The sequence below is a fragment of the Acinonyx jubatus genome, chromosome B4, assembly GCF_027475565.1.
Source record: "Acinonyx jubatus isolate Ajub_Pintada_27869175 chromosome B4, VMU_Ajub_asm_v1.0, whole genome shotgun sequence".
Lineage (NCBI taxonomy): Eukaryota > Metazoa > Chordata > Mammalia > Carnivora > Felidae > Acinonyx > Acinonyx jubatus.
In genome coordinates, this window is record NC_069387.1 from 97,778,172 (window position 1) to 97,834,077 (window position 55,906).

The following is a 55,906-nucleotide window of genomic DNA, read 5'->3' on the forward strand; positions in this document are numbered from 1 at the left end:
AGGGGAAACTATAAACTGAAACTGTAAGGACAAAATTCAAAGTGTCTCAAAAATCTCTGTAGTTAACAAAGGGTAAAAATCTTTCTAGTCGTCCAATAACAAACTCCATTTAGCAAGGCTTGGGAGGTTGCTCTTGAAATAAACAAATTCACAGGTCATCCTGGCCTAAGCACAGAATAGCATACTCTAAACATCTCTACTCTCTGCTCTTCCAAAAAAAGTATATATAAATATATTCATATTTTTAAAAACCACCCAAAATATCACCAGTACATTTTATAAAATTAAATGCAAATTTTATTAAGGATTTCAAATTACATATTTCAAATTTCTAGAATGGAATAGAACCATTTTGGAACTGGAGAGATGGCGTAGATGAACACTGATACCCCTTGCAATGCCAACTTTAATGAGAAAACAATTCCTCTGCAAACCACATCCCCTTTATATAACAAGATGAAATCATATCTGCCCCTTCACTTTGGCAATAGCTATTACCTAAAGGAGTGAAAGAAAAAAAAATAGTGGTTTTGCTACTTAAGTTCATTAAAAATGGGATTCTATCTTTAGATTAAAATTGGCTGAGTTCAGAAAAGGCTGTGATCAGATGAGCTATGGGTACAAAAAAAAATTCAGCAAGGAATGTCTAATTAAAGCAACCAAAAGCATTTTGAAAATAAAGAGGAAAAACACAGGATGTTTTCATGGCATTTTTTTCTCCTACAAACTATTGCAACTGGTTAAGGATTTCCAGTAGTTAATTAAATTCTCAGGAGAGGAATGAATAGTATTATACAAATAACAAAATGTATTCACATTCCAAGATCTTAATACTAGATTTTCAAAAAGGAAGCTCTGTCACCTCTAAAAACAAACTCAATATAGTTTTATTAAGAGCAGGAACTCTAGGCCATCCTCTAGTCATAATCCATTTAATCCACCCTCACTGTCAAAGCTTTTAGGCTTGTCACAAAAAGTTAACAGTAATTAGCCTGAGGTATTTTAAATGTGGCTCTGTAAGTCTCAAATTTAATGGCATTTTCCTCCCTAAAAATGGTCTTCTTTCTACTTCAGTCCCATGATCTCTGTAGTGTTTCACTACAATATGGTCATAAACTAAAATACCTAAAAGCAATCGTTGGACCTTTTGAAAGAGTTGTTCATCCATCCACTTATATTAAGACAGGAGCCACACAAAGATCTGTAAGAGTGTTTGTTGCCTGACCAGATCCAGAATAGAGGTACTTAAACCTTTGTTTTCCAGTTGAATTATCAAACCCTGGTATGAATAAAACGTGAATATTATACTTGTGGTACAAACAGGTTCATATTTTTGAGCTTTTAATGAGATTGAGAAACATTTCATAAAACTTAACTTAATATGCCTTAACATATCTGTGAGGTAGTTAGGTAAACAGTACTACCCATTTTAATACACAGTAAACAGAAGCATGGGTAAATGACATACTCATACTTTAAGCAGTAAGAATTGGAATTAACTATAGAGGCGTGGGGCCTTCTCTCTAGTTCTAACCAAATGAAATAAAATTTTAATCTTTTAATCTTTTTTTTTAAAAAAACATTACATCATTTAAGATTTTCTCTTTCTTTTCTATCCTCTCATATTAGTAGATGTAGTACCTCTCCCAAAGTTGACACTCTCTTCTTCCATAATATGGTAAGCTGGGTACAATGCTTATTAATTCAAGCTAGGCCTCTGTTTCTACCTGAATTAGTACAAAATTAAGACATTATCTTGTGAGAACTAAAATTATATGACATTTTTATTTTAGGCTGCAAAAACAAAAACAAGCAAACAAACAAATAACAACAAAAAAACTTGAAATAGGCTTGTCAAATGATGTAAATTCATCCTTTCCAGGGAAGCGGAAGGTAGACCCTACCATAAAGAAAAGATGCTGAGTTAATGGAGGTTAAATTTAAAAGTACAGTTAAAATAATGAGGCTTAACTTTTGAAAATAGGTTTTATTCACCTCCCTATAGTAACCAATAACCACACTATGAGTTAGGTTTCTTTACTGTGGTTTCCTTACTAGGTATCTCTAGCTATGTCACCTAGAATACAAAATCCATTAATAATCTAAGTTATCAGTTGTGGTCTTACTGGAAATTCTTAACCATATTTGTCTTGACAAGTTCTGTTTTTTGTTTTTTAAATGATGAATTGTCTTAGTCTAAGTCACTGCATTTCTGCAACAAAGTAATGAAAGGCACAGCTAGTGCAAGCAAACTTAAACCCAATTCAATTACCAGCTGAAAAAATATTTTGGTTCTTCAGGGAAAAAAAATAAGCGAATCAAAAAAACTGTTCTTTTAACAGGGCTGTTCACTTTCATAGCTATAAATTCTTTGTTACATGATAAAAATTACTCCAGAAGAACCAAACCATGTAGTGATGAATGAACATGCATGAAAGAATTTATGCAATCAATAGAGCTGGCAGAAAAACTACAGTTAAAATGCTAAGTAGAACAAATTGGTCTTTAAAATTATCAGTTCCTTTCCTTTAAAAAAAAGTACTGAGTCTACCAAGAAAATACAAAAACATAAGGCTGTAAGAAAATAATAGTTGTGTTTAGGCTATTACAGTGCAGGTTATCCTCAAGGCCACATACATCCTGCTTCACTGCTGCTTGCACTCTGCTGGGTTTTGATCCTTCTGTTAAAGGAAAACAACAAGTCAATCTATCTTTTTCTACCTGCTTCAGTTAATTTTCAACAGTAATTAAACTATCTTAATTATATTATCTCACTGTTCTACCAAAATTTGTGCCAAATTAAAGAAATAGTATATAGCAATGATGGAAAGTTATTTATTCAAATATCAGCAAGTCACAAAAATGCTAAAATAAAGCCCAAATTTTACATTGTAGAATGAATTCCATAAAATAAAACACACTAAGCCATAATCTTAAAAAATAAAATAACCAAGCAATTTATGTTAGTCATATTATCAGTATTTTCCTTCTTATAGATCAATTATTGTTAAATCCTAATTCCATTAATATTAACTTTCAAGAGTAATTCATACCTATTAGAATATTTAAGATTATTTTTAACTACCCCCTCTCTTACCTGCTCACTAAAATAACTTCTGGATATTTTACAGAATTTAGCAAATGAATGAATACATTTAACAGAAACCTTAAGTTTCAAATGAATCCTGATAAGGTACTTTGTATTTTGGGGGAGACAATGGGCTTTACTAGCCCTGATATGACAAATTCTCAATAACAGACTGGGACTCTCAGAAAAAAGGTGGTTGGGAGAATCTAACACAGTATTGCTTCCCTATTCCCAAGCACTTTTGCATTCAGGTTACTTAAAAACTGACCTTTGTTTATAACCTATCCTTTGGAGGAAAAACAACCTAAGAACACTAATAAGTAATTTTAAATGCTTTAAAATTATGAAGAAGAAGAAAAAAAAAAAGCCCAACATAAAGTGCATTAGAAGTAGAATCTTAGGGTTTATTTAGCCTGAAACTATGAAAAATACAAAGTCAGAACCAAAAATAAAAGTTTCTTAGGAAAGGTACACTGGCATATCATGTACTATTGAAATACCAGTGAAGATTAAAAAAAAAATGTATGTATGTATATATATATATCTCCAGTCAATAAGACTTACAAAATAAACTTTATATTAAGAAACATCAACTCTTATGTAACTTGCCTTAAATTTAATAGAAAGCAGCACTAATTTTGCTCACCTTTGAGTCATAGTCTGGATCATTTTCCTCATCTCCTTCTTCTTCCCCTTCCTATATTAAAGTTCAAAATGCATCCATGAAGTAGGTACACAGTAGGAAGAAATGGCTCATAATGTATGGAGAAATTTTAATACAAGTTACTCTATAGGTCAAAAGATTTTCATGATTACAGAGTTTGGTGACAATGCAATTTAATTTGAAAGCTTCTAATATGAAAAATTTCCCAACACAACTTGAGACATCCAGAGAGCTTTTATTGAAAAGATTTACTGCAGCCAACGTTGAAAAAGTTTACTGCAGCTTTTGACTTCTTCAAAGAGCTGATAACCCTGCAGCAGAACAGAATTATTTGAAATAAAAAAAATGTTCTGAGTTTTGCAATTTATTTATTGAAACCTTATACATACATTGTTTGGCTGTAGAATTCTAAAACCGTATTTTTTTCCAAAAAGTTTTTATCCCGTATCACAGAGTAATGATTATAGCAAAGGAATACATAAGTCACTCAATTCGCTTCTCAATGTGTTAAACAGAATTATTTGCTCATTTGGTAAACATTACCTCATCCGCTTCTTCACCTTCTTCATCATACTAAAAAGGGAAAAAAGGATGAAGTGTGAATGTAGCTAACAAACATTTGAGAGTAGCATTACTTACAGCCATCACTGTCTCCACTAAGATCTAAAAAGAGGAAAATACTTTCCCTAAGGTGACTAATTACAAATTACATAGCTGTAGGAATCAGTTCAGTGCCATTATCTAAATCTGACGATCTAAAAAATTAAAGAACACAGTACAGTCGTGGGTGTGGTCAGACAACTATTACTATAAATATTACCTGCCTGTACTTATGTGAACACATTGCACAAAAAGGACCTAAAGCCTACTGGAATGATTGTCATTTAGCAATAAAGATATCCAAAATATTTGAGGGGAGCCTAATTTTACCTTAATTGTTGTTTAATACTCCTTTGGATAAAAATTCTATGTTTCCTAATATTTTTATGTTAAGTAATAAAAAACATCTTAGGCATGTTTTTTGTTTGGTCAAAGACAAGGGCATTATAGACCTCCAACAATGACCAAACACAATAAAGTTTTACTAATTCGGAGAAGTCTAAGATCCTAGGAGGACATATTTAAAGCAATTCAGGAAAGTTATCTAGAGGACATCAGTAATTAGCCTTTGAATTATTCTGTCTTTTAAAAAATCACAACTATTCATTAAACCTCTCATCAATTGTGACAATCATACCCTCACCAAATTATTTCACTGCAGGATTCAGATTCACTCACATCATCATCATCGTCTTCAATAGCTTCTCCAGTAAAGTATAACACTGATCTTGGGATTATACGCTCACGTAAAAAGTGACCAATTTCAAAGTCTGCAGCAAGGATAGCTTCAGCATCATCATCCTTTAAAAACAAAACAAAAACAAGCACAAAATTTAATAACTGCTATTTAATTAGGCACATGCAAGACTCTTGAGTTTAAATCCTACGAAGCAACACTCAACTTCACTTTTCGTCATTTTAAAATTAGCTTCTGTGTGTGATTCAGTAGTCATCTACATATACCTTAGGTCTACAGTTTTTAATAAAAAGAAAGGTAAGCAATGCAGTGTACATACTCAGAGAAATTTGGGAAATAAAAATTAGAATTGGTTATTGTTTAGTTTTTTTCTGGCTTAAAATTAAAATATAAAAGCAACTTTGTTATGGGACTGTAATTTTCCTTTTAAAATATTAATTACTGAAAACACCCAACAGAATAATACTAAGATACTAAGAATCTAAGGATTTATAACATTAGGTGTATCACACATAATGAAACATGGAGAATCACTACACACTTCCTAAAAGTAGTACCCTAGCAGGTATATAATGCCAAATGAGAAAGAATCCTACTTAATAAATACAAAGTCAATCCAGGATTTCTATTTAATGACAAAGCACAACACAAAATTGGTGCTGACATTCTTCAACATTAAAATAATTCCATTAAAGTTCTACGATACCAAACAATGAGTAAACATTCCATGAATGTTCATTTTGATTCATCAACATAATCCACTATAATGAACATCCAAAAACACACAAAAGGGCCAGTGGACTTTGAAGTAAAGACTTCTAATCACAGGTGGTAGTCTATCTGTAATTACTCAAGATTGTTTTGTTACCCTCAATATTTGGAAATAGAAATTAAAAAAAAAAATCACTTGAACACAAACTCCAACCCATTTGCTGACATGAAAATAGCATGAAACTATCTCAATGCTCACAGGTAGGTCTTTCAACCTAAAATTCGGGTGCTGCTTTACAGCCCCCTTTTTTGTCCTATAAAAGGTATTTTGAGCCAAGCCACTTACTACTCTTTTCAGGCAGAAATACTTGCCTTTTACACATCTGGTCCAAACCTTGGCTAAAACCATTCTAATTCGAAAGTATTCAAAATAAAACATACTTTCTAATTCCATATGTATAAAACTATTTAAACTGAGTTAATTTAAGTTCAAAGATCTGGCCAACAGAAGAGCAAATTCACAACATACTTAGCCTACCCTGCCTGTATAGACCTCTCAGAGGTTGTTCCTCTTTCTAGGCCATACACAGGCACAATCACAGCTCTTGGCATATGGTCACATAATACATGGCCACAGTAAGAAACCATATTTCCACTGGAATAACACAGAAAGAGTTCTGACCAGAATGGTTAGGAGTTTAGTAAACAGTACAAATGGTTTAATACCTTCTAGTTTCAATAAGAAAACTACAATCTTAACAACTTGAATCCCCTACACAATATTTGCAAGTCTCAAAAGAAAAGAAAGCCTTTAGCCTTTCCATTTTTCAGTGGAAGCACTATAAGCATTTTGAATGAAATAATTTCAGATGCATAATGGTCTTTTCCATGCACTGCAAGCCTCAGAACAAAATTCAAGTAGCAACTATCCAACTCCCCACGTTTGAGAACCAATTCTCTAATTTCATATGTAATTAACAATTCAATAAATAAATAACAATTTAACTTACCAGGTCTCCACTCTCGGGAACTGCAAAATTGAGAAAAGAAATTCAAGTGAGTAAGAAATTAAAGAAAGCTTGTAATAAAACAACCATCAATACCCAAACTAAAACACTGTTTACCTTCAGGAGGGGCAAAAAAATTAAAGAAAGAGTCGTTGGAAACTGTTTTGGTCACAGTACGAACTGTCCCACGTCCCTTGTGTTTCTGCTTCTTCTTAATGGTTTTCAAAGTGACATTCTTTCCTTTTTTCCAATCTATTTGGCACCTTGCAAAACAAAGGAGGAAAAAAAAATCTATCACAATTAACATATTACATTTAATTGATAGAAGAACTATGATTTATCTAATTAAATATATTTAATTACAAATTTTAGAGGGGAAAAATTGGCTCAAATGTTTTTAGTAGCATATAAAGAGAAAATTTTATTTCAACAAATTTTTTCAATAAGATATTGACAATTAGCACAAATTCACAGTACAATAAATTTAAACATGCACTCCTTTGGACAACTATCTGCAATACCGAAAGCCAAGGAGAATTCTAGGAAAATAGGTAAGCTCTTCCCAGAAAACATTTTACTGAAATGTTTAGTGATAAACTATGTATGTCTCTATGTATCACACACACACTAGGAAATACCAAGCATCACAAATTCTAAGTATAATAAAGAGATAAATTCTGTGAAAGTAGTAAAATTAAACTCACCCTGTACAACCCATAATTTCTGGTCCATCAAAAGAAAAGGGATCAGAGTCATCTGGTTCTGACCTCATCCTGTATGTCTTTGTCAACACTTCATTTGTGAAATATTCATTGGGTTCAAAGTGAAATTCTAAGACAAAACTCTTAAAAAAAAATAAAAAAATAAAAACTAATGAAATTCCTACATCATAAGTATCAGTGCTTTAGTAAATAAAACTTAATCTGTTGATTTGTATAAACATATAAACTTCTAGGTGATAATACTTTTCCCACTCTGGGAAAGGGTCAGATAAACCCCAAATTCTGTTTAAAAAGCAAAACAAGGTACAAAATAAAACTGGATAAAACCTAGTTCAGCTTATAACTTCTATTTAGTAACATGTTTACAAAACAGGTTAAAACAGCTGAATAAACTGACCAAATACTCCGTTTTCCATCCCCACGAAGAGGACTTTAAATCTTACTCTAACCTGAATTTGACAGATGAAAAAGCCCAACTGGGCCACACACAATAAAAGAATCTATAGCCTGTAGTAGCTCTGCCCATACTTCACATAATCCTGTTGGTTTTGGGGGAAGTGAGGGCCCTTTAACATCTTCTGTTTTATGTAATTCTCAGACACATGCCATTTATCTTCATTCATTTATTATTTGAGACAGAGAGAGAGAGAGAGAAACCGTGCACATGAGACCAAGTGGAAAAGAGAAGCGGGGGGGGGGGGGGGGGGGGGGAGGGGGGAGGGAGAGAGAGAAAGAGAGAAAGAGAGACAGAAGAGAAGGAGAATGGGGTAGAGGGGGAGATAGAAATAATCCCAAACAGGATCCATGCTCAGCTCAGAGCCGAACGTGGCACTCAATCCTACAACCCTGGGATCATGACCTGAGCCAAAATCAAGAGTCAGATGCTCAACTAACTGAACCACCCAGATGTCCCCCAGACACATGCCTTTTAAGGTGAAGTATTTTTTTAAATTCTGTTACCTTGCTATTACTTTTTACCTACTTTTAATCTAGTATCAAAGATTTACGAGATTTCAACAATAGTTTTGTGATCAGAGGGAGGAAAAGAAATAAACACTGCATTTCAATTATCAACATCCAAACATTTATTTCCTACCAACAATTAAGAGTACCAAGTATAAGTTTTAACTTCTTTCTCACCCCCATCTCTAAGCTTTGAGTACCACCTCTTTTCAGAAACTTCCGTATATCTACCTATAAACATCTAATGTTACAAGACTGAAACTATTTCAAAGTTCTTTTACCATGGGCTGGCCAGCATCTGAGAACTTCACTTTAATATCTTTTAAGTGCTTCAGAATAGGTTCATCATGTTCCTGCAAATTAGGAAAATATTAAAATGAATATCTAACATGGCATTTTAGGATTAGTGTTGTTACTGGACAAAAACACTTAGCTAACTAAGACATTTATAGGGAAGTTTTACATAACAATTGTGAACCATAAGACCTACTCTCCAGATTATGGCTTATACTAAAGCTAGTTTACTTACAAGCTCTACTTATTTCTACTGCCATTGGTAGAAAAAAAGTGACTCGACAGAAAACTATATCATCATCATCATCATCATCATCATCATCATCATCATCAGACTGAATAGGCTAAAGAATACAAAACCAAGTCTTAGGCATGTTTGCTTTAAAAACGCTTCCTTTTCCAGAAGCTTCTTTTTCCTTTCATTCTGCTGGGTCCTTTTCTACTTCGCCAAAGTAGAAATGAAGTAGTCATTGTTCCAAGATTTCTTTTTCTTGACATTAACTTCCAACAATCACACTACATGGCAACAAATACTACCACACAGGTGGTAGTGGCTCAAGAAATGCTTCTGATTAAGACAGGAAAAGTTTCCCAGAGAAGGAGACATTTAGGTTGGTTTCCCAGAAAAAGTGACAACTGTAAGAGTTAAAGATCTGTATGTTATTCTTTTAAAATGCAAGTGTTCCTTGGAATATTTGTTTCAGACTGAGAAAGTCATTTTGGGTAAGACAAATGGAATTTTAAGTCTCCTCCTTCCTATCTCCAATACCAAGCACCTAAACACAGAAGGCACAAGACTGTAACAAAACATTGCTCAATGATAAACAATTGTCAAAGGGACCATTTCATTATCTAATTTTTGAAAATGAATTAAAATTTATTTGATTACATTCATCAAAGACACATTTCCCTTCTACAGATAACACAGGTTTCAGAAGACCACAACCATTCCATAAAGGTCAATAACGGAGAGACTAGTGTCATCACAGCCATTTACACTTCAAAAGTAAACTGGTATTATCATAAATAAAATTACCTGAACCATATCACTGAGCAAGTCAACATTCTTAAAAACGGTCAACCAGAATTCAGGAATTCCCTTGGGGTCTTCTTTTTCTTCATCTTTTTTCTCATCTTCAACCTTGGCTTTTTCTTTCAGCTCCTCCTTGATAAATGACAGCATACATTACTGAATACCTAGATCAGACCTCTGATAAAATATTACCCATCCCCTTAACTTACATCCAGTGGTGAAGTACAGAAACCAAAATATCTTCAATCACCAATTGTAACTTTCAATCAAATTATAAGTTCTGGTCCAATTGTATAAACACTGCTGTTTACCATACCAAACCTTACTTCTATAAATATTGCTAATTACCATACTCCTCCAAAAAAGAGAACCACTAGGAGAGAACCTTATTATAAACCATAGGGAAATAGTTTTAGAGAAAAAAATTTTACAGCTTCAGGGGATAAGTAAATAAATAAATACCTTACCCAATGCCTCACCCCTTGGTGTTCTTGACCAAAACACTATATTTGCTTTATCAACCAACATTAAAACAGCAATGTTGGAGAAACAGGGTCATGTAACAGAACACTGCATTTGTGTCACAACCCTGCCATTTATTAGCTGTAGGCAGGTCACTTAGAAGCTTCCATTTCAGGGGTGCCTGGGAGGTTCCTCTTGATTTCAGCTCAGGTCATGATCTCGCGGTCATGGGATAAGCCCTGTGTGGAGCCTGCTTGGGAATTCTCTCTCTCCGCCCCCCCCGCCCGCACATGCGTGCACACGCTCTCTCTCAAAATAAACATATAAACTTAAAAAAAAAAAAAATAGCCTCCATTTCATCACTTGAAAAGAACAATCCTTTGCATGTCATCATGAAGTTCAAAGGAAAATTTTACATGAATCTATAAAACTTAAATATTATAAAAATGTAAGGGAAAATGAATTTTGTATCCAGATGAATTTGGGTACAGATGGTGCCAGGTCTAACAGTGGCTCATCTGCACTCACTATCCATCTTACAATAAAATATTTTCAAGGGATAAAAACACAAAGTTGGTACCAACCGAAATTTCATCCTCCTCATCTGGTTTCCATTCACATTCCTCTTCTGTAGGTTCATAAATTGCATTAATGATCTCAAATCGCTAAAATGATTTAAAAAGAAAAGCTTACATAAAAACACTGATATCCAAGGCAGAAACTAGCTGTTTCTTGTTAAAGACGCTTACAGTTTTAATGAATGCATACCACAACTTGAATTGCTATAATTGATTTCCCAAATACCTCTTAATAACCATCTGGCTGAGAGGCCTAAAGACTTAACCACCTGCAAGTTTGTTTATATTTCCAGAGCTTTATTATAATGTCATATTTCAGATAAATAATAGAAAGCATTACCTTATCAAATAGAGGCTGATAGAGAACAGCATACTTTCTTTCAAGATCATGAACTTCCTCATAGAATTTGGCTTCTATCTGTGCACATTTAACTTGAAGGTTTTTGAGAGCATTCACTCGTCTCTTAACTACCCTAGGCAAGCTGAAAGGTTGGAATGCACCAGTTACACAGCATCATAGTAAAATACAAGTCATACTTCTATCATATCGAAAATAAAGCATAAAAGTCAGTGAATGATAGTTTCCTAGTTGAAGCAAAACGTATACTCAAAGTAACTAAAATAAATACATGGACTTCTTGACTGAAATATTTCAAAAATGAACATTTAAATAGATACAGTAAGTTGATAAGAGAATGTAAATCGTATCAACCCTAAATCTTTCATTATAATCAAGTTCAACAGTAGACTTGTCAATGCTGGCATCTACGCTGTAAAACAGACTATTTTTTAAGTTCAAAAGTCATGGGCTGATCATCTTAACTCTGAGAATAATGACAGTAACCTTGATTTTAAAAAGAAAAAAAAAAAGTATGTGTATCTCACCCATACCAGCTATTTTTAGGGAAAAGGAGAACATATGTATATTAGAAAAAAGGATGGTATCCTACACTATTATTTCTTATTTTAGTCTCTGTATTTAATTTGGAATTTGAAATTTTATTAAAAATATGACTGTTATGTTCCATGAAGGGACTTTTAGTAAGATATAATTCATATATCATACAATTTACTAGGGGGTGGGTATAAGCCTCCGGAAGTATGATTAAACTTAGGAATCCCCTACCACCCAAAACATTTCACTCAAAATTTATCTAACTTCAGGGAATCTGTACAAAAGATCCAGAATCCAGATTAGAATTTCCTGCCATAGGCAGATTGTTGTAACTCAAACAATTCTCTTACTTAACCACTATTTTAGTTATGATAATCAGAAGTAGAAAACAAATTATCTACAGATACCATTTTTTTATTTCTTACAATTAAAAGTAAAAAGCTTAATGTTTAGTCAAGGCAGTGAAATAGCATGGTGTGCTGCCCACCCCCACAGCCTATCTTAAAAGAAATAAAAAATTAAAAAAAAAATTCAACCCTAGAAACTTTAGAACTAAGAAGGAAACAACTATTTCAGGCACTTGCACGCATGGGCAACTTCTGAGACTAACAACTGCACAGGGTGAACTGCAACCTAGAAAAAGGAGGAAATGGCCAGAATGGGTAGCAGTGAGGACAGGCTAGAAGAAAGCTTTTTAAATTCTGCACTTTCCTTAGAACAGTCAGTGCCTGTCCCCTTCACCCTTCACAGAGCCCAGTGCCAACATTTTTAGCAGCTGATAAAAGCTGGACTGGCTGAAAGCTTACAAGCACTCATTCCTCCACCCCTCCACTCCAGGTACTCTTTCCAAAGCAGCCAAAAACAATTGCCTAGAATTGACAGCCAACTTTTGAGTCTAAGTTAACTGGAGCTCTCCTTAGGTTCATCCCATCCCCTCACCTCAAACTCCATGGGACTATCACAAACCAAAGCTTGATCTTTAATAATGATTACCGAGGAGTAACTGTTACCAGCCAACGAGCCTAAGCTCTCAGTCCAAATAACTAAACACTTGAGGAGTACAATCTCTAATGAAAGAATGAAATATTTATCATCTGAAGCCGTATTATTAGACAGAACAATGTAAATGTATTTAAGGAAATGAGGGAAGAAACAAGACCAAGAAATCTAAAAGTGGAAATATTAAGTATGAAAAGTATAGTAGCTAAATTATATAACCAACAAATAGGATAAACTGGATAGGTTCAAGTGAAAGAAGTCCAGTAAAGTTGAAAAGGTCTCCAGAAGGCAGCAGGAAAGACATACAGTTATGATTTGGACGACAAAAGTAACAACAGCTAAAAGACAGAAGGGAGATGGATAGCTCAAGAAATGAATAATAAATTTCTCAGAGTCAAAGTAATATGGAACTCCTCACTCTCACCCCTAAACAGGTTAATGAAATTTATGAATATCAAAGACCAAAGAAAATTCTAAATGTATTCAATGAAAAACCAAATAACATATGAAAAAAAAGGAATCAGACCGATATCAGGCTTCAAAAGAAAACACCATATACAAGAAATGCATTTTTAAGATATTTAAGAATTCTGAACTTACAATTTTATAAACCAAACTATTATTCAGATATAAAACAAAATAAAAACTTTTTATGAGGCTTATCAGGCTTCAGGAAATATGCCACAGATACTCGTTACATTCATTAAAAGTAATTTTTGAAAAAGTTAAAAAAAAACAACTCGGAAACACTATATAAGATATGGGCAGCCAAATATCTTGGTAAATTTTACTGATGTTTTGATGAACAAAAAGAGGACTAGAAGATGTATATTTATAAACAATACAGACATTGGTAAATTTAAGAAATCAATAGGGGTATTCGGTTTTGAGCCTCTTTACCATAATAACAAAAAGTAGAATGCAGTAACTTTGAAGCCAGCAGAACACAACCAGAATTATTTAATGGAAAGCAGAAAAGGAGGAAAAAAGAAAGTACGATAAATTATAAAATAATAGCAATTAAGTCCAAAAACAATACCACCTTCAAGAAATGCAAAGAGTTTGAAACCACTAATAACGAAGCGAGCAAACTTTCTTACTAGAGATAAGATACAAGGATGGAAAAAGACATGCCAGGCAAAGGAAGGAAGGAAGAAAGAGAAAGAAAGCAAGCTGGAATAGCTATCTTAATATCAGACAAAACTGAATTCATAACAACAACAACAACAAAAATAACACAAAATACAAAAGAGGACATTTTAGTCTTGTAAACTAGAACAGAAGGACAAGATGTATACATCACAAACATATAGCTAATAATACAGCTTCAAAATATACTAATCCACAACCAATAGAGATTAAATAGAAAATTTTAACACATCCTTCTCAGAAACTGTTAGTTCAGGCAGATAATCAATAAGCAGAAATAAAGAGAACTTGAACAACACAATTAATAAATTTGCACTACTAATTCCAGCATATAGATCTTCACTCTACATTCATAGAACATTTATTAAAGTATTAAGACCATAAAAGATAGATTAAAAAAAAAAAAATCAATTCAAGCATTCAATTCAAGAAACTGGAAAGAGGAAAAGAGCAAATTCAAATAAGAAGGGTTCTCAAACCCCTAAGGCCAAAGTCCATTTTTAGAAGAGTTCTACCAACTGTTCAACGAACAGTTAATTCCTATCTTATTCAAATTGCTTTGAAAACAGGGAAAAAAGTAAAAGCAGCTGTGTCTATTTCATTAAGCAATCGAAATCTTCACTCTAAAACCAGGGCTTGGAATTACCATCCCATTGAAAGTTCTGTATTGTACATACATACATATGTACATACACACACAAGTTCAATTCACTAATGAGTAACGACCTTACATAAAATTATTAAACTAAACTCAACAGTGTAGGTTTATTCCAAGAAAGTAAGGTGAGTTCAGTATCTGAAATATATTTCCAAACTGTATTTAATATGACTTAATAGATTCAAAGAAAAAGTCAAAAGACCATCTGAATACAGAAAAAAAGGTCACAAAAAATCCTACGTAGACACCAAATGTAATGGAGAGATTTTATATCCATTCCAGACTGGAAATAAGACAAAGATGCTCATGTTTAATGCTAACATTTAACACAGTACAGCCAAGTCCTGGCCAATACTGTAATGAAAGAAAAATAAACGTGGTGTGACATAACACAAAAGATTAGAGCTAAAACTGCCATTACTTGCAGACAGGATCTTTTGCCTATGGGAGGAGAACGAAGAACAAAGAACAAATTACTACCAAAGTGTAGCAAGATTTCTGGATACAAGATCAACAGCAAATAAATAAATAAAAATAAATCAATAGCACTCTTCTTGACATCAACAGCTAACATGGAGATACAATAAAAGATACTACATTCACAAAAGCAACACAACTAAAGTACACAGGAATTAACCAAGAATAGACTTTGAAAAAAAAATTTAGAGTAAGAGAATATGATCTCAATAAATACAAAGATGTGGATGAGACAACGTAACATTAAAAGGATAATTCCCTACCATGTTAATATGTACACTCAATGTAACTCTTATCAAAAATTTTAGTGTGTTGAGAGGGGCTGTTTTCTGTTGTTTTATGAAAATCCCTAGAAACTTACTAGCAACCATATGTGGGATGAAGGTCTACATACTGTTAAGCCAATCTTAAGAGTGTGTTCCATAGGGAATGAGGGGGAGGGGAAAGGGTGGAAGAAGATACTACAGGGAGAAAGATTAAATCATCACCCTGCTAGATATTAAAACATACTAAAAAGCCATATTAATTAAAACCGGTATTAATTAAAACAGAAGAGTGCTGTTCAAAGACAAACACAGATGTTTATAAGAAACTGGTATGTAATAAAGGTGGTATCACAAATAAATGGGCGAAAAATCAACTGTTCATGGTGAAGTGTGATAAAAACAAGCTCATCAAAACAAAACAAAAAAACAAAAAAACCTGAATGCCTAGCTAAATACAAAGGTGAACTCTAGAGGGATTATTAAAGACCTAAAGATGAAAGGCAAAACTAGTCAATAGGAACTACAGAAGGAACTAGGAAGGACTTGTTAAAACTTGAAAAGAATGAGCCACAGGTCAAAACCTTAAAATATAAAAATTAAGGATTTCTGTTTAATGGAGAATGCTAAGGATAAAGTTAATAGAAATGACACGAAAGATTTACAAGTCTAAAATTGATGACAGATTAACACCTAGAATACACAGAAACTCCTGGAAAGGACAGTAAACCCCAATAGGAAAATGGACAGAGGGAACAACAAATGAGCAACCTAAAAAGCTCACAATCATGAAAAAAAGCTCAAAACTCAGTAGACAACAGAAAATACAAACAAAACAAAATATGCCCGTACCTCTTCGATTGGTAAAAAACAAAACACCCATAAAGGCGAATGATACCAACTGCTGGCAGGGACACAAGGATAGAGCAACCTTCAATGCACTGGCTCTAGAAAGCAAGCTAGAAGTATTTAAAGTTTGCATACCTCATATAACAATCCCTATGAGGTAAGTACATAACCCAAAATAATTCTTACACAGTTCTTTAGGAGGGCATGCACAAAGATGACCATTACAATGGAATTTGTGTTGATGGAGCTTGGAGGCAATCTAGATATCCATCAAAGAATAAGCGTATAATAGAACATGGTGGACACAAATCACTGCAAGTGACAACATTTAGAAGCTAGAAACTACTGACTAGAGATTACATACAGAAAGCAATGTGGATGGATCCTAAAACCATAAAGCCAAGTATAAAAGAACAATTATAAGCAAAATAAGATACATGTGCTATTGTTAATGATTTATAGGACCAGTGAAATAAATAAGAAATCATTATTTCTTGTAATCCTGTGCACTTCTAGCAAACCTCCAAACAAATCTCAGAAATGGTTAAGATCAGTGTATTTCCTGTGGAGAAGAGTCAAACTTTGAAAAGACCAACTCTAAATTGGTGGTACTCGGCAAAATTTTAAACTCCCAATAATCCTATAATAGATACTAACAGACATTAGCTTTCCACTATTACTAATGTAAGTCCTAGATGGTCTTAAAAATAGGTACACTTGCAATGTTGATTATAGAAGGATAAATAAGGACTATGGAAAAGAAGAACTTGTACCTTTCAATGTATCCTGTTGGTGTTTCTACCAGACCATCAAGTCTTTCTTGAAGGGCTGCAAGAATCTGAGGATTTTGCATCATCTGAACAGTCAGCTGACGCGCTTTAAAAAAAAAAAAAAAAAAAAAAAAAAAGGGCATCGAAAGAAGGATTTTATGAAAATGTATTATGCTATTTTAATAGGACAATCCAATCATGAAGTTTTCCTGACTAGCCCATAAATCATTGGTCTGAACAGAGATGGGCAGCAAGCGGAGGAAAATCCACTCTAGGAAAAGTTCAGATTCCTAATGATCTAATACATCACCATCTCTCAAGGCCATTGCTACAACTCCTGTGAATAATATCCTTTCTCTTCCTACTACATTGCGTTTCACACACCTTCCGTTTTTGAGAAGCTCAAAGCTTCATCCAGATGCCTATCTATGACTGTAGATAATGCTTTGAAGCAGACAACACACACTATTAGAAAATTGCAAATACAGTTTCAATCCTGGGACAAAGACTGTGGAGCGAGTAACCGAAATGTTTTGTTTGATGCTTAATAGTATAGTGTGCTTGTGTATGTCTGAATAGAGAATGTTAACAGTTGAAACAATCAAGGTTGTAACTAAAGCCAAACAAAACATGATTCATTAATGGTGTCTAAAATCATACTTAAACCAAAAATACCAGATTTAGGTGAAACAAGTTATTTTGCTATATCCTCTCTTCTTCATAAACAGACATTACACAAAATTGATATTAGCCTTCCCAGTTGTGTTTTTAAAGGTCAATTCCTAATACTAATTTGATTATTGGATGATGTCCAGTTGTGATAACCAACATGCCTTAGAAATGTCAATACGGGCCACTAAGGATACAGACTTATATATCTTTCGAGAAAATGTTGTAAGATGAAAGCTGAAACTAACGTGCAGTGGTCTTTTCACAATTAACCTCCATCTGGCTTAACAATGAAAAGTTGAGTCATCTGGTACTTCAATATTCTTGGCCCATACCCACAGGGCATAACCTGCAGGCATAACCTCCACTACCATTGCTACTCCTCTTCCTGCTAGAATTACTTGCTCAAGAAAACTGTGATTTTTGTTTACATTTAATACTTATCTCTTTTTTGGTTGTTTGGTTGAAATGGGTTTAAAAAAGACTGACATACAACTATAGGTTTTCTACTATTAAATACTGAACATTTTCAAATCACTCTAAGCTAGTGTTGTTTTTTTTAGAAGTACCACCAAAAACAACCTGTAACATTTCTAAATTCAGACAAAACTCCTGGGCAGCTGTCTGACACAGTTAGGCCATGTCACTGCAGCAGCAAGAGGGTACACAGAGTGACTTCTGATGGGTCACTAACTGTATCTATACCTTCCCCTCCCTTACTACCATTCCATCTCAACCCCTCTCTTCCCCTCCTTTCTTCCCCACCCGAATATACACATACAAACTGTTATTGAACTAGAGGTATGGGCTATGTGGGTAAGGCAACAAGGATCCAAAAGGGAACAGTATTTGTTAGTACCCTCTAGAAGACATGTGCCAGCAATCACTGGCTCCTGAAGTAATTTAAAATAATACCTTTGATTTTTGTTTCTTCACCAGTTTCTTCTTCTTCTACTTCTTCAACATCATCCAAATCTTGATCAAGTTCAGACTGTTCTTTGCTACAATATCATAGTATCACACCAAGGTTCAAATGTACCAATTACCAAAAAATAAATAAAAAATTATAGAAAAACTTCAATTTATTTTCTAGGTTAATATGCCTCTTTCAAAAATATGAAATAGGAAATTCAAAAGGTAATTCGGTTCTCTAACTTCTTATGTAAACAAGCACAAACTGGAAGTACATAAAATTTCATTTAAAAGCACATCAAATATAAAGTTTGTATTGCACACTTTTTTTTAAGATTTTACCTTTAAGTAATCTCTACACCCATCCTGGGGTTCGAACTCACAACCTGAGATCAAAAGTCGCATGCTCTACCAACTGGGCCAGCGAGGCATCCCTCTATTTCAAGCTTTAAAAATGTGGTTTAGTAGGTTTTGGTACAGGCAATGAGAGGTCAGGAAGTATGTGCTCTCTACCCAATATCCACTGATATCACTGAATAACAGCACCCTGATTTTATAGGACACGGCAATACACCAAGCTTTAAAATCCTACATTTCTCAGCCTACCTCTTAGCTAGGTGGGTTATGTAGGTCTGTTTGGGCAATGAGTTAAAAAGTCGTATAGAACTTTAAGTAAGCCTCCTACATAGGATGGTAGACAGCTGGGAGGCCTCATCTTGCTGCCTCCCTAGAACAGGGATGTGATGACTAGAGTTCCAACAGCCATGTTGGACCATGAGGCATCCTAGAGAGAGAATAAAAGTCAACAGAATGAAGGAATTTAGAAGAATAAGGAACTGGATCCTTGACGGCTATGGAGCAATCACATCAGCCTGTACTCATTATCTTTGGACTTTCCTCCTTTTTCTTTACTTCACAGTAGAGATGGGCAAAAAGTTAAAGAGAAGACCCGAGTCTACTGCATGCTTGGAGCAAAGCCAGGAGGATGGCACCATTGAAAGAAAAGGAAAAAGTAGGAAGATAAAATTCTCCCCATTTCATCTTAAAAACCTAGTTTTTGAACATGCAATTTCAACAGGAATTAAAAAGGGAAATAAGGATATCTAAGTTAATGTATAGGTCTTCATATAATTCCTTGTGTGATTTTACATTTTAATATCTGGTTTAGAGATTTAGTTACTTTCATGTTTAGAAACAGCATTTGGAAAATTAATTTTCATATAGAGACAAATATAGAAAAGGTCAACTGTGTTCTGCCAGCAAGGTTTATGTTCCCGTAACTAAGGAAAAAATTCCAGCCTTCTCATCAAATATACAGATTATTCTGAAATTATACAGATTATTCTGAAATTATCTTTTATTATAAACTTCAACATACTCAGACTTAAGATCACTAAAGACCACAAAACTATTCCTCCAGTGTGATTTTATTAATTTACTGAACATCTACATTTTAAGGCTTTAAAACAGGGGTCCACAAACATGGGTCAAATACAGCCCATTATTTTTGTAAATAAAACGTTACCAGAACACAACCACATTAATTCGTTTACGCATGGTCTATGGCTGCTTTCACGCTACAACAGCAGAGTTGAGTAACTACAACTAGACCATATGGCCCAAGGGGCCTAAATATTTATAAATTAGGTCCTTTGCAGAGAAAGTTTGCTGACGCCTGCTTTAATTCTCCTTTCCTCCCATCCTCCTAGGGCTCACAAGCATCCAAAATTAAATAAGGGGATGGTGGGGTATCAAGCTGTCACAACCAATTTTTTTTTTTTTTTTTAAGTTTAAAACAGAATGAGGGTTGCAAGGTTAAGATGGCAGATTGCACATACTCCTCTGATCTTACTCCTCCCCAAATCCCTACTACAATTATGATAAAGGGGTTTTAAAACAAAAAAATACATTGAAGGACAAGGAGACAAGAGCAGCAACTTCACTGAGAAATGAAATCCTTAAGTTAGCAATAGGAAAAGCTGAAAACCAGCCCAAACACAGAATCTTAAAAAGGACACTTCTAGAACTAGAGCTGGGAGACTGACAGTGGAGAAAATAGGGAGAACTAAACAAAAACAGGTAAGTAGTTAAATCCCCAGATCCTCCCCTTCTATCTAGCAGAAGCATGGCAGTTTCTTCTCTGGAAAGGGTTAAGCTGAGAGCTCAGCCTCCAAAACCACAGGTACAGCTAAGAGTATCTCAGATATAGGACTGTATCACTCTAGAATGCTGAATGTAGCAACCCTTCCCTAGCAACCTTTCCCTAATTTGGGTTCCACAACACTGAAAGCCAGATCTTTACCCAGACACTCTTCACTGGGGTATCTGACCAGCCCAGAAATAAAAAAAAAAAAACAAAAAAAACAAAACACATCATCCTGATAATGCGGATTCTTACAACAAACGCCTACCCTGATGATCTTACATTACAATCTAAATTAAAAGCCTCCCCCACTCCAAGAGTCAAATTTTCCAAACAACTTTTTTTTAAACCTCCCTCAATTGCATGTTCTCCCCACCCCAGTCTTAGCAGACAATCAAGTATTACCTCCTATTTGAGAAAGGCTCTAACATGGAGACAAAAACAAATAGGGGAAAGAAAAATTTAGGAGTAAACATACTATAAAGAGGAAAAACATCCAGAGAAAAGATATGACAATCCAGAAAAAAGATATTACAATCAATGAAATAGGAACAAGATGCTATAAAAACAGGAACAGAGAGCAAAGACACTCCTGAAAACTAAAATAACAAATTTAGAAACTCAATTCAAGAGTTGAAAGATAAAGTTTCTTCAGCTTTGCCCAGAAAGAAGAGCAAAGAGATAAAGATGGAAAATAAGACAAAAGATAATTAGAAGAAGCAGTTCAACAATACAACATAATAGAAGCTCCAGAAAGAGAAAACAGAAACAAGACAATCAACAAAGTAAGTTGAGAATATTCCCCAGAACTGAAAGCCATCAAGTTGCCAGACTGAAAGGGTCCACCAGTGAATGCCTAACACGAGAAATTAAAAAAATAGATACAACAATGTGAAAATTTCAGAACTCTGAAGCCAGCGTAGCTTCCAGAAATAAATATATATGTATATATTTAAGACAAAAAGTGTCACATTACAATGATCAAGAATTGACTTTGAACTTCAACACAGCAATACTGGAAGCAAAGTAACAATGGAGCAATGCCTTCAAATTTCTGAAGAAACAGGATTCTTGAATCAGAATTCTATACTCAAACTATCAAACGTAAGGATAAAATAGTTACTTTCAGTCATGTCAGATCTCAAAATAATTTACTTCCTTTGTACTTGTCCAAGAAAGTACTAAAGAACCAAAAGAAAACAACATGGGATACAGCAAACAGCAAACCTGAGAGAAGGAACCAAAGGAAAGGAACAAAACCCCAGGAAGATAATAAAATAGATCCACAATGACAACTGTATAACCAAGGTTAAGCAATTCAAATTGGAGCAGGGCAATACAGGAGGGCAATCACTTTGAAAGCCATTATCACTAAAATACCTGCTGCCATTCTTTTTATGTGTGGAAGGACTGGCCAGATTCTTAAATGTACTTGAATCTGATGCCCTTGTGCTAAATTTTCTGCCTTCCTACCTCCATGATCTGCTGCCTGCACCTTGTGGATATATCGTCATAGCATATGTCCTCCATCCAGAAGTGTACAGTTTTAATCCATTGCTAAGTTATGGGAAATCATAAGCAACAAATAGTGCAGTTCACCCATTCTCCCTTACCATATTTCTTCAAGATACCCATCCACACCAGAACCCTGCCAGAAGCCAACTTCATTAAACCTGTTTCTAGAGTGCACGGCCTTGCCCAATGAAGTCTTGAGGAAACTTGAAGCCACAGTATGACCCAGATAATCTTTTTGCTTTTTGTTTTCCTACCTTGGAAACTTCAACTAGTAGTAGTAATATTGCTTTTCTCTTGCAGCTAAGTTTGTGACTGCTTTTCAGATTTTCAAAATTAAACACTGATTAAGAATGTGTAGGTGTTAAAAATTAAACCGGTTAAGAATGCATAGGTGTTAAAAATCTACAGAAAAACAAAGAAATGAATTAGACAAAAGCCAAGACAGTATTTACATGTCTGGAAAGGTGGGAGGATGCAATTGAGAAGATGGATACTGGGTTTCTTCTAATAGTAATGTTGTACTTTTAAAAACTTGAATGTAAATATCCTATTATTCTTAAACTCTATGCATACATTTTATAAACTTTTTATCTTGTATGTAGGATACATTACACTGTAAAGTAAAATCTCTGGGAAATACATACATGGTAAAAATGAATTTCGTAAGTATTTCTGATTCATTATTGTGCTCAGCACTTTCCTAAGAATAAACACTAGCAAATGGTTTACCGTATTTATGACAATGATTATATATACTCTATTTTGTCTTAGATATGCCATACCCCACTTTTATAATAGCAGATATTACCATATATTTGCATAATGTTATTAATACTGCTGTTAACCATACCACAGTACAAAGTGAAGCCTATCTCTGGAAAAGGAGAAAAAAAACAACAACAAAAAACCAATTATCTGGCACTTACTTGTCAATGTCTGCCATGTTGTAAGAACTCCAAGTATCTATGGAGAGAAAGGTCAATGTTAACAATACCAACAACAAAATACACACACACACACACACACACACACACGCCAAAATCTGCCACCTATTGTACTAATTATGCCCTCCTGGAGATCTCTTTTAAAAGTTTAATAATTCTTGTATCAAATGTCAGCCCTTTAAACAACTTAATGGCAGTTATAAAGCCCTGAGTCCCAACCTATATCAAGTAAACCTTCCCCATCCCTTCAAATGCACCTCATGTCTTATCACTGGTAACCACCATACCCCAAGGCTATCCTGGATATGCTGGCATATTGTCAACAAACTCTTGGTTACCTGATGTCAACACTGTTAGAACTAATCAGGGCATATCCTAAATTCTTTCTTACTATAGATAAGTACTGTATTAACTTAGAGAATATGGGTTTTAGAAAAATAAAACTTAAGGTAAAATGTGTTATATTCAGGCAGAAAAATGGCTGAATGCCAGAGGTAATGCACAAATTACAAAAAAATAACCTAAACCAAGCTTAGGATCCCACATTAAAATCAAGTTTTTAATCTTTTAAAAATCAAACCACAGACTTTAACTCTCAAAATGCTACAAGACGTGATTCCTCATATCAGCATGTTTTATATGCTTATTACTTACAGAGTTAAGAAGAGTTATTGATTTTAGCAGTCAAGTCTTAGTATCTGGAGTATTATTACTGATCTAATATTCAGACTTTAAACAAATTATGAAGAAAATATTTCTTCCTAATAATGTATCCTACTCTATTTTTTGTTTTAAGTAATTTCTACTAGCAATAATATATTTCTCTAGTGATGCTGGGTAATTAGCCAACATTAACAAAATACTTAGCAAACAATAATGAAGAAATACTAATTCAAAAAGAAAAATATAGAATATTAGTCAAAGAAATACAAGTGGGATTCTAGTTTGTCTATCAAATCAGCAAGGATTTTCTTTTAATGCAGGGAAAATGGTGGTGGCGAATATATGCATTTTTTTTATGTTTATTTTTGAGAGAGCAAACGAGCAAGCGAGCGAGAGAGACACCAGGCTCAAACTCATGAACCACAAGTTCATGACCTGAACTGGAGGCTTAACCAACTGAGCCACTCAGGAGCCCTGTGAATATGCATTCTTAAATGTGGCTAGTGTTACCATGAACTATTTTCTTTCTGGAGAGTAATTTGGCCATAGGAATATAAAAAACCTTAAAATATCCATCTCCAGCCTTAATTTGAGACCCTAACATGAAAAAAAAACCTATGAACCTAAGGGCCTGTGCTTTTCATGCTGGCCTAGAAGGTTCTTCCACAACTTCGGTTAACACATCTTTTGGCTCTTAGCTCAAAGTTTAATGCTTCAGAGAGACTTCTCCAACCTGTACATTCTGGGTAAATAATTTCTTGGTTGTACAAACTCCTATAAAGCTCTATTTCTTTCCATCATAAAATGCCTTGGAGCGCCTGGGTGGCATCCAACTTTGGCTCAGGTTATGATCTCACGGTTTGTGAGTTCGAGCCCCGTGTCTGTGCTGACAGCTCAGAGCCTGGAGCCTGCTTCAGATTCTATGTCTCCCTTCTCTCTGCCCCTCCCATGCTCATGCTCTGTCTCCCTCAGTTTCTCAATAATAAACATTAAAAAATAATTTTTTTTAAATAAAATGTCTCAAGTTTGTAATTACAGATTAGTGTTATTATTTGACTAACGTCTATCTCTCCCAACTAACCAGAGCACAAGATTCGCATTTAAGGGATTATATGTGCTTTTGCCAGTCACTGCATCCTTCAAGACAGCAAGCACATACAGCTTACAGGCACAGCAGCTGCAATCACTTACCTCATCAAAAATAAACTTAGTTATTAGCATGGAATGTGCATACAATGAAACGCTCTGCAGCCAAACTGAAGCAGATATGAGCTGATATGGAAAGAGCATAGAGTGTATGGCAAAATCCAACCTGGACAGGAATGTGTGTGTGTGTGTGTGTGTGTGTGCACGCGCGCGCGCGCCCGCACATGTATTTATATGAATATGCATACTCTTGCACATAGTTTATGAATAAAACATTTCTGTAAAGATCTACCAGAAACCTGAGAGTAGTTACCTATTAAGACCAGGAGAAAATGAGAACTTATGTTTCATTCTCCATTACTTGCTTTTCCCATATACAAATACATTTTGCTAAAATTTTTGAACTTGCTGGGTTGAATATATAGCCTAATAAATCCAGCAATTATCAAGAATATGAAACTCCTCAAAACTTCTAAATTCAAATTTGTGTAACATTTTAACATGTACTCAGAAGAATGGCTACACTGCTTTGTGGAGTTACATTTAGAATTGTAACTCTTAAAATGAAATTCTTTTGATTCTTTATTAAAGATGATTCAAGACAGAACAGGATGGCATTTACTTCTTCGGAGAGGCCTTCTCCAATCTGCCCACTCTAGCTAAATTAGATTTCTTGGTTGTACACATTCTTGTTTTTTAAAGCAGGCCTAATTTTGTACTCAGACCATTTGGGTTGACACCAGCTTCGTGAAAATCTAGCTCAGGCAAACAACTTCTGGTCTTATTCACCATCTCCAAAAAAATAGGAAAAAAAATTGTTCCTTCACTTAACTGCTCTTATCAAGATGCAAATTCACAAATGACTTGTGTTTGGTATCCACTAAACACTCAATAAACACAAGCTACTTTTGAATTCTGTCCAGTTTTAATTATCTTAGCACAGGGTCAGTATTCTGCAAAATTAACTGCGGAGATGATTGTTAAAATGTACAGACTGACCAGTGAATGCACCGTGGTAACGTAAGATGTTAACATTAAGGAAAACTGGGTAAGGGGCATACAGGAACTCTCGGGAGTATCTCTACAACTTTTTTGTAAATCTAAAATTACAAATAAGTTCATTTAAAAGAAAAAAGATTGATTCCCATGCCCAGATTCTGAACCAACAGGTCTGAGACCGTGGACCCAAAAATCTGCATTATAAACAAGAAACCCAGCTTCTGAGGCAGGTGGTTCTCAGATAATCAGATCACATTGAAGAACACAGGTTTCAGTCAATACCTACATTAGTTTTTTCACTGCACTCAATATTAAATAATCAATGAGAATTTTATTTATCAGACATATTGCTAAAAGATCTGAAGAATTTCCATTTCTAGTAGTGACAAGCTATATTTTGCAGACCAACTCTACCAATAAAAAATAATTGAAAGTACAGAATAAGTATCTATTGAAATCTTAAAATCAAGGAAAATTCCAATAAGACAGCAAGGAATTACTAACCCCAAACTAAAAGCAAAATGATAATCAGAAAAAGACCCTGAGAACAAATGCCAATCTCAAATCTGAATTTCAGTTTTAACTACTGACAGGTGAAATCAAAAGCCCTAGACCTATTCAAGATGGGAAGAAATCTTTATAGTAACCCTCCATATCAAGCAGATGCCCAAAAGTGCTGCATTATCAGGGATAATAAACCAGTTCTCTTGGACAAAAGCCCAGATTCACTTTATCAGTGTGGTCCCAAAACCTCAAGCCCTGAGCTTAAAGCGGTCTCTGCCTGATAGTGTTCCTAAGCACCCACATATCCAAATGTTAAGTGAAAGGCACCTTCATCCTAGACCTCAAATAATTCATACAAGTTTTCAAGAGCAGTAAGGGCAAGAGGAAAGAATACAACAGAAATCTGTCCTTATAAAGACCTAAATGTTGTCAAAAGGACTGTAAACAAACTTATAACTATCATAGACAAATAACTAGGCTCAGTATCTGCAAAGAACGGCCATCTATTAAACATGATATGGCAAATTTGGCAAAGAACTAAATAGAACTTCTAGAAACAGAAATAATGGAAATCAAACTAAACGAACAGGTTTATCATCACTTATCATCAGAGAAATACAAATCAAAACCACAATGAGATACCACCTCACACCTGTCGGAATGGCTAAAATTAACTCAGGAAATAATTGCTGGTGATGATGAGGAGAAAGGGAAACCCTCTTGCACTGTTAGTGGGAATGCAAACTGGCACAGCCACTTTGGAAACCAGTATGGAGGATCCTCAAAAAGTTAAAAAATAGAACTACCCTACCACCTAGCAACTGCACTACTAGGATAAATACTGATTTAAAGGGGTACATGCACCCCAGTGTTTACAGCAGCACTATCAACAGCCAAATCATGGAAAGAGCCCATATGTCCATCAACTGATAAATGGATAAAGAAGGTGTGTACACACACACACACACAATGGAATATTACTCAGCCATCAAAAAGAATGAAATCTTGCAATTTGCAATGTGGATGGAGCTAGAGTGTACTATGCTAAGGAAAATAAATCAGTCAGAGAAAAATACTATATGATTTCATTCATATGTGGAATTTAAGAAATAAGTATAAACATAGGGGAAGGGAAGGAAAAATAAAACAAGATAAAAACGGAGAGGGAGGCAAACCATAAGAGACTCTTAACTATAGGGAACAAACTGAGGATTGCTGGAGGGAGAGTGAACTAAATGGGTGATGGACCTTAAGGAGGGTACTTGTGAGGAGCACTGTGTGTTACATATAACTGATGAATCACTAAATTCTTCCCCTGAATACTACTACACTACACTATATGTTAACTTGAATTTAAATAAAATCTTGGGGAAAAAAATGGGGGGGGGAGGGGGGGGAACAGGTTTATCAGTAGACAAAACCAAGCTAGAAAGATAATTGAGGGAAGCAAGCTTAGAAGAAATCTTCCAAAATATGGCAGACACTAAAGGATACAAAATACTGATGTTAAATGATATTTGAGAATACAATAAAGTCTAACAAATATTTAATACAAGCTCTAGGAGTAGAGAAGAGAATGCAGAAAATATTTGAAAAAATTAATAGGCAAGAATTTTCCAGAACTGATCAAAGACAGCCCTACAAATCCCAATCAGGATACATAAAAAAGAAACCCACACTTAGATATGTGAAAAAGCAAGACATTAAAGACAAAGGAGTCTTTTAGTCACCACAAAAGCACAAAGAGAAAACATTCAGATTAATTTTAAACCCACAAAAAGACAGCTGTCTTCTCTTCAATAGACACCAAAATCCTCAATTTGCCCGAAAACAGCCAAGGATCTTAGAATATTATACCCAACTAAAACATCCTCTAAGAATGAAAGTGAAAGATACTTTCTGGAAAAAACACCTCTAGCACTTTCACTAAGAACACTCTGTTAAGTATATTCTTCAGGCAGAAGACAAGTGATCCCAAACAGATGTAATTTGCAAGAAGAAATAAGGAGTAAAAAGGATGATTGCATTTATCTAAATAAACATTTTCAAATACCACCACTGCCTAGTGTGTTAAAAATGAAAACTATCACAACACTAAGTTGGGGTGGGGAGAGGGTGGGGGTAATGGATTAAAGTATTCTTACGTCCCTCAGCAGGCATGCTATAATTTCCGGGATGACTTACAAAAAATTAGAAACCAAACATGCAATTTCCAAAGTAGAAGAAAAATAATTTAAATTTATAAGTGTATTTTTATACCAACCTAAAAGAAAAAAAAGATAGTCTGGACAAACGGAAAGCACATAAAAAATATTTAATCCTAAACATCATAATAATGTTCAATGTAAATCAACTAAAACTCCCATTAAAAATTGTCAGGGAGGATTTAAGAAAATCCAACTACATCGCATTTATAAGAAACACATCTATAACATAGGATATAGAGTTGCCAAGTAAAATATAATCCTAACCAAAAGGAAGCTGGTATCACTGCATTAACATCAAGAAAAATAAACTTCAAGGAATAGCATTACTAGAAATGAAAAGGTCACTCTAACAAAAGATTGAATGAATTCACTACCCAATATATGTAGTATTTGGAAGATCTCAATTGAAAGACATAGCTCATGATATCGTGACTGAAGGCAAATCTTAACCTGAGAACTTGTACACAAAAAATCTTCCACTGAACAAAGAGGGAAAACAAGTGAGTGAATTAGACCACTAACTGATTATTTTGTGGTCTTGTAGTAGCTAGACGTCCAGAGACGTGTTATCAAATAACTCTCACCATTCCAGAAAACTGGATTCTGAATTAAGTCCTCTTTACTTTCAGTAAGAGAGCTAACCTTTATGAAGCCTACTCTGTAAGGGATTATTACAGGCTTCCCTTTACCTGCAGGTAGAATACTAAGCAACTTGCTCAGCAACACATGTGACTCCCGAAACCTGTGCCCAGTCCACTATTCCAAAAACCAAAGTGCCTGCTCTATCAAAGCCTACGTTACATAGATTATACAGTAATATACTAGTTGTTATTCCTTTACAGAAAATGACTACTTCATGTGGAAACAGCCAATCACTAAAGATTACAAATGTCTGAAAGCAAGAGTTGAAGGGAACTGGTAATATCCCAAAGATAAGATTTCCCTTTACCTGAGACCTCACATCTCCCTCCAAATACACTTTAAACAAATCTATATTTAAGACACTGTTGTCCTATTAATACTATTTTTAGTGGTCCAGAGGCTCAATAACTTTATTTGACTCCAACACAATCTTATAGTTTGAGTACCATATTCTTTAGGCTCAGTTTTTCAATTCCGGGAGGTCAACAGCCGACTTAGAACGGACTTGTCTTTGAGACCCAAGCAAAAAGGACTTCTATTTGAGAACACCGCATACCTTCTGTCCAAGGGAGCTCATTATCTAGAGTATCATCTGATCCAACAGCAGAGAAACATACCTGGGCTGGACTAAAAACTTGCTAAAAATTCACCCAGCATTAGTAAAACCAATTTATTTACATGGTGGGGGGAAATACACACACACACGCACGGCAGACAAAAAGCTTAGGAGCCATCACTTTACTATATGAAAACAAATTTCATGTTGGATGACTCCATGACCATAAATACTGTATCTTTTCTACTGGAGCAGAGTGGAACTTCAGCAAGTGTGCTTTATGAATTCCAAGCTGATATATAGCTAACAGTTTAAATCAAGGGAACCCACTTTAAAAACCAATACAAAAGCCTCATAAGTCATCACTGCTCGGTTATGTAACCTTGGATAAGATCTTTGACTGCTCTGTACTTCAGTTTCCACATTAAAATGTTGATACTACCTACCTCTAGGATCATTAAATTAGTTAATAATACACAGAGTAATTTGTGCTGTTACGTTATTTATCTCTGTTGTGTTCTTCTGTACCCTCTTTACCTTAGAAAATTAAACGTAATAGGTAATTAAATGTAATTAATAAGCTCTTCAAAATTACAGCCCCCTTCCCCAAGAAAAGTCAAAATGTACAAAATTTCTGAACAAGTAAAAATGTATCAAAGTGTGTAGCAGTAAAAGTGCAGTGTTGGTAACCAAAAGTACAGGGACCACTTTCTATGGCAAGTGCAATAATGTGATCTAGTGGTCTCATATCAATGTACTAAATAACTTACAAGGATGGGCAAAAGCAACAACGTTCACCTTCTAACCCCTACTCTGCCCAACAAAGAGAACTTCTTATTCAGATGAAATTGGTATGAAATGGCGCTTAATATTACTATTAAACAGATCTTCCATAAAAAGAATGTTATAAATACCGTCCCCCACTTCTTCTTTGTAGCCTTCATCACAATTCAACATTGTATATCTATGACTCTTTTTCTCATGTGTTAAGATATTATGTCCACATAGATGCTAAAATATTTACTCTAGGAATCAAATAAAAACAATTACAGCTTTGATCAGACTTGAGAATCTGAACAGACTGATCATCAGTCTTCAAAACTGATCAGGATTCATCCCAATCTTATTTTCATTAACATTTCAAATTTATAACCAAAAAATGAGCAAAGTCTTAGTTCATTTTGACTTCTTCATACCTTAAAGTCAAATAGATTTTGCCTCTGTTAGCCCCTTTTCCTACAAAAGATCTGTTTTTTACATTTTTTTAATGTTTATTTTTGAGGCGGGGGGGGGGGGGGGGGGGACGGGACAGCGTGCGAGCAGGAGAGGCGCAGAGAGATGGAGACACAGAATCCGAAGCAGGCTCCAGGCTCTGAGCTGTCAGTACAGAGCCCGACGCAGGGCTTGAACTCATGAACCACGAGATCATGAGACCTGAGCCAAAGTCAGACAATTAACCGACTGAGCCACCCAGGTGCCCCCCAAAGGGCTGTTTTTAATGTAATCTGGGGAGTTGAGAATCCAATCAGTTACCTGGACACAATAATGAGCAATAGCATTTTGGATTAAATTAATTCTGGACAAGTGTTGGGTTTGAGTTGTTTTTTTAATCTCTAGAGAACAAGAACAGTCATGTGCCACATTTAGCATTAGCTTAATATTGTCAATAAGTCCAATATCAAAAATAAGTATTTTGCAACAGATAAAATTACATATTTTTCAAACTGATAGGAATTTAAAATTACATTTATCGAATTAACACAATGTTGACCTGATATGATAATCCATAAAGTCAAGCTTTCATAACAAATGTTTAGTTCCATCTATCCTCCAAAGGACCAGTTGTACTAGAAGTAAATTGCCCATTTTAATTTTTACCATTAATTTGAACTCTTAATTTTAAAAAATTGTTATTTTATGAATTTGAACAACTTCAAACAAGCATGAGACTTAGTCCCAAATGGTAACTGGAAAGCTTATTTACCTCCCAATAGTTTGAAACAAGTTACTCTATAGGTAAGGTTTCCCCCCTTATCCAAAGGTACAATGTTACTACTTCCTAAGTAAAATAAGTAAAAGAGTGTTAATGTAACCTGACAAGAGAACAGGACTTAAATATTAGTCTTAAAAGGTATTTTGATGCTAACTATTTTCAAAAAACAGCAAATTTTGTTTTGTAGCTCTTCTGAAACCAGGCAAAGTGTTACGAGCTTTTAAAGTGCAGTCATTACAGAACTAGTTACTAATCATTTATCAGGCAGTGATGATCTAAACTAGGGGCTTCTTGAGCCGGATTCATTCTTTATGTGCTCTGAAAGCCTAGAGGTACCTCCCAGACAGACCGCATTCCCCGCCTCCTTTCACTGCCTCCATTTATGGGAAGTTGAGGCATAGACAAGACAGCAAGCTACTAACTTGGCCCATTTAAGTTTACATTAATGCCTCCTTTCCACCCCGTACTTCCTCCACCTCCCCATACACCTTAAAAACAACACAGCTAGGTAAGTAACCTATTTTGGGAACTTCAATAAAGGAACTAATTTGTAAGAATGCAAAAGAAGTCCTAACAGAATTAAGAAGAGTGCAGGCCAAATCGTTTATTTCCATCTTAGAACCGTTTACAGGATTAGATTAATTAGGATAAATTCTCCCCTAATATGAAACCGTGGTCAAGACACCCATCCAAATTCTAAGTGTACTGGAGGTACACACACACAAAATTTTTGATAATAACAGCTACCATGAACCCTCTACATGCGTTAATTCTTTAAGATCCTAGCAGTGGAGGCCCTACTTCATCATCCATCACCTACCACACCGATAAAAAGATAAAGACCAAAGATCAGCAGGTAGAAGTTTGAAAGCCAAGGGCTGCCGGACTTATTTACTCACTATTAGTTCCCACATCCCACCACCTCCCGACAGCTCTCCGGGAAGTGAGGACAAGCCACCCGGGGGTCTCCAATCGAGCCCAGGCGGCGGCCACGTGTCGAGGGAAGCCGCCCGGGGTTTCCCCTCCCAGCACAGTCGCCGCCTCCAGTGGGCGGAGAGCCCAGCAGCCTCGCAGCCTCCCCGCCCCCTCCGGGCCTCGTCCCTTCACATCCCCTCCCTCCCATCGGAATTCGCAGCCTCCGCCGTTCTTTCCATCCCCCAGCGGCCTCCCTCCGGGGATTATTTTTGAGGAAGCGGGGGAGTCGAGGAGGCGGTGGGCTCAGCACTCGAACCCGGCCGGCACGCCGGCCGTCGCCCGGCCCCCAGCGGCACGGCCGCCGCTCAGAGCGCCTGAGCGAGACCGCGGCCTCGCTCCCGTCCGCGCGGAGAAGCCGGTGGGGCTCAGGGGGCCGCGGCGCAGCCCAGCACGGCCCTCGGGCTTCCCAGGCCGCACCGACCCCCGCGCCTCCCCGGCCGCCCCCGAGCGTAGCGCCGGCCGCTCCGGAGGCCCTCGCGGGCTACGGGCTACCAAACTCTGCGGACCGCTCGGGCTCCGGCCTCACGGGACGACCCGGGAGGCCCCAGAGGCCAGCGGCCCCCCGCTGTCGGCTCCGCGTCCCTCCCCTCCGCGCAGGCCGCCGGACCACTTCTGCGCCCCCCCTTTCCCTTTCAGGCCCCCATCCGTTACCGGTGGTTAGCACGGGGAGCCAGGCGGCCGGAGCTGCGCAGACAGTGACTCAGGGCGGCGGCGGGAGGAGCAGGAGGCGGCGCCGCGAGCAGATGGCGCTAAAAAAGACCCGAGAGCCCGCCGCTCGCGCTCATATACAATTAGCGTCAGCACGTAGGGCCCGCTCCGCCGCCCCCCCAGGCCTCGCCGTCTCTTAGCAACGCGGGCGGGAGGCGGGCCCAGGACGGGTTGCCTAGCAACAGAGCTGCCCTTCTTCCCCGACGACCTCCGCACCCTCCGCGGCTCGCTCGGGGTCCCCGGCTGCCCGCCTCCGCCCCCTGCCGCGCGCCGCGCCCTCTCTTTTCTCCCCGCCGCGCTGGGAAAGAACCCGCAACGCCTTCGGCTGCTGGGAAGGGCCGTGACCCGCACGCTAGCCCCTGGCGCACCTCGCTTTCCTCGGCCCGTTGCAGGGCCGGCTGCCGCCCGCCCGCCCCTGGCCCGGCCTGATTCTCGCACCTCCCCGGTCCCCGGCAACCATTTTCTCTCCCCGCTCTCTTTTTTTTTTTTTTCCCCCTCTAAGAACAAGAGTTCTTTCCTCCTGACCCCCTTGGCGGCGTCTTCTGCCCGTTTTGCTTCTCCTAAGTCGGCGGGTCTCAGTGGCTTCCGAGGCTGCCTCCTCATCCCTACCCCTCCATCCTTTTCCCTAACGTGCGGCGCGTTAGGTAGCTCGTTCTTGCGACGGATGAAAATGGCATTATTTGTTTACTGTCCGTGTCCGTATGCTTTATAATGAGGACACTTGTTTCATCTTGCTGAAAAAAGTAAATTTGATGTAAATCCTCAGGCCTGTGAAACATCATGGCTGTTTTTCAATTGGTGCTGGATTGACTAACGTTAACTCTTAAACCAGTGGTTCTCAAAAGTGTGCTCCCCAGACCCTTTGGAGGGGGGAAGTCAAAAGTATTTCCATAATCGAAAACGTTATTTTCCTTTTGCGTTCTCATTCTCTCATAAGTGTCCAGTGGAGTTTTCCAGAAAGTACATGACATGTGACATGGAAACATTGAAAAAGGAAGCAGATAATAAAATCCAGTCACCTGCAGTTAAATCAGACATTAAGGAGGTTTGCAAAAAACCGAAAACAATGCCCCTCCATTTTTTTGTTTTGTAACGTAGTTACTTTATATATAAAATGTTCTTTCATGTTAATATTTAACTGGTTTATTGTTTTTAGATGAAATAATGAATACTTTTAAAGTTTCTTAATTTCTGATATGATAAATATCAGTATCTAGGATGCACAGAATAGTTATTTGGGGTCCCCAGGTTTTAGCCTATAAAGGGGTCATGAGATCAAAAAGTTTGGGAACCTCAAAATGCTTCATTCCTTTACATTTCAAACTGCCTGGAGTCATCTATTGTAATGTTTACGTTTAGCAACTGTGTCTATTCCATTTTAGAGGGTACAGTTTTTCTTCTTGGCATCCCCAGCCTCATTAAAATTACTTGCCTTTCTCACTCTGTGCTACACATGCCTCGGTTTACCCTTTCATTTTGGTTCTTCATATGCGATCCTTTTTGTTTTTTCTCGATCTTCTTTCTTCATAAAGATCCTATTCAACAATGATGTAAGGTTAACAAGTATTATAATAATATCGGTAATGACTCCTCATGAAGAATCCACAATACATAAACTAGGTAGACCAGGGCCCAATATGTACATATACTTGGCTCTAATTTCAATGGAAGCCTCAAGAGCATTGCATTCCAATTGAAGCTATGCACGATGCAAGGTAATTAGCTTATTGAAAATGAACTAAATAACTTTCACCTCCGTTCCTTAAATCTTTGTGGTGGTAGAACTTCTGAGACCAAATTGAGAAGTTAGCTAGTTTTCCATCCTGCTCCAGGAAGCCCCACCAATTTCTGTCACTGGTCTAAGGCTCCTAATTTCTGATGCTTCACTTCTCACCCCGCTTTATATTCTTTCCCCTTTTCTCCAGCCACCTCCTCCAGCTCTTCCTCCAGCTTTTTCCTTCCCTTCTTCCAGTGTATCTTAGCCTAAGAAATGAAACACTATTATATTGCTAATAATGCATGCCTTTTAACATGATCTTTTGAACCCTAGTTTGTAAATCTAAAACTCTACCATTTAAGTCAAGTGAAGGTCAATCATTTATACATTCATTCAACAAATATGTTAGAAACAACTTGAGACTGGAAATACAGCATTGCAGAAGAAAGACAAGGTTCCTGGTTTTACTGAACTTATGTTCGAGTGAGGTAGGGCAAGTAACAGACAAGAAATGAAATAATTTTTGATATAAGTAAGTAAAAGAGCTATGAAGAAAATAAAATGAGACAAAGGGGTAGAAGGTGACTGACTTGTAGATACCGTTGAACTTTTCACATTGACTCCTCTTAGACTCCCAAAACACGTAATGCATTTAACTCATCTAATTTAATTACAATAAATGGTGGCCCTGGTCACTGATCTTGAACCACGCTAAATCTTTCATTTAAGGTTCCTTGTTATGGGGTCCCTGGGTGGCTCAGTTGGTTGAGCATCTGACTTTGGATTGGGTCATGGTCTTGCAGTCTGTGAGTTCGAGCCCCACTTCGGGCTCTGTGCTGACAGCTCAGAACCTGGAGCTTGCTTCAGGTTGTGTGCTCCCTCTCTCTCTGCCCCTCCCCCACGCATGCTCTGTCTCTCTCTGTCAAAAATAAAAAAAACATTTAAAAAAATAATAAAGTTCCTTTTTGCTTTATCCCCCATTATTCTCATTTGGTAGATTTTTACATCATTGTAGCCCAGTGGTTTAGAAAAAGTGTGGCTTTGGAGTCAAATAGCCCAATTTTCATCTAGATTTTGTTGTGAAAGTTTAAACAACATGTAAGTTGCTTAACATGATATTTGACAGAGTTAACACCCAATAAAAGTTAACCATCATAAACTTCTTACTGAGCTTTTGTTTTGTTTTTATTTTATTTAAAGGTTGAGAGAACTCCCCTGAAGCTCCCTCTAATAATATCTGACACTATTTCTGTGAAATATTTTATCAAAAGCTATCTTGTCACAAATCTTAAAACATGTTTTCCTGAACTGAAATAATCCACATGAATTACCACAAAATTACTATACTCCACATTTTAAAATACTGGATACAGACACTATAGAAATCAACCTGAAAAACCGATGACAGAGATAATTTCTTAAATGTGCTTATGTCTGTATTTCAACCCCTAAATAATGGAAAAGTGCACAGGCTTGAAGGACAGGCATAGGTTCAACCCAACATTCTGTGACCTTGCAAAAGTATTTACACTCTCTGACCCCCAGGCTTCTCCATCTGTAAAATGCATTAATAATTCTATTTTTTTTTAATTTTTTTTCAACGTTTATTTTTATTTTTTTTGGGACAGAGAGAGACAGAGCATGAACAGGGGAAGGGCAGAGATAGAGGGAGACACAGAATCGGAAACAGGCTCCAGGCTCTGAGCCATCAGCCCAGAGCCTGACGCGGGGCTCGAACTCACGGACCGCGAGATCGTGACCTGGCTGAAGTCGGACGCTTAACCGACTGCGCCACCCAGGCGCCCCAATAATTCTATTTTTTAAGTTTATTTATTTTTGAGAGAGAGAGAGAGAGAGAGAGAGAGAGAGAACAAGCAGAGGAAGGGCAGAGACAGAGGCAGAGAATCCCAAATAGGCTCTGCACCTCCCTGCATCCAGGGCCCGATGCAGGGCTAGAACTCACAAACTGTGAGATCATGACCTGAGCTGAAATCAATAGTCAGATGCTTAACCGACTAAGCCATCCAGACACCCTATAAAGTGCAATAATAATTCTAATAAAATCAGGGGCATCTGGGTGGCTCAGTCAGTTAAGCGTCTAACGTTGGCTCAGGTCATGATCTCACGGTCCATGATTTCAAGCCCCACATCAGGCTCTGTGCTGCCAGCTCAGAGCCTGGAGCCTGCTTCAGATTCTGTGTGTCTCTCTCTTTCTGCACCTCCCCTGCTCATGCTTTGTCTTTCTCTCTCTCCTCTCTCAAAAATAAATATTTAAAATAATAATAATAATTCTAACAAAATCAGCCTCTTCATTAGCATGAGATAGAGAAATATATGTAAGTCCCCAGAGCAACAACTTGTACTTTAACTCAATGAACATTTATTGTCACCAATTTTTCAGTATGTAAAGTGTCTAATGGCACCAATAATAATTAGCATGTAAAAACTGCACAAGATATATATAAATAACTTATTTTAGTTTTGAATCTGGGTCGTTTTTCTTTTTCATTTTTCCCCCCAAATTATTCTGTAAATGCAACATAAAATCGATCAAAATTCCAGTGGAGAATTTTGGACAAGTTGTCTTAAATTTTTCTATCTCCTTCCAAAAAAAGATGAATAAATTTTCATTTGAAAATATATTTTGCTATCATTTCTTTTTTTTTTTTTTAATTTTTTTTTCAACGTTTATTTATTTTTGGGACAGAGAGAGACAGAGCATGAACAGGGGAGGGGCAGAGAGAGAGGGAGACACAGAATCGGAAGCAGGCTCCAGGCTCTGAGCCATCAGCACAGAGCCCGACGCGGGGCTCGAACTCACGGACCGCGAGATCGTGACCTGAGCTGAAGTCGGACGCTTAACCGACCGAGCCACCCAGGCGCCCCGTATTTTGCTATCATTTCTAATTGAAGATTGTATAAAAATGACTGTAAATTCACATGCAATTGTACAAAATAACACAGAAAGATTTATGTAAATTTCATCCCGTTTAACACAATGGTAACAATAATTCACAATCTTACTCAGATTTCCCCAGTTTCACCTGGATCCACTTGTGTGTGTTTCTGCCCTTAGCTCTATACAGTGTTACAGTGTGTAAGTATGTGTATCTATTATCACAGGCAAAATACAGAATAGCTCAGTCACCACAAACATGGATCTCTTATGTTGCCCTTTGATGATAGTTTTTTTCCTAATTTACGTGACAAATATGGTTCTACCTTCCCAGATTTTACTTTTTTCCCCCACCTGCTTCACAAATAGACAAAATAGGCAGAAAATAGGCCATTCCTTTGTGTGGGTCTTCAATAGTTTTTACCTTAACTATTTGCAATAGCTTTGCAATTGGGCTCCCTAATACCGATCTCTCATTCTTCTCTGATTCACATTGCCGAAGTTATGGTTCCAAATACAAGTCCAATCTAATCTACTTTGTCATAAACCCTGCAATGGCTCTTTGATGTCTACATGACAAAATAATGCCAACAAAGCCCATCTTAATCTGAATCCATCCTATTTTTCTAGCCATACCTCCCGCTACCCACTGTCATGAACCCCATACATGATGACTTTGAATTACTCACAAGACCCTCAACATGCCAAGTGTTTTTATACCTTCTGCTCTTCTCTTCGACTTTTCTTTCAAAATCAAGCCCAAGTGTTTATCTTGGGGAACCTTCCCTAACTCACCAAGGCAGATCTGGTTGCACATTCTTGTTTGTTTTCAGACAGCTTTTTTGTATGTATGTTCCCATGTTACCTTCTTCCCCAACACACACTATACTAGATAATTAGTTTCCATAGGGCAGTGTCCTTGTTTGTGTATAATGACTAGAAGGACAAAGGCCTTCAATAAATATTTGTTTGATAGAATGAAGTGAAAGAAAGGAAAGAAGCAAAGAAGAAAGCACGTGAAGGAGGGAGAAAGGAAAGAAAAAAGTCATTGAAATCAAACTGGAAATCATAATACTTTATTAAGTGATCTTTTTTTGAAGAAAATTGTATCAATTCTACATTTATGATAGGGTCCATGTAAGAAAATTTGATTCTAGTCTATGCAAGAAGATTTTTGGATATGGTTTAGGTGTTGTGCGGATATTTGTTGAGATACTGTTTTTCCTCATCTATAAAACAACTTGTTAGTAAAAATAGGAAATATTGAAATTTTTGAGATCATAATGAATAAAGAAAATAAATTATATGGTATTGTTTGGAGATAATGGTGGTGTCCATTATTGGGAGACTAGTGAAATGTGGTGGATGCATATCATAGAGTATTAGGCAGCAAAATGTCAAATGTAATATAGCAACAGGGATAGATCTGTGAAATGCAGCGCTTGCAGAATAAAACTACAATTAGGTACTATTACACACCTCTTAGAATTGCTCAAATTAAAACAAATGGTACAAAATGCCAGTAAAGATGTGGAATAATAAAAACTCTCGGTCATTGCTGGTATGCATACAAAATGGTACAGGCAAGGGTACCAGCATGGGTCAGTCAGTTAAATGTCTAGATTCAGCTCAGGTCATGATCTCACAGCTCATGGGTTCCAGTCCCGTTTTGGGCTCTGTGCTGACAGCTCAGAACCTTCGGATTCTCCCTTTCTCTCTGCTCCTCTCCTGCTCATGTTCTCTCTCTCTCTCTCTCTCTCTCTCTCTCTCTCAAAAATAAATAAACATTAAAAAGAAATGGTACAGTCATCTTGGAAGACAGGTTGGACATTCCTTATAAAGTTGGATACACACTTACCATTTGATCCAGCAATTTCACTCCTGGGTATTTACCCAAGTGAACTGAAAACTTACGTACACACACACACATGCACACGCACGCACACACATGGAGGTGAATATTTATAGCAACTTTATTCCTAACTGCCAAAAACTGGAAGCAATGAAGGTATTTTCCACAGATGAACAAATAAACAAACAACGTACAACGGAATACTACTCAGAAATAAGAAGGAACAAGCTAGTAATTTACTCGACAACATGGATGAATCCCAAATACATTTCTGCTGAGTGAAAGAAGCCATATTTAAAAGGTTATATAGGATATGATTCCATTTATATGACACACGGGAGAGGTGACATTACAGGGATAGAAAACATATAAGTGGTTGCCGGGGGTTGAGGAGGCGTGAAGAGTTGATTCCGAAGGTGCTACGCAGGAGGAGATTTTTTTACGGGAACAGAACTGCTCGGTCCTCTTTTAGTTGTGAATACTTACAGGCTTTACACATTTCTCAAAACCTATTTACTGGGTTCAAATTTTTAAAGATCAACCAAGATGTTGAGGGTGAGGGATCCTAGGACGGTATTCAGACTGACTAAACTAACTGTATTACAAATACATAATATAGTACCATTAACAGTACAGGTAAAAAAGGAGCTGACTTTGAAAAAACAGAATTTTGACTAACTAAGGCTCAATAAAGGCAAAAACAGCCGTACATAAACACTGTATTCTGTTTGATGAATTTGTTTCTTAGAGAGGTAATTAGTAGAAATTCCAAAACGAATTTATCTGTATATGAGGTGTTTGTATTCATTCGCCAGGGGTGCGGTAACCAAGTACAAAACCGGTGCCAAAGCAACGGAAATTTTACTGTCTTACAGTTTTGGAGACTAGACGTCTGAAACCAAGGGTTTGACAGAGTTGGTCCCTTCTGAGTGCCGTGAGGGAAGGATCTGATCTGTTCCAGGCCTTTCTCTTTGGCTCATAGATGGCCTTTTTCTACCAGGAGCTCCACATCGTGTTCCCTCTATGCATATGTTTGGGTCTAAATTCCCCCTTTTTTATAAGGACGCCAGTCATATTGGATTAAGGCTCTTCCTAATGACCTCATTTTACCTTGCCTTCTCTTACCTCTATAAAGATTACCTCCCAGTATGAGGTACTGGGGGCTAGGACTTCAACATATAAACTTTAGGAGGACACAACTCAACTTGTACTTATTAGGGTCAAACAAATACATAAATAATCATAGATGATGGGAGTTAGGTCTGTCATTATCAGAGAAAAAGATCATAAATAAGTAAGTACAGAAGGCTAATATGAGCCCTGTGGTGGTGGACTGGGGCCAGAGATATCAGTATGAGTTCATGTTTATAGACAGATACATACATACATACATAGACAAAAAGATGTGTGCATAATAGGTTTAGTATATATGCATGTATTTCCTAGCTCTGTCCATTTAGAGGGCCTAGAAGCATTCTAGTAGCAATAAACATGCCCATCACCCAGATTTTGATTTCTAAATACCATTTTTTTTTCCAAGAGAAGGAGATATAGCTGATTCTAGGACTAGGGAGGGAAAATACAAGATAAGTCTGGAACATCCTTACACCATTATAAGTTTGAATAAACATAAAATAAAGGTGATGGGGGCATATCAGAAGGACACAGGAGTCAATCTGAAAGAATTCCCAATGGCCCAAGCTAGAACAATTCAGCACCAAATTAATGATAGTATTGGATTATAACGCAAAGAATAAAATAAACATCCATGAGTCCATAATGATACAGAAACTATTGAATGAAAAGTAAATAGTGGAGAAGGGACAAATCATCCTTACAGAAGAATTCCAAAGAATCTATGTAGATACTTCCCACTCCAGGAGGTGAAGATTAATTCTCTCCCCCTTGGTTATGGATTGGCTTTAATGACTCACTTCCAAAGAAGAATAAAGAAAGGGAAAAATTTTAACTTTATAGTAGAGAAACATGACAAATATCACCTTAACTAAAACGATCAAGGTTAACATCATCAGTTATAAGTCATGTTAATATCAAGAACTCCCTGATGGGATGAAGCAGGAATTCGTATTAAACACATTGTAGGGGGTGGGGTGGGGGAGGGGTAGAAGGGAATGAGAATGAAGTATAGAAGTAAAAGGGGACCAATTTCTTGATCTAGAAAGGTCATATCAGGGACTTAGGAGGAGTTGCAAGATAAGTTTAAAAAAGAAGAAAAGAAGAAGTGGAATGTGGTTATGCATCTTTTGCCAATACTGGACATTCAGCATCTTTCATTTCTCAATATTCTATCTCTGCAAAATCAGATTGTGATTCATATTTTGAAAAGTTAGTTCTTAAAGCTAGAAGAAGCAACGAGCAGTGAAATTAGATTTGTCATCAGTTGTAGCAGAGTAAATTTGAGCAATTACAGGATATTAGAGATAAAGTATTGAAATAAATTTAAAGTCAACAGTAACAATAATAGTAATCACTAATATTTATTAAATACCTTCTTTGTGTCACACACTGTCCTATAATGTTTTACAAATACTAGCTCACTTAATCCTCACAACAACCCTATGAGATACTACTATAATTATCCCCACATTGTAGGTGAGGAAATTGAGGTCCAGAGAGATCTGGGTCCTGCCCCTAGCCCACACAGCCCATCAATGGCAGAGTCTGGATTTACATTTGTGGAACCTGGCACCAGACCTGAGCCTGTAACGATCTCTTTTCTAGTTAAACGAATAAGATGTCCCAGAATTCAAGGAATTCACTCCAAGAGAAACAGACATGTAAACAAGCAGTTACAACTCAATGTAAGTGCTAATAATGGAGAAGTAGGTATTAGAAAAGATGTCACAGAAGTGACACTGAAACCAAATCTTGAAGAGGAAGTAAGGATTTGCTGTGTGATAAGAGCAGGACAGCATTTCTGGCAAGAGAAAAACCATATCGAAAAAGTTTTGGTCTAGTTGTTCAAGGTCATGTGAGAAATACAGTGGGGAATACAAAACCACTCAATGACTTCCATCTTTGAGCATGGGTTTCATATACAGAAAAATTCTAGCCAAATCTTGTCATGTGTTGGTACCAAGTATTTGTCAGTTCAGTTTGGGTGTATCACTCTCACATATGTGAGGCGTCAAACCAAACCTCTATTATTCCAGAAACGTGACATCTTAGTAATGAAGAAGGCACATTTACATAGTTTCACATGATCAAGGTTGTATTCTTTTTTTTTTTTTAATGTTTATTTATCTATTTGAAGAGGGAAAGAGAAAGAGCATGAGCAGGGGAGGAACAGAGAGAAAGGGAGAGAGAGAGAGAATCCCAAGTGTGCTCCATGTCAGCACAGAGCCCAACATGGGGCTCAAACCTATGGACTGTGAGATTACGACCTGAGCCAAAAACAAGAGTCAGATGCTCAACTGATTGAGCCACCCAGGCACCCCAAGATTGTATTCTTCATTGGTCATGAGCCAGATTAAATCTATTTTCCAAAATCTTATCAATCTCTTTTAAAAACAATTTCAAAAAGGGGCGCCTGGGTGACTCAGTCCATTGAGCATCCGACTTTGGCTCAGATCATGATCTCACGGTTCTTGGGTTCAAGCCCCACATCGGGCTTTGTGTTGACAGCTCAGAGCCTGGAGCCTGGTTCAGAGTCTGTGTCTCCTTCTCTCTCTGCCCCTCCCCTGCTCGTGCTCTGTCTCACTCTTTCTCTCAAAAATAAATAAATGTAAAAAAAAAAAACCAACCTATTTTTTAAACAATTTCAAAAAAATATGTCACAAAAATCCAAGAGAGAGAGTAACAAACAGTAGGGGCTGAGGCAGCAAGCACTATGACTTAGTATGTGTTGGGCATTGTTCTCAGTTGCCTCCAGGTTTCAGCTCATTTACCTTTCAGGACAACCCTGTGAAGTAGCTACTTATTATCACTATTTTATAGATGAGGTCACTGAGATACAGAGAGGTTAAGTAACTTACACAATGTTGCAATTAGTTTAGTAACTGGTGGAGCCAGCATTCAATAAACTCAGGTGATCCCAGCCTGAACAGAAAAGAGTGATGCTAGTTCTGTAATTCATTTCTCGGTTCAACAAGTGGTCTCCAACCCAGCTGCCAGGCCAGGAATGGATTGTGTGAAGTCAGCCAGGTATAGGACAGCAAGGAGTGGTAGGGACTGTGGACAACAGGAGACCATAGGCTTCGTTTAAAGCAGGCTGCTACTCCTCAGCTCCAGCCAGTTGTTGTCACGTGACTTCGGTATTATCAGATTTTCCAGTTTTCTAAGAGAAACTGACTTTACATGAAATCTTCCAATCTGGGTGGAAGACGGCATGAAGTGAGTTCAGTTCTGGACGTGCTGTCTTTGAGATGGTTGTGAGATGACCCCAGCAGCCAGAGCCCTGAATGTGCAGTTCAGGAGAACAATTTCGGGGGCAAGTATGGATCTAGAAATCTTCAACACAAAGTTCAGATGAGGATGGCCGCGGAAAAGGTAGGAAGAAAATAAGGGAGCCAGGAACTCCAGCATTTAAAAAAGTTGGCAGAAGATGAGGCAGAGGAGACTAGTATCTGAGATGCCAAAGGAAGAAGGTGAATCAGGCAATATCTCCCAGTCTAATCTTGTTAAGGGTCCCTGTACTGATTTCCCTGGGGAGAGGGATCTCAGACACCGGTCAGAAGAGATATGATTACCAAGGTCAAAGCATAACTTTTAAAAACTCTAATTTAAAAGGCAGAAGTATTTTGCTTCCATGTTCTCCAATTTCTGTGATATTTTATTAGAGCAATCATTACAGTTCTGTGTCTTCAGGGGTTCTTTCCTTTATCTGGTTTGCTCTTAAGACATTCGGAGACTTCTGAAATGCTTACCAAATTTCACCGGAACCACCAATAACAAAAAACTGTGATTTTTGTGGGAAAGCGACACCCGTTTAGATTTAACAATTACATAAAAGCATTTTTCACACCTACAAGTTAAAACTTGGTTCACACGTCACGAATTATTTATAACTTTGCTCAGGCATGATTTTACAGTGAATTTAGGACCGCTTTGTCTATGAACAAGGAAAGTAAAGGAACCTATCGACCTGTTGGGTTTCCAGGGAGCCAATAAATAAAACCTATTTTCCCTGCCTGAGTTAGAACCAACTGAAAGAGAAATGGAGAAGACAAGCAAGTGGAAATGAAGATAGTTCCCTTCTTACGAGAAGTAGGCTGGAGAACATAGTTTTCTACCTACAGTGGACAGGCTTTGCTCATACTTCACCTGTGACTACCACAGGCCTCACTGGCCTTGAAGGCCCTCTGTACCCTTAGCGAGGCAGAATTCAGACCTGGACAGACAAGGTCTGAAAAACAGGGAGCCCGGGAGGAGACTGGGCTCTGCTTGCCCAGTTCTTCCTCCCAAACTCCTCAGTCAGATACATCACTCCTTCTGCCCTGGGATAAACAACCCAAAGGAAAGAGTAAAGCAGGTTTTCTTGGTGGAGGTTCTTCCACACTGGAGCCTGAGGCCAGAGAAATGGAGGCCCTTGTAATACTCCTTACTGCCTTATGTCCTTTCAAGTTCAGACTACGAGGCATCTCCTATTCTCACATAGCTAGCAAATGACTAAACCTGAACTCAGACCCAGATCGTATGATTTCAGAACAGTGACCTTCATATACCCTTGGGAGACTATGTCCCCAGGGTCTGTGGTTAAATATTATTCCATTTAATAATCCCATTTAAATTCATTGGATGGGCAGTTAGGAAAGAGGCAATAATGAAATAGCCAAAAAAGGCAGTGTATGGGGATCCAGGAGACCTGGAATATGATTGCAACAAAGTTACCAACTGGTTGCTTGGCCATGGTCAAGTCACTAAGTTCTTTATAGCCTAGATTTTTCATCTGTAAAACCAGTTAGGTAAGTCCTGCCTTTCTACCAACGTAGAGGAGCAAATAAGATATTTCATAAGAGTCCTTTGAACAGCATCATGCTATATTAAAAGATATAGTAGTTGCTTCGGATAAAGTTACTATTTCAATAATATTAAGTAAAATAGGAAACCAGACTCTTTTTCTGAATGTTTACATTTAAAAAGCAAATGCTAGGGGCACCTGGGTGGCTCAGTTGGTTAAGCATCTGACTCTTGATTTTAGCTCAGGTCATGATCTCAAGGTTGTGGAAGCAAGCCCGGCCTCAGGATTCTCTGTCTCCCTCTCTCTCTTTCCCTCTTTCCGCCAATAAATAAATAACCTTTAAAAAATAAATAAATAAATCATAAAAAAAATGAAAAGCAGATGCTATAGAGTCAGGCAGCAGTAGATTTAAATGCCAGAGTCCTCCATATGCTATCTGAGTAACCTGGAGAACTAATTTAATCTTTCTGAATCTTGAAGGGGATCAGAATATATTACCCCATCATATTCCACTTTGGCATAAGGATTATTTTGAACCAAAGACAACTGAAAGCCAACAGATATCAGAAGAACTATCTGCCTTTCCCTTGTTCCCTCATACACCAGGACATAACTTTCCCTTTGAGGAAGGTCCCCCTCCTGTACCAAGGAAAGAAGAGTGACTCCTACCATCAAAGATATCAGAGATGGGGAGTCAATACCAAGATGAGCTTGCATAAACAGACTTTCCTAAAATAGCCTCTATCTCCATTATTTCCCCCATATATTCCCTGGTCACTTCCCCGCAGTTTATCATCCCTTGAAGTCCAAATTCTCTTTCCTTAGTTAAGAAGAGTATAAAAGTTCCTGACTATAACTGTTTGAGTTTTGCTTGTTTTCTGTAAGCTCCTGTGCATGTAGCATTAATAAAAATTGTCTGCCTTTTCACCTGTTAACCTGTCTTTTGTTAGTTTAATTCACAGGCCATCATGCACTGAATCTACGAGAGCAGAGGAAAAGTTTTTCATCCCCAACAAAAGTTTTTCCTCTTCTTCTGAATATGTGAATGCTTATATCTTTTTTACCTAATAGGGTTTTGTGCAGATTATATAAAGGGCCTGTCACACAATTTTCTCAATAAGTGTTAGTTTTCTTCCTTTTTCTTGTTCTACTCTGAGATTGACCTTATCTACGACAGAATTTGCCTTTTTATCGAGTGAATTTGATGTGTATAAACCATTTAACTGAACCATTAAAAAGGTAGTTTTTTGAGTAGCCTTTTTTTTATTGTTGGACTGATGACTAAGTAAATAAACACGATTCCATGACAGCCTTGTTGAAGAAATTAGCAACCATCCTTGAAACCCCTTAGTAGCTGTCCTTAGTACCTGAATTTTAAAACACTAGTTATTTTTATTTATTTTTACTGTTTATTTATTTTTGAGAGAGAGAAAGACAGAGCGTGAGTGGGGAGCGGCAGAAAGAAGAGGGAGACGCAGAATCTGAAGCAGGCTGCAAGCTCTGAGGTGTCAGCACAGAGCCCATGTGGGGGTTGAACCCAAGAACCATGAGATCATGACCTGAGCCAAAGTCAGATGCTTAACTGACTGAGTACCCAGTCACCCCTAAAACACTAGCTCTTACCAAAATAATTTACGTATTAAGAAGTCTGCTTCTGTTACTTTCTCGCATCAGCACATAAATATATGTTCATCATTAATTTAGTCACTCAATTAGCAAAGTTCTGTTAAGCAATTGCTGGATCTAGATGCCAAATTTTGTAATGTTGGGAACGTGATTTTGTGATCTAGTTGGAATAGTTCAGGATATATCCCAAATAAACATAATAAAAGGAAGAATGTACTATAACAAGGAACAATAACCCCTGAAAGTTATATAACCTCATGCCTTAATTTTCTAATCTGTAGAACAGAAATAACAATTTTGATCCCACAGGACTGTTAAAATCATTATATAAGTTGAAATTAGAAGAGTGATCCCCACATTCACAGCCCAGTCAGCCTGGGAAGGAGAATATCCCTTGGTGGAGACTATTATTTACCCACTAAAATCCATTCTTCTTTCCTTCCGAGGTAGATGGCTACCTTCCTAGACTAAATTCCTTAGCCTTCTGCACCTTGAGGTGTGACTGTGTTACTAAGTTCTTGCCAGTAGCACATAAGCAAGACTAATGTGCTGCCACTGGGCTGTGAATGATATGCCTTCTCCGGGTTTGCATGGTGCTTCCGGTTAGAGAGCCTGGTTTGGCGGCTAAGGGTCTTCAAGAATGTAGCTGAGGACGTGCCCCAGGGGGCGATGGAAAAACCTAACAGCCACCTTGCTGACTTGGACCACCCTCTTCATAAGGGTCACGTGACAAAGAAATAAACTCGGTCTCCAAGCTGCTGCGGCGTGGGGTCTCTATCACCGCAGTTTGGCATCATCTGAACCAGTACAACCTGGTCTAAGGTTACAGCTGAGCCCCTAGAAATTCTCAGATGTGTTTTTGTATAACTAAGAGTACGGCCATAAGAAGTAAATGGCTCAGTATTGAATCTGCTTCTTATTTCTGGCAGGCCTAAGCAGATAAAATGGGAAGCTGAGAGGTAAAAGGATGCCCCAAAGAAATTAATACAACTCTTTAAGCTATCATGAAGCATTCATTCCAAAGTAAGGAAGGCAGCATTGCAAATTATGGGACAATTAAGGAAAAAATGTTTCTATTCCTCCGTACAAATTTATCGGATGTTACAGTCTGGTAACTAATATTTTGCTGATATTTTCCCTTCATGTATTTGTGTGTATATACGGGGGCAGGGCAGCAGTATTTGTGATTTGCGTGTGTTTGTGCATGCACATGTATATGAGAGAGACAGAAACAGAAACACAGAGGCACAGAGACACAGTAAGACCAAGACAGAAAGAGAGACAGAAAAAAAAGATAGAAAAAGAGAGGAGAGACAGAGAGACAGAGGGACTCCGGATCCAATAGTTACTTTCTAGATCATTGGACTAAAAAGTAAACAGGAGGATCTAGAACTCATTCCGGTGGGAAACCTCACAAGGTGTCAGATTTGAAGCATACACACATATTCTGGCTGTCCCACAGAACTTGGATTGCTGGGTGATGCTCTGGGGATACCACTGAAGGCTTTCTGCGTCCCTCTGAAATTTAGGTGTTGAAACCTAACCCCTACTGTGATGATGTTTGGAGGTGGGGCTTTTGGGAGGTGATTAGGTCATGAGGGTGGAGCTCTCAAGAAGGAGATTAATGCCCTTAGAAAAGAGACCTCAGAGAGATCCCTCACCCCCTCTGCCCTGTTAGAACACAGAAGCAAAATGGCAGTCTATCAATCAGGAAGCTAGTCCTCATCAGGCATTAAATCTGTTGGCACCTTGTCTTGGACTTCTCAGTCTCCAGAACTGTGAGACATGACTGTTTGCTACTTAGGTCCCATGGCATATGATATTTTTGTCATAGCAGCCTAAACAGACTAAGACAGACACCAACCTCGCCCTACAGACATACAAAAGTTCTGTGGGACTTGCAGTGAGCAAATTTACCATTGGCAAATGCTACTCTATAGTAAATAACTCAAATGACTCAGGAGAAGGATTAAAGGATAACCCTGGGGCAGGCTGTGTGGATAAAGAATGAGTATGCAGTGGGGCACCTGGGCGGCGGGGTGGGGGGGGCAGTCAGTTGAACCGTCGAGCTTGGACTCTTGATCTTGGCTCAGGTCATGATCTCCTGGTTCATGGAATCGAGCCCTGAGTCAGGCTCTGCACCGACAGCACAGAGCCTGCTCGGGATTCTCTCTCTCCCTTTCTCTCTACCCTTCCCGCTTGTTCTCTCTCTCCCTCTCTCTCTCTCAAAATAAATAAACAAACATTAAAAGGAATGTGTATGCAGATAGACAAAGCTCAGAAGAGGGAAATAGGATGAGAAATTAGAGATACGTGTAGAGTCTAGAACTGCCCCATCCAATGCAGTAGCTACTATTTACATGTTACTGAGCACCAAAATTTGGCTAGTCCGAATTAAGATGTGCTGTAAATGTGAAAATACACATCAGATTCCAAAGACAACACGAAGAAAGAATTGAAGATATGTTATTAATATTTTTCATGCTAATTATCTGTTGAAATGATAATGTTTTGGCTATATCGGGTTGAATAAAATACATTATTAAAATTAATTTCTCCTGTTTCTTTTTACTTTTTTAAATGTGACTATTAGAAACTTTAAAATCCCATTTGTGGTTTGCATTGCATTTCTATTGGACAGTATTGCACTAGACTGGGGGTCAGCAAATGTTAGTTCACAGGCCAAACCCAGCCCAAAGCCTGTTTTTGTCAATAAAGTTTTATTGGAACACAGCCAAGTCTATTTGTTTGCATATCATTCATGGCTGTTTTCTTTGAAATAGCAGAGTTGAATTGTTGTAAAAGAAACAAACTATTCAAAGCCTAAACTACTTACTACCCGGCCATTTACAGAAAAAGTTCTCCAGCCTCTGGTCTAGACTACAGGAAAAGTTATATTTAGCATACAGTTTAAAATTATTTTCTCTCGGGGCACCTGGGTGGCTCAGTCGGTTGGGTGTCTGACTTTTGATTTTGGTTCAGGTCATGATCCCACAGTTTGTGGGTTTGAGCCCCACATCGGGCTCTGAGCTGACAATGTGGAGACTGCTTGGGATTCTCTCTCTCCACTCTCTCTGCACCTACCCCACTTGCTCTCTCTCTCAAAATAAATGAATAAACTTTTAAAAATGTATTTAAAAATTTTTTTAATTATTTTTTCTTAGGGGGCGACTGGGAGGCTCAGTCAGTTAAGCATCAGCTCAGGTCTTGATCTCACAGTTCGTATGCTCCAGCCCCTCATCGGGCTTTGTGCTGGCACTGCAGAGCCTGCTTGAGATTCTGTCTCCCTCTCTCTCTCTCTCTCTGCCCCCCCCTGCTCACTCACTCTCCCTCTCTCAAAATAAATAAGTAAACTTAAAAAAATATTCTGACTCCTATAATTTTAGTAACTCCAACTTTAAGTAAAACCTGGAGAAACTATATAGGCTGCAATGAGATGTAGGGAAAAATAAAGTGAAGACAATAGAAAATGTGATTTCCACCCCCTATTCATCCTTCTGCAGGCATGTGCACAGAGGCAGCTGTACCCTATCAAGGAATTTTAGGTAGAGATCAAGATCAAAGTGTGTGTGTGTGTGTGTGTGTGTGTGTGTGTGTGTGTTCTGTTTGAACTGAAAACGATAGGGAGTGACCCCACAATAACAAAGAGTTCAAAAGAAAACCCCCAAAAGCAAACTTTCTATTCTTTGTAGCAGAGGGCCCAGCGTGGCTCGTCATCAGGGGTGGGGTGACAGATGAACATTGCACACAGGACAGAAGGGTATGCCAAAGGCAACACCTGTGTAAAGGGTGGAGCGATGTGGGTTTGTAACCCTGGTTCTGCCACTTACTAGCAGTTGTGCTCAAGGGCTGTGAAGATAAATTGAAATCTTGCCTAAGTGGGGTGCATAGTGCTTGGCACGTATCAAGCATTTAGAAGTTTACTATTGTTTTCTTTTATGAACAAAATGCAGGTCAATTTAGAGAGAAAGTAGAAGTAGTCCTACTTTTAAAAAGTGACGGGTGGGGGGCGCCTGGGTGGCTCGGTCAGTTACGTGTCCGACTTCAGCCCGGGTCATGATCTCGCGGTCTGTGAGTTCGAGCCCTGCGTTGGGCTCTGTGCTGACAGCTCATAGCCTGGAGCCTGCTTCGGATTCTGTGTCTCCCTCTCTTTCTGCCCCTCCCCTACTCATGCTCTGTCTCTCTCTGTCTCAGAAATAAATAAACATTAAAAAAAAATTAAAAAAAAAAAGAAAGAAACTATCACCACAATCATTACAAAAAAAAAAAAAAAGTGACGGGGCGCCTGGGTGGCTCAGTCGGTTCAGCGTCGGACTTCAGGTCATGATCTCGAGGTCTGTGGGTTGGAGCCCCTCCTCTGGCTCTGTGCTGACAGCTCAGAGCCTGGAGCCTGCTTCAGATTCTGTGCCCCCCTCCCTCTCTCTCTCTCTCTCTCTGCCCCTCCCCTGCTCACGCCCTCCTGTCTCTCTCTAAAATAAATAAACATAAACAAATCTTTTTTTAAATGGTAAGAATTTTAAAGAAAACTAGAAACGCAATAAGGAGAAAATACAGTTTGGTGTTTGTTCCTAAGTTCCATCTGACTCAATAAATTAAATGAGGCTGTTTAATAATAAACACTTTCTTTGCTAATGGCTGATGCTTTTGATCCTGTTTTCCGGTCCTCTTGCCTGCAACAAACACATAGGTCTGCAGAAAGGACAGTCTGATGGGGACTAGCCCTACATGAAAATGAAATGCTGCTTTAGTTTTGCCAGAAGATTTCCACCTGTGAAATTCTCTCTCTCTTTCACCAGCCTGCTGTGAGAGGCTATTTCATTTCTTCTGAGCCTGAAATCTACCACCATTCCCCTTCTCTAGAATTATTCTAAGAGTTGAACCATATAATTGACTCCAGAAGGTCACAACTACAGTACTTCCAAGGAGAAGAAAAAGAGGTGGCCCGGATATTTATTTTGTTGTGTATGTTTTGGGTTTTGGGGGAGGTTGTTTTCCTGCTATTGGAACTTGATTTGTTTCCTGTTTCTAGTTAAATGGTTTGGAACCCTCTTCCCTGAGGCTGAGGCTATTGCTATGCCTGTGTATGTGGGGCGCGCGCGCGCGTGTGTGTGTGTGTGTGTGTGTGTGTGTATCCATCACCGTTAGAACCATGCAGGCACAGTTTGTGTCAATCTTCTCAGCAGGCATACAATGCAGTCTTCTGTCCTGAGTGATAAAGGGGTGCTCAGCTTTGACATTCTGTTTTTCTGTCCCGGTTCATGAAAAATATTAGCCCCCAAATCCATCAGTTTCCTTATGTTTATGAATTCTGAATCCCACCTCTCAGGAGCCAATGAGAAAAGCTCTCCTAGAATCTTGTGAGATTCAGAACTGCAAAATTAATACCCAGAGTAAAGCTCTGCATTTCACAGCAGTATTCACATGGCTCCTTATCTGATAATACTCTTTCCACCCAAAGTTCCCCATCCTGTGTCCCTTTCTTGTTCTCCAAAAAGAAGGTTAAATCAAAGGAGACTGTCTAGGTTTTGGATAAACTCCTGAACTCTGAGCATTTTCTGCTATTATGCTCAGGTTTTTCGGAGAAGATGCTCTTTTTGTGATACCTCAGTATATTGGCTGCAGCTGGCCACCTTTTCAGGGTGGACATGAGGGATAATCCTGGCCATCCAATCTCTTTGATATCTTGAAAAACAGACACCATTGAAAAGAGTTTTTATTTTTTTAAATTTTTTATTTTTAAGGTTTATTTATTTTTGAGACAGAGAGAGACACAGCATGAACAGGGGAGGATCAGAGAGAGACGGAGACACAGAATCTGAAACAGGCTCTGGGCTCTGAGCTGTCAGTACAGAGCCCGACGCGGGGCTCGAACTCACAGACCGTGAGATCACGACCTGAGCCAAAGTCGGCCGCTTAACCGACTGAGCCACCCAGGCGCCCCTGAAAAGAGTTTTTAAACCTGGTTATAAATAATTAGCAATTGAAATGATTAAAACCCTTTTCTCAATCTCTTTTTTGAAAACACTGAATTATATAATAATGGCAAACAATTATTGAGCTTACTATGTGCCAGGCACTGTTCCAAACTGCCTGGCACATGCCTACAAGCTGGCTGCTATTATTATCCCTCTTGCCTTACAGATGAAGAAACTGAGACCTAAAGAGGTTAAGTTGCTTGCTCAAGGTCACACAGCTACTAAGTGTCAGAATCTAGCTCTAGAATCTAAAGAGGCTGAGCATGGGGCTTGAATATGTATTATTCCCTTACCAGCCAAATTATTTGGGAAAACTCAATGAATCACTCTTAGCTTCACATCTACATTTTGAAAATAACACCTTTCTCACAGAACTGTCATGTAGATTAAAAAAAAAAACAACTTATTCTTCATGGAGACACCAGTAACATAGCATTATTTTTGGAATGAGAAACTAACCTCCACTGTCAGGACAGAATTATTTGTAGCATGACACCTGCAAGGGGTGTTACAAAAGTATCCATTGCTATTGACAGCTGCACAAATGACTTCTTTCAATTCTTCCACCTTAGAATTATCTTGGTATTTTGTAAAGTTCTAGGCACCATCCCAAATTGACAGCCAGTACTTTTAATCATTCTAGGGCAGTATTGTCCAATAAAACTTCCTGTAATGATGGAAATGGTCTGTACCTGCACTGTTCAACATGGCAGCCGGTAGCCACAGGGTAGCTCTTGAGCATGGGAAATATGGCAGTGTGACTGAGGAACTGACACTGTCATTTTATTTAATTTTAACTCATTTTAATTGCTTTTAATTTAGATAGTCACCTGTGGCTGGAGGTTACTGAATTAGAAGGCTAGAGTGCTAGATGATGTCATCAATCACTTTCTTTGGAGGAAAAACCCTAGCAAAGTCTCTAGGCATCAGAATTTTTTATCTTCTGTCCTAAATGCAGGTTAGGAAATAAAATTATGTGACTATTTACCCTAATGAGTGATACAGACATAGCCTGGATCTAAATCGTAGATCGATCGGTGTTTTGAACTCCATCAGCTTTCTTCCATAATCTGCTTGCAAGTCTAAGAAACATTTATGCCTGTATTATCACTATAATGCTTTATTCCATCTTACTGGACATAAAGGTAGGAATGAAAACTATATCATAGAGCCATTTCATTTTAATGATTAATAGGTGATTAGAATAAATGCTTTCCTGCTATAGAAAACAGGAAGCTGAGTGCTCTCCTCCATGTCATTGGTAATACTTTGTTTCTGGTAGCTAAAGCCATTCTAAGAAATGATCACACCTACTGGGCAGTTGATGTCAAAGGCCTTGGTGGTTTTTAACCAGGAACTCAAAGGGCTATACCGGTAGGCGGTTGCATTATATATATATATATAAATTATATATAGATCTAAATTCATTCAGTGGCTTGGGAGGTGCAGCTTTTACCCGACTGATTTGGCAGTCCAGGATGATATGTATTCTCCTGCTCTTTTTTTTTAAATGTTTATTTCTTTATTTTTGAGGGAGGTGGGGAGGGCCAGAGAAAGAGGGATACAGAGAATCCCAAGCAGTCTCCGCACTGACAGCAGTGAATCTGACACTGGCTGAACCCATGGACCACGAGATCATGACCTGTACCGAAGTTGGACGCTTAACTGACTGAGCCACCCAGGCGCCCCTCCTGCTCTTTTTATGTGGCATAAAAAGCGGGAACCTCAATCAAGTACTTACTGATGTTTTTGATAAGAGTTTGGTAATGTCCACAAGTATTCTTGCTATCTGCACTTCTCATCAGTTCAGTAAAAATTCTGTCTGGGTCAGAATAGGAGTTGGGATCTTTTTCTTTCTTGACAGAACAAATTTGCTCCCTGCTACGTGGTATCTAAAATATGACTGTCCCTTGGGGAGCCTGGGTGGCTCAGTCAGTTGAACTTCCAACTTCAGTTCAGGTCAAGATCTTGGGGTTTGTGAGTTCGAGCCCTGCATCAGGCTCAATGCTGTCAGCCTGTCCGTGCAGAGACTGCTTCGGATCCTCTCTCCACCCCCCGCCCCCACTACCCTCCCCTCCTCACTCTCTCTCTCAAAAAATAAATAAAAACCATAAAAAATTAAAATATGACTGCCCCTTTAACCATCAACATAAAATTTCTTCATTTCCCACACTTACTAGAAGAATCCAGTCAAGAATTGTTTGAGATTTGTCACTTCATAATGCTTACTTACGCCTCTGAGATTGGGAGAAATTGTTTTATCATTATGGTCACAATTTGTTCTTTTAGATTCCCCTAGTTTTGCTTCAATATTGTTAGCTAATAATACTTGCCATCATTTACTGAGCATTTGCTCTTTGTCAGGATTACATAAGTTATCTCATTTAATTCCCACAACAAATTTGTGAACAGGGAATAGTGTCACATCTTACAGATACAGAAACCATGGTTCAGAGGAAGTGAGT

The 55,906-nt window shown here is 37.8% G+C and overlaps 2 protein-coding genes across 6 annotated transcripts; one reads left to right on the forward strand and one right to left on the reverse strand.

Moving 5' to 3' along the window:
* Positions 1-274: 274 nt before the first annotated feature.
* On the reverse strand, positions 275-33,529 carry NAP1L1 (nucleosome assembly protein 1 like 1). Of its 5 annotated transcripts, none has more exons than XM_027071214.2 (16): positions 33,399-33,529; positions 23,045-23,081; positions 18,464-18,549; positions 16,883-16,985; positions 11,160-11,301; positions 10,826-10,906; positions 9,783-9,908; positions 8,734-8,805; positions 7,472-7,611; positions 6,885-7,030; positions 6,771-6,790; positions 5,031-5,153; positions 4,296-4,325; positions 3,735-3,785; positions 2,610-2,681; positions 275-1,900 (listed from the first exon to the last, which is right to left on the reverse strand). In XM_027071214.2, the coding sequence occupies exons 2-15, from the start codon at positions 23,059-23,061 to the stop codon at positions 2,646-2,648; spliced, it is 1,173 nt and encodes a 390-aa protein (XP_026927015.1). In that variant the 5' UTR covers positions 23,062-23,081; positions 33,399-33,529; the 3' UTR covers positions 275-1,900; positions 2,610-2,645. The 5 variants fall into 5 exon arrangements, with proteins under 5 accessions (XP_026927015.1, XP_026927014.1, XP_026927013.1 ...); XM_027071213.2 differs by having other exon boundaries at positions 2,638-2,681; positions 9,783-9,911; positions 33,399-33,526; XM_027071212.2 differs by having other exon boundaries at positions 9,783-9,911; positions 33,399-33,525.
* Positions 23,517-33,408, forward strand: LOC128311026 (proline-rich protein HaeIII subfamily 1-like). Its single transcript, XM_053199631.1, has 2 exons — positions 23,517-23,556; positions 32,705-33,408. Exons 1-2 carry the CDS (start codon positions 23,517-23,519, stop codon positions 33,406-33,408), a joined length of 744 nt encoding a protein of 247 aa, XP_053055606.1.
* Positions 33,530-55,906: the final 22,377 nt, after the last annotated feature.

Bases quoted from the DNA above. Each gene is read 5' to 3' on its own strand.
- NAP1L1 (XM_027071213.2), bottom strand. The intron at 10,907-11,159 runs GTAATGCTTTCT...AAATCATTTTAG, and splicing joins ATCAGCCTCTATTTGATAAG to CGATTTGAGATCATTAATGC. The intron at 4,326-5,030 runs GTGAGTGAATCT...TTCCCTTTTTAG, and splicing joins TTGAAGACGATGATGATGAT to TATGATGAAGAAGGTGAAGA.
- LOC128311026 (XM_053199631.1), top strand. From the start codon at position 23,517: ATGTGTTATATTCAGGCAGAAAAATGGCTGAATGCCAGAG. The intron at 23,557-32,704 runs GTAATGCACAAA...ACCTCCCGACAG, and splicing joins AAAATGGCTGAATGCCAGAG to CTCTCCGGGAAGTGAGGACA.